We start from the raw sequence: 72,089 nt of genomic DNA on the forward strand, positions 1-72,089 counted from the left end.
GTGGACACCAAGGAATTTGAAGCTCTCAACCTGCTCCACTACAGCCCCGTCGATGAGAATGGGGACGTGCTCAGTGCTCCTTTTCCTGTAGTCCACAATCATCTCCTTAGTCTTGGTTACGTTGAGGGACAGGTTGTTATTCTGGCACCACCCGGCCAGGTCTCTGACCTCCTCCCTATAGGCTGTCTCGTCGTTGTCGGTGATCAGGCCTACCACTGTTGTGTCGTCAGCAAACTTAATGATGGTGTTGGAGTCGTGCCTGGCCATGCAGTCGTGGGTGAACAGGGAGTACAGGAGGGGACTGAGCACGAACCCCTGGGGAGCTCCAGTGTTGAGGATCAGCGTGGCAGATGTGTTGCTACCTACCCTCACCACCTGGGGGCAGCCCGTCAGGAAGTCCAGGATCTAGTTGCAGAGGGAGGTGTTTAGTCCCAGGTTCCTTAGCTAAGTCCAGGTGGGAAAGGGCAGTGTGGAGTACAATAGAGATTGCATCATCTGTGGATCTGTTTGGGCGGTATGCAAATTGGAGTGGGTCTAGGGTTTATGGGATAATGGTGTTGATGTGAGCCATTACCAGCCTTTCAAAGCACTTCATGGCTACGGACGTGAGTGCTCCGGGTCTGTAGTCATTTAGGCAGGTTGTCTTTGTGTTCTTGGGCACAGGGACTATGGTGGTCTGCTTGAAGCATGTTGGTATTACAGACTCAATCAGGGACATGTTGAAAATGTCAGTGAAGACACATGCCAGTTGGTCAGCACATGCCCGGAGCACACGTCCTGGTAATCCATCTGGCCCCGCAGCCTTGTGAATGTTGACCTGTTTAAAGGTCTTACTCACGTCGGCTACGGAGAGTGTGATCACACAGTCGTCCGGAACAGCTGATGCTCTCATGTTTCTCATGTAAGTTTACCCTGTTCCCTCAGACTTGTGTACATTACTTTCACAGATGAATCAATTAAGTCCCACCAATACTTTCTGACTGTGGAAGATAAACATCATAAAAAGTTTGCAGTTGAGTGTAAACAGATCAATATTTAATTATTATTATTAGCACATTTTTTTATTTAACTTTTATTTAACTTGGCAAGTCCGTTAAGAACAAATTCTTATTTACATTCACGTCCTACCCTAGCCAAACCCGGATGACGCTGGGTAAATTGTGCGCCGCCCGATGGGACTCCCAATCACGGCCGGATGTGATACAGCTTGGAAGTGTGACTACTTACGGAGGCCTATTGTAGAGGATTTGCACGGCTTTGCACACTGCTACCTTGAAGGAGGCTGAACTGAATGCAGTGTTAGGCTAGGGATTTTTTTACTCTCTTGGCAACCGCATGTTGATCGGACTTGCGATTGGCTGGGAAGGATATGGATCAGCTTCTCACTTCCTCTTTGGGCATTTAGGAATTAGTTAGTGGATTTTTCAAACAATTCTGTTTCATGTAGTTTTTTTCTTACTGGCAATACCATTGTTGTCATCCTCAAAAATTTCACTCATTCCGCTTTTTGTGTTTACTTATTCAAATAACTGTTTGTCCAACCATAAGTACTGCCTTTTCTTTTATTCTAGCATGCTGTGCTGTGTAACATGATTCTATCATGCTCTGTATACTGGCCAGGGATGGTGAATGAACCTGTCATGGGAACCCATTTGTGAGTTAGGAGTAGCAGCATCAGTTGAGGCCCTCACACAGTTGGAGAGGAAATCATTAAATTGCCTGTTAAAAAATAATCTGCAATAATTGACTGATACTGTGTCAGATATAATTGCCTGACATCAGGCGCAATTAGGTTTGGTAGCCTTATGTAGCCTGGTTAAACGAAACTGAACGTATTCAGACTGGATTAACCAGGCTATAGCAAAGATGCCTGTTGAAATCCACATACAGACAGGACATGTTTAATAACACAACATAGCCAGGGTGACAGGCCAATCACTGAGGTGAGGTGGAGTTGTCAGGGAGAAACTTGACTTTGCATCGTAATCACACATCAACAGCATGAACAGACAGAGCTACAAGTAAATACATTTATCAAATCTCTCTTTATTTTATATTAATTGCATCTTAAATTTCTTTTAAAAATAATACATCCATAGCTGAGATAAACAATCTGTCAACGATTTCTGTTTTCCACGTTTACAGTGCAGCTAATCGCTAATTAGGACAGACAATAATGAAGTGTCTATTTTGTTCAGTAGAAGACGTCTCTAACGTCTTACCCTCGTTGTTTACTGACTTACCAGTAGTTTGATGGACAACAGGCAACATAATGAATAATCTGTCTGGACAATGATTGTCTACAAATGAACAGGCCTGTCAAGTGATGGACTAACTACTGTACTGTAGCTATTCAGATAATAACTGAGCATTCAGTGTAAACTGTAGCCACTCTTCTTTCATTATACCCTTGATATAATATTCTGTGTTAGATCAGTTGGCTCATTCTTTCTACATGGGAAGTGTTAAAATGCCATTATAATATTTTCAGTTAAACAAAACCACAGGGGGAAAGGAAAAAATCTTGGTATGTGTGTGTGTGTGTGATATGTGTGTGCGTGTGTGTGCCTGTACATGCGTGTGTGTTTGCGTGTCTGCACAGCTGAAACAGACGTCTGCTGATCATCACTCCCAGCTGAAGGAAACATGGTGACATTGTGACACATTCATCTGTATTTCTATGCCCCTGCAGACAATGTTATGAGTCAATACTGATGTCCAAAATAATATTTCAAACACCCGTAACATTTATCTACCGTAGCCCCGAAAAGCTTCAGCTATCGACAGTATTTATTTATAGTGGCTCATAGCCAACTGTACTTTGAGTATCTAAGGAAAGGTTGCTCCGTAATGTCCACCTGCAGTCCATTAGGGAAAAACAATCAATTAAAAACGGAAAATTGACATATGTGAGGCTAACTTCACTTTAGATTATTTTCTACTCAACAACTTACCTCATTACTATTGCCAATTGGTCATTTCTCCAACAGTATACAAGTATCCTAACTTCTACCATGGTGTTTTCTCTAGCTCCCTAAGCTAACTATTCTAAAGTAGTGCTGTTGATGTCGAACACCATAAAGGCAGTAACCAGTTGAGCGCAGGCCGTAGAGCTGTAGAAATGTTTAATCTGATATTTATTTCCAATCAGGTGGTTTTCCTTTAGATGATGCAAATCTGGTGTGAAGCGTCATGCCTAGTCCAAGCTGTCAACAGTTGCTGAATTGCAAAAGCAAAGATCCATGACGGAGGAGAGGAGGAGAGGAGGCCAAGAACTCTGCCTGGCTGATGCCAGTAAACACACAAAACAAATGTCTCTCCACTTGGATAGGAATATAAATAGTTATAAGCCTGACACACACACACATGCACACAATTGTGTGGACACAGACACACACATACATAAGCACGCAATCGCACCCACGCGCACAAACATAGACACACACTTACACACACACACACACACACACACACACACACACACACACACACACACACACACACACACACACACACACACACACACACACACACACACACACACACACACACACACACACACAGTTCAATCTTCTTTGGCTCATTTTCAATATCCATATTTTAACTTGACTTGTTTGTCATTAAGTGTATGTTACAAACTCTTTAAAAATCTGTTGACAGACTGTCGCACTGCGACTTACAGTTGTATCGCTATGATTGTGCCTGAACTGACACAATTGAAATTCCTCAGTTGCCTTTTCTATTTTGTACATATCTGGCCTTTCCAATCATTGTTTGGCTCAACAGGCCGGCAGCATTGTCTCGTTGCAGAGAGCAGTTCTACAAAATACTATGTGGTTGGCTAGCTGCAAACCGCTATCATAGAGAGGCTAGAGACTTCCAGAAAAGTGTGAGATATAAAGTGGGGGGGGGGGGTAATCCTCCAAGCAGAACTAACAAATGCCCTTTGTGGACAATACTGTCAGCCACAGCAAAAAATGGAGAAGATATATACGTGTGTGTGTGTGTGTGTGAGAGTGAGTGTGTGTTTCTTTCTTTACAGTGTGGATACCGTGGTAATTATCCCTTGTCCTTCAATAGTTGAGAGCAGAAAAACATCTGTGCCCGATTCCCCATTCCCCTTTGTCATAAGCGATGCTCATTTGGGAGCAGACGAATCAGGGAACAATTTAAATAAACATAAAGCATACTTTATTTTCTCTGTTTGAGACGAGTCGGGCTACAGGCCCCCTATTGGGCGGTTTGGCGATCCAGGCTTATAAAGGCAATCTCCCAAGTTATTATTCTCACCAGTGTTTTTCCTCGTTACTCCAGAGTTTACGAGGAGGGTGCCGGTGTATTCCCAAAATGCCTTGCTAAAGAATGCAGGAAAAGCATCTCTCTGGCGTAATAAACATGTAGATTTTTAATAACCACAGCAGGGCCTGGCGTCTGTGTGGTTTCAGACTCAAACACTGAAGATGATGAGAATCTTCCACTACGGGACAGTTAAGAGGATATTGCAGACAGAGACAGGGTCGTGTGTGTTTGTTTGTGTGTGTCAGGTTCTTTCCTTAGCCTGTGTGTGTGTGTGTGTGTGTGTGTGTGTGTGTGTGTGTGTGTGTGTGTGTGTGTGTGTGTGTGTGTGTGTGTGATGGGACTACTCTAGCTCCCTACCCATTAGCTTCAGTCTGAGCCCTGTTCCATCTCTGCCAGCATTCAGAAAAAGAGCCCCCATACACACATCAGCTTCCTCAAAACCTGGGGTGGGACTGAAATCAAATTAAAACCTACCAAAGCCATACATATTATAATTAGCCATTGACTCTCTTTGGGTTTCATGTCCTGGCATGACATGGAGTACAACTTAACCTTTCTCAACTCAACCTTTCTCACATCAAGGACATTGCAAAAAGTGAATGCTCCACTAAACCACCCAAACGTCAATGTGTGACCACAAAATCACGAGACCATGTTGCATTAGCTATGCCAGTAACTGTGACTACTAAACTATAGGCCTTGATAATAATCCCCCAAAAATGACAAGCTATGCATCAGAGGGGCCCCCAACTGAGATGACATCACTCATTAGCCTACAGTCACTGATTATCAGATGTGGCCCTACTGATGTGTGAAAGCAGACTCGTCATGCCCATAGGGGGCATGTGCCTCGTCAGATTAGTCTTGTTTTTTTTTATTTTATGATGTAAAATTAATTAAGAAACTTAATTTTAAGCCCATATTTTATCAAAATTATTGATAAAAGATCTGTCAGGCAACAAGTACCCCCCCCCCACACACACACACCCTATTCTCCCTAGTAAGGGGTTCCTTCCAACGTGCATCAGAGGAGTGTTGAGTGATACACACAGCATTTAATTAGATTTTACCTGCAGTGATGGGCAGGACTTGCAGGAGGTATGTTTTTAAATGAATTTGATCAAGTTATGTAGCCTATTGCTTCCTTCTTGATGAATAAATAAAGTTGTATTGTTTATCTGTAATACTAGCCACCTGGCAATGTTATGAAGTTGGTATTAGCTAGCCAGATAGAGTATTTATTTTATAATAATGTATTATTTTTTGGTTTTTGCTCAATCTGATTGGCTGGGCCAGGCATGGCCTGGCTCCCCAGTGGGTGGGCCTGGAGGGACACAGGCCATGCCTACACCCCTGCTCTATATCGCAGGGGGAAAGAAATGCAGATGTTTGAAAATTCACAATTCACCAACTTCAACAAGGGGGCAAGCCCCCCTCCATCCTCATGTAGACCTACTTAATGCCTCTAAAATAATGGGTTCATGACACCCCTGTGTGAAAGATCATGATAATCCATGTCTTGAACCGCCTGCCATGTTCTCTAACACAGCACACAGGTGAATCAGCAGTGCCTGGACAAGGTCAGGGGAAAAGGGTTTTGTTGCACATCAGTAGATAGCCTCCCTCTCTCTTCTGGGATTTCAAACAACATCTTGTTAAAAAGATTAGTAACAGTACACTATAATTACAGATATGTTTGTGGTAAACAAAAATTTGAACATTAATTATTAACCGTCTGTGGGTTGTGTATGCCTATTTAGTGCCAATTATATCAGATTATTTTGTAGCCTATGTTAAATAAAATACATTGAGTTACACAACTCCTTCATTCAAAATACTATATTTAGCATATTGTTTGATCAATATGACCTAATTTACAAACTCCATATTTTTCAACGCATTTTTGCACATTATTAGGGTACATCTCATTATGAACTTTAAATACATTATTTTACACAACAATTTTTTCGGACTGTAATGCTGGACAATTTAGATACGTGACAAACGTTAATAGACTTTATGCCCAAACCCTGGTTAACAACACCTGAACTCAGGTAATTACTAATCAATAACTCCGGTGCATACAGAGTTAAGCTTTCACGAAAGCGCCACGCGCTTCAGATCACTGGTGAAAAACTAAAGACGTGCGCTGAAGAGACTTGTTTCTCCACTGAAAAATCCGTACGTTTCCACGTCGCGCACCACAACCAGCGGGAGAGTTAAGCTCCTTCCCGTCGTCGAACTTTTCATACAGACACAGACACAAACGGGAAGAAACTCTGTCTAAAGTCTAGGCTGACAGTGACACATTCTCTCTCACGCTGTCTTGTTCCACACGGAGGAGGGAGGGGGGGGGGGGTGTCAGCATAGCGACAGAGATATTCCCCACAAGACTACTGCTCGTTGGACTGACTGAGTCTGAGTCGTTGGGTGGCCAAGGTGGAGAGGGAGAAGAGACCCTTTGAGAATTTCCAACAGCTCCTCATATTTACGTTGTCTTCTGCTCCGACCCGACCAGCGGTCTTCAGCATCGCTCTCCCTGCGACTACAGTTCACTTTATCCCGCACGCCTCCTGTCCTTGCGCGAAGAAAGCAGAAGCTCCCCAACCGACTGCCGAGGTGGAGGAGACCCGGTCCTCGGAAAGGTAAGACAGTCTTTGTCTATTGATGGCACAATTATACTCGAGTAGCCTAATTGTTTTCTAACAGGCTTTCCAGATGATCAAGGACACATGTGGGAAGTTATCTTTCGTTTTGTTCCTTTTTCTCACCAAACATTTTACGCACATTGGAACGTGAGTGCGTCATTGAAATAATTAGCAAAGCTAATGGTTTTTGCCAAAGACATGGACTAAAATTGAGTTTTACGCAGATATGTTAGTAGCATATGAAGACTTGCTACTGGGAGAGTAGTGCATGTGTGGGCATTGTAATGATAGGAAACGAAAGACAAGGCACCATTTTTTCGATGTGGTTACATCCTTCTGACAGCAAATCCATTGAATACCCATAATATGAATTTTGACTTGGACAGGCTTTTGTTCCTTCCATCGTAATATGTCAACTGTAGTAAAACTGTGGTCTACTGACATCGTACCATATTGATGTGACTAGGATGGTTTTCAATGGTTTTGCAGTTGTGGAATTTTTGCATATTTAAATAAGTATGTTTGTTGATACTACCTTGACAGTGCATAAAGAAGCGCACGACTGATCGAGCTACCATATATCATTGTGGTCTTTGACCAAGCAGAAATCATATATCATTTTAGTTTCCTTCTTGATGTAGACCAAATAGTTATGCATAATCATATTCAGGATACAGTATGCTGTGTAGGTCCGTATTGCTGCTATATGAGGTGCACATATTGCAGACTATAATTTCTTAAAGTTTTTCCATTATGAAGATAATTACCTCTTACATTTTATATAATTGACATTGTGACTTAGGCTCATGGTCAAGGCCACTAGGCCTATTTTATACAGATTTTTGGTTGTTGTTGAAGGAATTTCATCTGCAATATTTCCCTTGTTTGAATAGTCTGTACTACTGAAGGCCCTGGGGTCAAACACAGCAAACTCTAATTTTCCCTCAACAGCCTACTGCAGCATTTGTTTGGCGAGATCACCAATTCAGGCCTATTTACACTTTGATAACTTTTCTCTAATATACGTTTCACCATAGGCCTATGTGCCCTATAGCCTAGTATAAATGACACCTTAAATAAATCAAACCTATCACTGTGATCTATGAATACTGATTCGATGTGAATATAAATTCACACAGCGCTAGCTTATCGTCAGCGTTCATATCCTGCTCGAATGGATCATGTCTATGATCCCTGGTGTCACGCGTTTTGACACAACTTTAGCATCTCTCTATTTCTTATACATCGTGGGTCCTGCATATTGGCCCCTGAGCTCTAATTTACTAAATCATCTGTGATAATAATAACTGGCAACCGGTGTTGAGCACAGTTTGAAAAAACACTTTTGAATGGAAAACACGCACAAGATTACTGCGACTCCACTGAATTGCGTGAAGACGACAATTTGTATAACACTCTGTACCATAGTCTTGTCTTGTTCACGACATACTATGGTGGTTCTATACTGATTTTCTAGGCTAGCCAGCCTTGCTCGTCCACACGTGAAGTGACTTCAGAATGGATGTGCCATTCATACCGTAGTACATGGGATGCAATTTTAGGTCCGCCAGTTTCTCCTGACATACAAGTATAAATGTACATGCAGCACTGAGCAATCATTCTGATCAATAGTTGACCTGAAGCTCTACTTTAAAAAAATATTAGGCTACAGCTCACAGGCACGGTGCCCACATCTGGATGGGTCTTTTGTCGTTTCAGGATGCTTTATTAGACAGTGAGGCTTGGCTGACATGACAGGGAGGGATGGAAAGAGAGAGAGAGAGAGAAGGATGGTGAGAGAGCGCAGGTGCCTAACGACACGATTAGGTGATCAATGGGGGGGATGTGGCAGCTGAATAGAAGAGGGGATGAGAGAAAGAGAGGGGTGAAGAGGGAGAGAGAAATGGAGAAGGAGAGAGGGGTAAAGAGGGATCGAGATAGAGGTTTAGCGAGAGGGAGAGCAGGTGCCAAACAACATGATTAGTAGGGTGATGAGGTGGCTGGAGAGAGAGGGAGGTAGAGAGAGGGAAAGAGAGGAAGAGAGATGGCTAGTGAGAGAGGAAGAGAGAGGAAGAGAGATGGGTGGTGAGAGAGGGAGAGAGAGGTAGAGAGAGGTGTATAGAGAGAGGAGGAAGTAGATGTTGTAATTAAGGAGGGATCCACTGGAAAACACTTCCTGGATGTAATTTGTTTTTTTCTTGAATATATTTATCAACATTAAATGACTTTTTTATTTGGGGAGAATTTAAGTTACTTCAGCCCGAGCTGGTGTTAGTGTGTGCATGAATCCTCTGATTGGACATAGCAGCTGGGGCGCTGGAGAGGCTGTTTCCACAATCACAGTCCCCTGATAGATTAAGTCAGGGTTTCCTCCACTGTGTAATGGATTATCAATGGGCAGGATTTGTTTAGTTTATTACACCTTTGCTCATTAAGGGAAAGGATATAATGAATGAGAAGATCGCTGATCCCTTGTTTTTTCTGTTTTCTCACCTTGAGACGTATACGCAAACATTGCAATATGGATCGATTTGAATCCCTGGCTGCATCCCAAATGACATCCTAGGACCTGTATGGTGCACTACTTTTGAGCAGAGGTCTCCTGAGCATCTGTGATTCAAATGGATCCCTATTGCAATGGTACTGTGAACCAACTGTCACGTACTACCACAGAAATCATTCATTTTTCTTGGCCATTTCTGTGTTTGTATTCTGAACACATGACGACCGAGGCAGCTTTTGGTCCGACCGTCTGCCTTGTGTCTGCCCTATATTGCAGGTCCTGCAGTAATATAAAAGGAGAAGAAATGAGGTTGTGGGGAAGCTTGATTCCATCCACTGAAGTCACCGTCACACTGCCCTCACCAGTGATGTGAGGGATTAAAGATTTATTGAGCGTTCAGGTGGCTCCAACCTTTAGGAAAGGCTTCTGAAGTTGGTTTAATTGCAGCCGGTGTGTGTGTGTGTGTGTGTGTGAGAGAGAGAGAGTATGCGTGTGTGCGAACGATCGGTGTGTGTGTGTGTGTGTGTGTGTGTGAGGGAGCATGCATGTGAGCTAGCTGTGTGTTTGTGAGCGCCGCTGACAGTCACACAGTCAGTCACCTTTGAGCAGGGCACTGATTGAGGATTACACCCGTCTAATTAAAGTTTGTCTAATTAATACAGGGACAGAAAAGCAAACATTTAGCTACAGAGCTGATCAGCATTCTCTACAAGTCTCTCTCCCACAGGGTTCTCAGCCAATACATTCCTATAAGTAGTTTAAATACTACACAGTACTTCAGTCCATGATACTGTATACAGTATAACTGTGAGCTTTACATTGATGAGCAGAACATCACAGTGGTATATCGTGACAACATATCCTAAATGATCTTGTGTAACAGAGGTGGTTTGGCGCTGGATAAGGAAAGTGAGGAGACTTGCTTTAACTCCCCAAACGAATACCTAGGCTTTAGCTCTGCGGGCTGACAGTCTTGTGGTATCCGGGGACCTAGGTTCGAACGGACTTACCTGTCGAGTTAGAGAAGCTTGGCCCCATTTCACAGTGAAGTCTCTCCAATGGCCTGGTGTGTGATTTGTCATACAGCGATTGCAGCAGGTAAACCTCACCTGTGTGACCCCATTATTCCTTAGCCTGTGCTGCTCTGTTCTGTCTGTGACCGCTGTCCTGTCCCTGTCTGACAGTGTTTCTAGGTACTCTGTCTATCTCCATTGTGACTAGGCTAGCAGTTCTCGGAGCTTGTCAAGCCGACTGAATTCTGGCTGTTATTCAGAGGTTCACTGAGTCAGTGGCTTACCACATCAATAGGAATTGGAAGTATACCACCGTACAGACCTGGGTGGAAGTAGTATTTGTTTTCTTTCTGGTGTCCTACTACTGTCATTACTAAAGTGTTGTTTATGTTTTATTAATTTAGAAATGACCAATATGAAATCCTCTTTGCCTTACGTATCAAGATGAGGTCTAGTAGGATAACCGATCCACATACTTGTGTGGACCAATAGTAGTAACATGTACAGTCCACAGGACCATTAGTGGTAACATGTAAACTTCACAGTACCATTAGTAGCAACATGTACACAATACAGTCCACAGGACCAATAGTAGTAAAATGTACAGTCAACAGGACCAGTAGTAGCAACATGTACACTTCATATGACCATTAGCAGTAACATGTACACTCTACGCTTCACAGGACCATTAGTAGCAACATGTACACTTCACAGGGCAATTAGTAGTACCATGAACAATCAACAGGACCATAAGTAGCAAAATGTAGAGTTCACAGGACCATTAGTAGTAACAAGTAAACTCTACAGTTAACAGGACCATTAGTTGTAACATGTACACTTCACAGGACCATTAGTAGCGACATGTACACTTCACAGGACCATTAGTAGTAACATGTACACTCCACAGTCCACAGGACCATTAGTAGTAACATGAACAGTCCACAGGACCATTAGTAGCAACATGTAAACTCCACAGTCCACAGGACCATTAGTAGTAACATGTACACTTCACAGGACCATTAGTAAGGACATGTACACTTCACAGGACCATTAGTAGTAAAATGTACAGTCCACAGGACCATTAGCTAGAAAAAATGTACACTTCACAGGACCATTAGTCGAAACATGTACACTTCACAGGACCATTTGTAGTAACATGTACACTTAACAGGACCATTAATAGTAACATGTACACTTCACAGCACCATTAGCAGTAACATTTACGCACCACATGCCCATTAGTAGTAACATGCACAGTCCACAGGACCATTAGTAGTAACATGTACAGTCCACAGGACCATTGGTAGTAATATTTACCCTCACAGGACCATAAGTAGTAACATGTACACTCCACAGGACCATTAGTAGTAAAATGTACATTTCACAGGACCATTAGTAGTAACATGTACACTTCACAGGACCATTAGTAGTAACATGTACACTCTACAGTTCACAGGACCATTAGTGGTAACATGTAAACTTCATAGGGCCATTAGTAGCAACATGTACACAATGCAGTCCACAGGACCATTAGTAGTAAAATGTACAGTCAACAGGAACAGTAGTAGCAACATGTACACTTCATATGACCATTAGAAGCTTCATGAGCACTTCACAAGACCATTAGTAGTAACATATACATTCCAAAGGACAATTAGTAGTAACATGAATACTTCACAGGACCATTAGTAGTAACATCAACACTTCACAGGACCATTAGTAGTAACATGTACACTCTACAGTCCACAGGACCCTTAGAAGCAAAATGTACAGTCCACAGGACCGTTAGTAGTAATATGTACAGTTCACAGGACCATTAGTAGCAACATGTACACTTCACAGGGCAATTAGTAGTACCATGAACAATCCACAGGACCGTAAGTAGCAAAATGTAGAGTTCACAGGACCATTAGTAGAAACATGTACACTTCACAGGGCAATTAGTAGTACCATGAACAACCCACAGGACCATAAGTAGCAAAATGTAGAGTTCACAGGACCATTAGTAGTAACATGTACACTTTAAAGGGCCATTAGTAGTAAAATGTACATTTCACAGGACATTTAGTAGCAGCATGTACTCTCCACAGTCCACAGGACCATTAGTAGCAACATGTACACTTCACAGGACCATTAGGAGTAACATGTACACTCCACAGGACCATTGGTAGTAACATGTACACTTCACAGGACCATTAGTAGTAAAATGTACACTCTACACTTCACAGGACCATTAGTAGTAACATATACACTTCACAGGACCATTAGTAGTAACATGTACACTCCACAATACCATCAGTAATAACATATAAAGTTCACAGGACATTTAAAGTAACATGTACACTTCACAGGACCATTAGTAGAAACATGTACACTTAACAGGACCATTAATAGTAACATGTACACTTCACAGGACCATTAGCAGTAACATTTACACACCACAGGACCATTAGTAGTAACATGTACAGTCCACAGTACCATTAGTAGTAATATGCACAGTCCACAGGACCGTTAGTAGTAACATGTACAGTCCACAGGACCATTGGTAGTAATATTTACACTCCACAGGACCATAAGTAGTAACATGTATACTCCACAGGACCATTAGTAGTAAAATGTACATGTCACCCGACCACTAGTAGTAAAATGTACACTTCACAGGACTATTAGTAGTAACATGTGCATCCTACAGTCCACAGGACCATTAGTGGTAACATGTACACTTCACAGGACCATTACCAGTAAAATGTACGCACCACAGGACCATTAGTAGTAACATGCACAGTCCACAGGACCATTAGTATTACATTTACATTTAAGTCATTTAGCAGACGCTCTTATCCAGAGCGACTTACAAAATGGTGCATTCACCTTATGATATCCAGTGGAACAACCACTTTACAATAGTGCATCTAAATATTTTAAGGGGGGGGGGTTAGAAGGATTACTTTATCCTATCCTAGGTATTCCTTAAAGAGGTGGGGTTTCAGGTGTCTCCGGAAGGTGGTGATTGACTCCGCTGTCCTGGCGTCGTGAGGGAGCTTGTTCCACCATTGGGGTGCCAGAGCAGCGAACAGTTTTGACTGGGCTGAGCGGGAACTGTGCTTCCTCAGAGGTAGGGGGGCCAGCAGGCCAGTGGTGGATGAACGCAGTGCCCTTGTTTGGGTGTAGGGCCTGATCAGAGCCTGAAGGTATGGAGGTGCCGTTCCCTTCACAGCTCCGTAGGCAATCACCATGGTCTTGTAGCGGATGCGAGCTTCAACTGGAAGCCAGTGGAGAGAGCGGAGGAGCGGGGTGACGTGAGAGAACTTGGGAAGGTTGAACACCAGACGGGCTGCGGCGTTCTGGATGAGTTGTAGGGGTTTAATGGCACAGGCAGGGAGCCCAGCCAACAGCGAGTTGCAGTAATCCAGACGGGAGATGACAAGTGCCTGGATTAGGACCTGCGCCGCTTCCTGTGTGAGGCAGGGTCGTACTCTGCGAATGTTGTGGAGCATGAACCTACAGGATCGGGTCACCGCCTTGATGTTAGTGGAGAACGACAGGGTGTTGTCCAGGATCACGCCAAGGTTCTTAGCACTCTGGGAGGAGGACACAAGGGAGTTGTCAACCGTGATGGCGAGATCATGGAACGGGCAGTCCTTCCCCGGGAGGAAGAGCAGCTCCGTCTTGCCGAGGTTCAGCTTGAGCTGGTGATCCGTCATCCACACTGATATGTCTGACAGACATGCAGAGATGCGATTCGCCGCCTGGTTATCAGAAGGGGGGAAAGGAGAAGATTAATTGTGTGTCGTCTGCATAGCAATGATAGGAGAGACCATGTGAGGATATGACAGAGCCAAGTGACTTGGTGTATAGCGAGAATAGGAGAGGGCCTAGAACAGAGCCCTGGGGACACCAGTGGTGAGAGCGCATGGTGCGGAGACAGATTCTCGCCACGCCACCTGGTAGGAGCGACCTGTCAGGTAGGACGCAATCCAAGCGTGGGCCACGCCGGAGATGCCCAACTCGGAGAGGGTGGAGAGGAGGATCTGATGGTTCACAGTATCAAAGGCAGCAGATAGGTCTAGAAGTATGAGAGCAGAGGAGAGAGAGTTAGCTTTAGCAGTGCGGAGAGCCTCCGTGACACAGAGAAGAGCAGTCTCAGTTGAATGCCCAGTCTTGAAACCTGACTGATTAGGATCAAGAAGGTCATTCTGAGAGCGATAGCAGGAGAGCTGGCCAAGGACGGCACGTTCAAGAGTTTTGGAGAGTAAAAGTAGTAGTAACATGTACAGTACACAGGACCATTGGTAGTAATATTTACACTCAACAGGACCATAAGTAGTAACATGTACACTCCACAGGACCATTAGTAGTAAAATGTACATTTCACAGGACCATTAGTAGTAACATGTGCATCCTACAGTCCACAGGACCATTAGTGGTAACATGTAACCTTCATAGGGCCATTAGTAGCAACATGTACACTTCACCGGGCAATTAGTAGTACCATGAACAATCCCCAGGACCATAAGTAGCAAAATGTAGAGTTCACAGGACCATTAGAATTAACATGTACACTTTAAAGGGCCATTAGTAGTAAAATGTACATTTCACAGGACATTTAGTAGCAGCATGTACTCTCCACAGTCCACAGGACCATTACTAGCAACATGTACACTTCACAGTCCACAGGACCAATAGGAGTAACATGTGCACTCCACAGGACCATTGGTAGTAACATGTACATTCCACATGACCATTAGTAGCGATATGTACACTTCACAGGACCATTAGTAGTAAAATGTACACTCTACACTTCACGGGAACATTAGTAGTAACATGTACACTTCACAGGAACATAAGTAGTAACATGTACACTCCACAAGACCATCAGTAGTAACATAAAAAGTTCACAGGACATTTATAGTAACATGTACACTTCACAGGACCTTTAGTAGCAATATGTACGCTTAAAAGGACCATTAGTTGTTACATGTACACTTAACAGGACCATTAGTAGCGACATGTACACTTCACAGGCCCATTAGTAGTAACATGTACAGTCCACAGGACCATTAGCAGAAAAATGTACACTTCACAGGACCATTAGTAGAAACATATGCAGTACCCTGGACCATAAGTTTTAACATGTACATTTCACAGGACCATTATTAGTAACATGTACACTTCACAGGACCATTAGTAGTAACATGTACACCATACAGTCCACAGGACCATTAGTGGTAACATGTAAACTTCACAGGACCATTAGTAGCAACATGTACACAATAAAGTCCACAGGACAATTAGTAGTAAAATGTACAGTCAACAGGACCAGTAGTAGCAACATGTACACTTCATTTGACCATTAGAAGTATCATGTGCATTTCACAAGACCCTCAGTAGTAACATGTGCACTTCACAGGACCATTAGCAATAACATGTACACTCTACACTTCACAGGACAATTAGTAGTAACATATACACTTCACAGGACCATTAGTTGCAACATGTACACTTCACAGGGTGATTCGTAGTACCATGAACAATCCACAGGACCATTAGTAGCAAAATGTAGAGTTCACAGGACCATTAGTAATAACAAGTAAACTTTACAGTTAACAGGACCATTAGTAGTGACATGAACACTTCAAAGGGCCATTAGTAGTAACATGTATACTTCACAGGACCATTAGTAGTAACATGTACATTCCACAGGACCATTAGTAGCGAAATGTACACTTCACAGGACCATTTTTAGTAACATGAACCATCCACAGGACCATTAGTAGTAGCATGTACATTCCACAGGACCATTAGTAGTAACATGTACAGTTCACAGGACCATTAGTAGTGACATGTGCACTTCACAGGACCATTAGTAGTAAAATGCATATTCCATCTGACCATTAGTAGCGATATGTACACTTCACTGGACCATTAGTAGTAAAATGTACACTCTACACTTCACAGGACCATTTTTAGTAACATGAACCGTCCACAGGGACATTAGTAGCAAAATATACACTCTACAGTCCACAGGACCATTAGTAGTAACATGTACACTTCACAGGACAATTAGTAGTAACATGTCCACTCTACAGTTCACAGGACCATTAGTAGTAACATGTTCACTCTACAGTTCACAGGACCATTAGTAGTAACATGTACAGTTCACAGGACCATTAGTAGTAACATGAACACTCTACAGTTCACAGGACCATTAGTAGTGACATGTGCACTCTACAGTTCACAGGACCATTAGTAGTAACATGTTCACTTCACAGGACCATTAGTAGTAAAACGCACATTCCACAGGAACATTGGGGTCGATATGTACACTCTACATTTCACAGGACCAATAGTAGTAAGATTTACACTTCACAGGACCTTTGGTAGTAACATAACCACTTCACAAGACCATTAGCAGTAACATGTACACTCCACAGGACCATTCATTATAATATGTAGACTTCACAGCACCATTAGTAGTAACATGAACATTTCACAGGACCATTAGTAGTAAAATGTACGCTCTACACTTCACAGGACCATTAGTAGTAAAATGTACATTTCACAGGACCATTAGTAGTAACATTTACACTTCACGAGACCATTAGTAGCAACATGTACAATTCACAGGAACATTAGTAGTAACTTGTACACGTCACAGGACCATTAGTAGTAAAATGCACATTCCACAGGACCATTAGTATCAATATGTGCACTCTACACTTGACAGGACCAATAGTAGTAACATTTACAGTTCACAGGAACATCAGTACTGACTTGTAAATTTCACAGGACCATTAGTAGTAACATGTACATTCCACAGGACCATTAGTATCAACATGTACACTTCACAGGACCATTAGTAGTAATATGCACATTCCACAGGACCATTAGTAGCGATATGTACATTTCACAGGACCATTAGTAGTAAAATGTACACTCTACACTTCACAGGACCATTAGTAGTACCATGGACATTTCACAGGACCATTAGTAGTAACATGTACACTCTACACTTCACAGGACCATTAGTAGCAACATGTACATTCCAGAGGACCATTAGTAGCGACATGTACACTTCACAGGACCATTTTTAGTAACATGAACAGTCCACAGGACCATTAGTAGCAACATAAACACTCAACAATCCACAGGACCATTAGAAGTAACATTTTCATTTCACAGGACAAGAAGTAGTAACATGTGCACTCTACAGTTCACAGGAACATTAGTAGTAACTTGTGCAGTCTACAGTTCACAGGAACATTGGTAGTAACATGTACACTTCACAGGACCATTAGTAGTCAAATGTACACATCACAGGACCATTAGTAGCAACATGTACACTTCACAGGACCATTAGTAGTAACATGTACATTTCACAGGACCATTAGTAGCAACATGTACACTTCACAGGACCATTTTTAGTAACATGAACAGTCCACAGGACCATTAGGAGCAACATATACACTCTACAATCCACAGGACCATTAGTAGTAACATTTTCATTTCACAGGACAAGTAGTAGTAACAAGTAAACTTGACAGGACCATTAGTAGTAACATGTACATTTCACACGACCATTAGTAGTAGCATGTGCACTCCACAGTTCACAGGAACATTAGTAGTAACATGTGCACTCTACAGTTCACAAGAACATAGTAGTAACATGTACAGTTCACAGGAACATTAGTAGTAACTTGTACACTTCACAGGAACATTAGTAGTAACTTGTACACTTCACAGGAACATTAGTAGTAACTTGTACACTTCACAGGACCATTAGTAGTAAAATGCACATTCCACAGGACCATTAGTAGTAAAATGTACACTCTACATTTCACAGGACCATTAGTAGTAACATGTACACTCTACACTTCACAGGACCAATAGCAGTAACATTTACAGTTCACAGGACAATTGGTAGTAACATGTGCACTCTACACTTCACAGGACCAATAATAGTAACATTTACAGTTCACAGGAACATTAGTAGTGACATGTGCACTCTACAGTTCACAGGAACATAGTAGTAACATGTACAGTTCACAGGAACATAGTAGTAACATGTACAGTTCACAGGAACATAGTAGTAACATGTACAGTTCACAGGAACATTAGTAGTAACTTGTACACTTCACAGGACCATTAGTAGTAAAATGCACATTCCACAGGACCATTAGTATCAATATGTCCACTCTACACTTGACAGGACCAATAGTAGTAACATTTACAGTTCACAGGAACATTAGTACTGACTTGTAAATTTCACAGGACCATTAGTAGTAACATGTACATTCCACAGGACCATTAGTATCAATATGTACACTTCACAGGACCATTAGCAGTAAAATGTAATATCTACATTTCACAGGACCATTAGTAGTAACATGTACACTTCACAGGACCATTAGTAGTAACATGTACACTCTACACTTCACAGGACCAATAGTAGTAACATTTACACTTCACAGGGCAATTAGTTGTAACATGGACAATCCACAGGACCAATAGTAGTAACATGTACACTCCACAGGACCTTTGGTAGTAACATTACCACTTCACAGGACCATTAACAGTAACATGTACACTCCACAGGACCATTAGTATAATATGTACACTTCACAGCACCATTAGTAGTAACATGAACACTTCACAGGACCAGTAGTAGTAAAATGTACGCTCAACACTTCACAGGACCATTAGCAGTAACATGTACACTTCACAGGACCATTAGTAGTAACATGTAATCTCTACAGTTCACAGGACCATTAGTAGTAACATTTGCACTCTAAACTTCTAAGGACCTTTAGTAGTAACATGTACATTTCACAGGACCATTAGTAGTAACATGAACACTCTACAGTTCACAGGACCATTAGTAGTAAAATGTAAATTCACAGGACCATTAGTAGTAACATTTACACTTCACGAGCCCATTAGTAGCAACATGTACACTTCACAGGACCATTTTTTAGTAACATGAACACTTCACAGGACCATTAGTAGTAACATGTTCACTCTACACTTCACATGACCATTAGTAGTAACATGTACACTTCACAGGACAAGTAGTAGTAACATGTTCACTCTACAGTTCACAGGACCATTAGTAGTAACATGTACGCTCTACATTTCACAGGACCATTAGTAGCAACATATACACTCTACAATCCACAGGACCATAAGTAGTAACATTTTCATTTCACAGGACAAGTAGTAGTAACAAGTAAACTTCACAGGACCATTAGTATTAACATGTACACTTCACAACACCATTAGTAGTAACATGAAAACTCAACAGTTCACAGGACCATTAGTAGTAACATGTGCAATCTACAGTTCACAGGACCAATAGTAGTAACATGTACAGTCCATAGGACCATTAGTAGTAACATGTACCCTTCAAAGGACCATTAGTAGTAAAACGCACATTCCACAGGAACATTGGGGTCGATATGTACACTTCACAGGACCATTAGTAGTAAAATGTACACTCTACATTTCACAGGACCCATAGTAGTAACATTTACACTTCACAGGGCAATTAGTTGTAACATGCCCAATCCACAGGACCATTAGTAGTAACATGTAAAGTTCACCTGACCATTATTAGTAACATGTACACTTCACAGGACCATTTTTAGTAACATGAACACTTCACAGGACCATTAGTAGTGACATGTTCACTCTACACTTCACAGGACCATTAGTAGTAACATGTACACTTCACAGGACCATGTTCAGTAACATGTACACTCCACAGTCCACAGGACCATTAGTAGTAACATGAACAGTCCTCAGGACCATTAGTAGCAACATATACACTCTACAGTCCACAGGACCATTAGTAGTAACATTTTCATTTCACAGGACAAGAAGTAGTAACATGTTCACTCTACAATTCACAGGAACATTAGTAGTAACATGTACACTACACTTCACAGGACCATTAGTAGTAACATGTACGCTCTACAGTTCACAGGACCATTAGTAGTAACATGTACACTTCACAGGACCGTTAGTAGCAACACTTACACTTCACAGGGCAATTAGTTGTAACATGGACAATCCACATGACCATTAGTAGTAACATGTAAAGTTCACCAGACCATTAATAGTAATATGTTCTCTCCACAAGAACTTTGGTAGTAACATGACCACTTCACAGGACCATTAGTAGCAAAATGTAGAGTTCACAGGACCATTAGTAGTAACAAGTAAACTCTACAGTTAACAGGACCATTAGTAGTGACATGAACAGTCCTCAGGACCATTAGTAGCAACATATAAACTCCACAGTCCACAGGACCATTAGTAGTAACATTTTCATTTCACAGGACCATTAGTAGTAACAAGTAAACTTCACAGGACCATTAGTAGTAACATGAACACTTCACAGGACCATTCTCAGTAACATGTACACTCCACAGTTCACAGGACCATTAGTAGTAACATGAACAGTCCTCAGGACCATTAGTAGCAATATATACACTCTACAGTCCACTGGACCATTAGTAGTAACATTTTCATTTCACAGGACAAGAAGTAGTAACATGTTCACTCTACAATTCACAGGAACATTAGTAGTAACATGTACACTGTACACTTCACAGGACCATTATTAGTAACATGTACGCTCTACAGTTCACAGGACCATTAGTAGTAAAATGTACACTTCACAGGACCATTAGTAGTAACATGAACACTCTACAGTTCACAGGACCATTAGTAGTAAAATGTACACTTCACAGGACCATTAGTAGTAACATTTACACTTCACGAGACCATTAGTAGCAACATGTACATTTCACAGGACCATTTATAGTAACATGAACAGTCCAGAGGACCATTAGTAGCAACATATACACTCTACAATCCACAGGACCATAAGTAGTAACATTTTCATTTCACAGGACAAGTAGTAGTAACAAGTAAACTTCACAAGACCATTAGTATTAACATGTACACTTCACAGGACCATTAGTAGTAAAACACACATTCCACAGGAACATTGGGGTCGATATGTTCACTTCACAGGACCATTAGTAGTAAAATGTACACTCTACACTTCACAGGACCAATAGTAGTAACATTTACACTTCACAGGGCAATTAGTTGTAACATGGCCAATCCTCAGGACCATTAGTATTAACATGTAAAGTTCACCGGACCATTAATAGTAACATGTACACTCCACAGGACCTTTGGTAGGAACATGTACACTCTACAGTCCACACGACCATTAGTAGTAACATGTATTGTCCACAGGACCATTGGTAGTAACATGTACACTTCGCGTGACCATTTGTAGTAACATGTACACTCCACAGGACCATTAGTAGTAATTTGTACAATTCACAGTATCATTAGTAGTAACATGAACACTTCACAGGACCATTAGTAGCAACATTCACATTCCACAGGACCATTAGTAGCGATATGTTCCCTTCACAGGACCATTAGTAGTAAAATGTACACTCTACACTTCACAGGACCATTAGTAGAAACATGTACACTCTACACTTCACAGGACCATTAGTAGTAACATGTACACTTCACAGGACTGTTAGTAGCAACACTTACACTTCACAGTGCAATTAGTTGTAACATGGACAATCCACATGACCATTAGTAGTAACATGTAAAGTTCACCGGACCATTAATAGTAATATGTTCACTCCACAGGACCTTTGGTAGTGTCACGTCCTGGCCAGTATAAGGGTTAATTGTCATTGTAGTTTGGTCAGGACGTGGCAGAGGGTATTTGTTTTATGTGGTTCGGGGTGGTGTTTTGGTAAAAGGGCGTTTGATTTAGTATTTCCGGGTTTTTGGTTTATGGTCTATGTTTGTGTATTTCTATGTGGAGTCTAGTGAGTGTGTTTCTATGGTTGATTAATTGGGGTTGGGACTCTCAATTGAAGGCAGGTGTTTTCTCTTTGCCTTTGATTGAGAGTCCCATATATTAGGGTATGTTTGTGTTTGTCATTTGTGGGAGATTGTTTCTTGTCTAGCGTATGTGAGCCTGAGAAGACTGTCTATATCGTGAGTTCGTTTTGTTATTTTGTATGTTCATTTTGAGTCTAATAAATGTTCAAGATGAGCCAACACAATTCTGCTGCATATTGGTCCTCCTTTTCCGACGATGATTTCGCCATATCGTCTGACGACGACGAAATCCCTGACAGAATCTCCCACCAAACCAGGACCAAGCAGCAGAGGAAGGAGCAGAGGGATTTTGAATTGGACAAACGGGAGAGATGGACATGGGAGCAAGTTATGGCCGGAGAGGACCCATGGAGAATGGCTGGTAAGGACCGGGAACGTTTCCGAGGAACACGACTGGCGTTGAAGCACGAAAGGCACCCCCAAGGCATTTTTTTGGGGGGGCACACGGGTAGTTTGGCTAGGCCAAGGAAGAGCCAGAAGCCAGCTACCCGTTGTTATATGGAGGAGCGTATGAGGTGGAGGGCGCCATGTTTCGCTGAAGAGCGCACTCTCACCCATACGCACGCACAGTCCGGTGCGTGTTATTCCAGCCCCTCGCAGGTGCCGTGCTAGAGTGGGCTTCCAGCCTGATAGGAGGATGCCTGCGCAGCGCATCTGGTCGCCGGTACGCCTCCGAGGACCAGGCTACCCAACTCCTGCTCTACGCACGGCTACCATCAGGCCCCTGCACAGCCCAGTCCGCCCTGTACAAGCACCCCGCTCGTACAGGGCTACTAGTTCCATCCAGCCAGGACGGGTTGTGCAAGAGGTAAGATCAAGACCGCCTGTGCGCCTCCATAGCCCGGTGTTTCCAGTTCCTGTCTCTCGTGCGGACCCGGAAGTGCGTCAGCCCAGTCCGACTCGTCCTGTTCCCGCTCCCCGCACTAGCCTGGAGGTACGTGTTCCCAGTCTGGTACGTCCAGTACCAGCACCACGCACCAGGCTTCAAGTACGTCATCCCAGTCCGACGTCGCCAGGGCTGCCCGTCAGTCAAGAGTCGCCAGAGCTGCCCGTCAGTCAAGAGTCGCCAGAGCTGCCCGTCAGTCAAGAGTCGCCAGAGCCGCCCGTCAGTCAAGAGTCGCCAGAGCCGCCCGTCAGTCAAGAGTCGCCAGAGCCGCCCGTCAGTCAGGAGACGCCAGAGCCGCCCGTCAGTCAGGAGTCGCCAGAGCCGCCCGTCAGTCAGGAGTCGCCAGAGCCGCCCGTCAGTCAGGAGTCGCCAGAGCCGCCCGTCAGTCAGGAGTCGCCAGAGCCGCCCGTCAGTCAGGAGTCGCCAGAGCCGCCCGTCAGTCAGGAGTCGCCAGAGCCACCCACTAGTCAGGAGCTGCCAGAGTGGCCAGACTGTCCGGAGATGCCAGAGTTTTATTAGTATTTTGTATGTTCATTTTGAGTCTAATAAATGTTCAAGATTCTGCTGCATATTGGTCCTCCTTTTCCGACGATGATTTCGCCATATCGTCTGACGACGACGAAATCCCTGACAGGTAGTAACATGACCACTTCACAGGACCATTAGTAGCAACATGTAGACTTCACAGGGCAATTAGTAGTACCATGAACATTCCACAGGACCATTAGTAGCAAAATGTAGAGTTCACAGGACCATTAGTAGTAACAAGTAAACTCTACAGTTAACAGGACCATTAGTAGTGACATGAACAGTCCACAGGACCATAAGGAGCAACATATAGTAGTGACATGAACAGTCCACAGGACCATTAGTAGTAACATTTTCATTTCACAGGACAAGTAGTAGTAACAAGTAAACTTCACAGGACCATTAGTAGTAACATGTACACTTCACAGGACCATTAGTAGTAACATGAACACTCTACAGTTCACAGGACCATTAGTAGTAACATGTACAGTTCACAGGACCATTAGTAGTAACAAGTAAACTTGACAGGACCATTAGTAGTAACATGTACACTTCACACGACCATTAGTAGTAGCATGTGCACTCTACACTTCACAGGAACATTAGTAGTAACATGTGCACTCTACAGTTCACAAGAACACTTCAAAGGACCATTGGTAGTAAGATTCACATTCCACAGGACCATTAGTAGCGATATGTTCCCTTCACAGGACCATTAGTAGTAAAATGTACACTCTACACTTCACAGGACCATTAGTAGAAACATGTATACTCTACTCTTCACAGGACCATTAGTAGTAACATGTACACTTCACAGGACCGTTAGTAGCAACACTTACACTTTGCAGGGCAATTAGTTGTAACATGGACAATCCACATGACCATTAGTAGAAACATGTAAAGTTCACCGGACCATTAATAGTAATATGTTCACCCCACAGGACCTTTGGTAGTAACACGACCACTTCACAGGACCATTAGTAGCAACATGTACACTTCACAGGGCAATTAGTAGTACCATGAACATTCCACAGGACCATTAGTAGCAAAATGTAGAGTTCACAGGACCATTAGTAGTAACAAGTAAACTCTACAGTTAACAGGACCATTAGTAGTGACATGAACAGTGCACAGGACCATAAGGAGCAACATATACACTCTACAGTCCACAGGACCATTAGTAGTACCATTTTCATTTCACAGGACCATTAGTAGTAACAAGTAAACTTCACAGGACCATTAGTAGTAACATGTACACTTCACAGGACCATTTTCAGTAACATGTACACTCCACAGTCCACAGGACCATTAGTAGTAACATTTTCATTTCACAGGACAAGAAGTAGTAACATGTTCACTCTACAATTCACAGGAACATTAGTAGTAACATGTACACTCTACACTTCACAGGACCATTAGTAGTAACATGTACGCTCTACAGTTCACAGGACCATTAGTAGTAACATGTACACTCCACACGACCTTTGGTAGTAACATGTACACTTCACAGGACCATTAGTAGTAACATGAACACTCTACAGTTCACAGGACCATTAGTTTTAAAATGTACAGTTCACAGTACCATTAGTTGTAAAATGTATACTTCACAGGACCATTAGTAGTAACATTTACACTTCATGAGACCATTAGTAGCAACATGTACACTTCACAGGACCATTTTTAGTAACATGAACATTCCAGAGGACCATTAGTAGCAACGTATACACTCTGCAATCCACAGGACCATAAGTAGTAACATTTTCATTTCACAGGACAAGTAGTAGTAACAAGTAAACTTCACAAGACCATTAGTATTAACATGTACACTTCACAGGACCATTAGTAGTAACATGAACACTCTACAGTTCACAGGACCATTAGTAGTAACATGTACAGTTCACAGGACCATTAGTAGTAACATGTACAGTCCACAGGACCATTAGTAGTAACATGTACACTCTACACTTCACAGGACCAATAGTAGTAACATTTACACTTAACAGGGCAATTAGTTGTAACATGTCCAATCCACAGGACCATTAGTAGTAACATGTAAAGTTCACCGGACCATTAATAGTAACATGTACACTCCACAGGACCTTTAGTAGTAACATGTGCACTCTACAGTTCACAGGACCATAAGTAGTAACATGTACAGTTGACAGGACCATTAGTGGTAAAATGCACATTCCACAGGACCATTAGTAGCAACATGTTCACTTCACAGGACCATTAGTAGTAAAATCTACACTTCACAGGACCATTAGTAGCAACATGTACACTCTACACTTTTCAGGACAACTAGTAGTAACATGTACACTCTACACTTCACAGGACCATTAGTAGTAAAATGTATACTTCACAGGACCATTAGTAGTAACATGTACACTCTACAGTCCACAGGACCATTAGCAGCAAAATGTACAGTCCACAGGACCATTAGTAGTAACATGTACAGTCCACAGGACCATTAGTAGGAACATGTACAGTTCACAGGACCATTAGTAGTAACATGTGCACTCTACAATTCACAGGAACATTAGTAGTAACATGTGCACTCTACAGTTCACAGGAACATTAGTAGTAATATGTGCACTATTAGTTCACAGGAACATAGCAGTAACATGTACAGTTCACAGGAACATTAGTAGTAACATGTACACTTCACAGGACCATTAGTAGTAAAATGCACATTCCACAGGACCATTAGTATCGATATGTACACTTCACAGGACCATTAGTAGTAAAATGTACACTATACACTTCACAGGACCATTAGTAGTAACATGTACACTCTACACTTCACAGTACCAATAGTAGTAACATTTACACTTCACAGGGCAATTAGTTGTAACATGGACAATCCACAGGACCATTAGTAGTAACATGTAAAGTTCACCGGACCATTAATAGTAAAATGTACACTCCACAGGACCTTTGGTAGTAACATGACCACTTCACAAGACCATTAGCAGTAACATGTACTCTCCACAGGACCATTAGTATAATATTTACATTTCACAGCACCAATAGTAGTAACATGTACACTTCACAGGACCATTAGCAGTAACATGTACACTCTACACTTCACAGGACCATTAGTAGTAACATGTACAGTCCACAGGACCATTAGTAGTACCATTTTCATTTCACAGGGCCATTAGTAGTAAAATGTACACTCTACGCTTCACAGGACCATTAGTAGTAACATGTACACTTCACAGGACCATTAGTAGTACCATGAACAATCCACAGGACCATTAGTAGCAACATGTACATTCCAGGGGACCATTAGTAGCGACATGTACACTTCACAGGACCATTTTTAGTAACATGAACAGTCCACAGGACCATTAGTAGCAACATATACACTCTACAATCCACAGAACCATTAGTAGTAACATTTTCATTTCACAGGACACGTAGTAGTAACAAGTAAACTTCACAGGACCATTAGTAGTAACATGTGCACTCTACAATTCACAGGAACATTAGTAGTAACATGTGCACTATCAGTTCACAGGAACATAGCAGTAACATGTACAGTTCACAGGAACATTAGTAGTAACATGTACACTTCACAGGACCATTAGTAGTAAAATGCACATTCCACAGGACCATTAGTATCGATATGTACACTTCACAGGACCATTAGTAGTAACAAGTAAACTCTACAGTTAACAGGACCATTAGTAGTGACATGAACAGTGCACAGGACCACAAGGAGCAACATATACACTCTACAGTCCACAGGACCATTAGTAGTACCATTTTCATTTCACAGGACCATTAGTAGTAACAAGTAAACTTCACAGGACCATTAGTAGTAACATGTACACTTCACAGGACCATTTTCAGTAACATGTACACTCCACAGTCCACAGGACCATTAGTAGTAACATTTTCATTTCACAGGACAAGAAGTAGTAACATGTTCACTCTACAATTCACAGGAACATTAGTAGTAACATGTACACTCTACACATCACAGGACCATTAGTAGTAACATGTACGCTCTACAGTTCACAGGACCATTAGTAGTAACATGTACACTCCACACGACCTTTGGTAGTAACATGTACACTTCACAGGACCATTAGTAGTAACATGAACACTCTACAGTTCACAGTACCATTAGTTGTAAAATGTATACTTCACAGGACCATTAGTAGTAACATTTACACTTCACGAGACCATTAGTAGCAACATGTACACTTCACAGGACCATTTTTAGTAACATGAACAGTCCAGAGGACCATTAGTAGCAACGTATACACTCTACAATCCACAGGACCATAAGTAGTAACATTTTCATTTCACAGGACAAGTAGTAGTAACAAGTAAACTTCACAAGACCATTAGTATTAACATGTACACTTCACAGGACCATTAGTAGTAACATGAACACTCTACAGTTCACAGGACCATTAGTAGTAACATGTACAGTTCACAGGACCATTAGTAGTAACAAGTAAACTTGACAGGACCATTAGTAGTAACATGTACACTTCACACGACCATTAGTAGTAGCATGTGCACTCTACAGTTCACAGGAACATTAGTAGTAACATGTGCACTCTACAGTTCACAAGAACACTTCAAAGGACCATTGGTAGTAAGATTCACATTCCACAGGACCATTAGTAGCGATATGTTCCCTTCACAGGACCATTAGTAGTAAAATGTACACTCTACACTTCACAGGACCATTAGTAGAAACATGTATACTCTACACTTCACAGGACCATTAGTAGTAACATGTACACTTCACAGGACCGTTAGTAGCAACACTTACACTTCGCAGGGCAATTAGTTGTAACATGGACAATCCACATGACCATTAGTAGAAACATGTAAAGTTCACCGGACCATTAATAGTAATATGTTCACCCCACAGGACCTTTGGTAGTAACATGACCACTTCACAGGACCATTAGTAGCAACATGTACACTTCACAGGGCAATTAGTAGTACCATGAACATTCCACAGGACCATTAGTAGCAAAATGTAGAGTTCACAGGACCATTAGTAGTAACAAGTAAACTCTACAGTTAACAGGACCATTAGTAGTGACATGAACAGTGCACAGGACCATAAGGAGCAACATATACACTCTACAGTCCACAGGACCATTAGTAGTACCATTTTCATTTCACAGGACCATTAGTAGTAACAAGTAAACTTCACAGGACCATTAGTAGTAACATGTACACTTCACAGGACCATTTTCAGTAACATGTACACTCCACAGTCCACAGGACCATTAGTAGTAACATTTTCATTTCACAGGACAAGAAGTAGTAACATGTTCACTCTACAATTCACAGGAACATTAGTAGTAACATGTACACTCTACACTTCACAGGACCATTAGTAGTAACATGTACGCTCTACAGTTCACAGGACCATTAGTAGTAACATGTACACTCCACACGACCTTTGGTAGTAACATGTACACTTCACAGGACCATTAGTAGTAACATGAACACTCTACAGTTCACAGGACCATTAGTAGTAAAATGTACAGTTCACAGTACCATTAGTTGTAAAATGTATACTTCACAGGACCATTAGTAGTAACATTTACACTTCATGAGACCATTAGTAGCAACATGTACACTTCACAGGACCATTTTTAGTAACATGAACAGTCCAGAGGACCATTAGTAGCAACGTATACACTCTGCAATCCACAGGACCATAAGTAGTAACATTTTCATTTCACAGGACAAGTAGTAGTAACAAGTAAACTTCACAAGACCATTAGTATTAACATGTACACTTCACAGGACCATTAGTAGTAACATGAACACTCTACAGTTCACAGGACCATTAGTAGTAACATGTACAGTTCACAGGACCATTAGTAGTAACATGTACAGTCCACAGGACCATTAGTAGTAACATGTACACTCTACACTTCACAGGACCAATAGTAGTAACATTTACACTTAACAGGGCAATTAGTTGTAACATGTCCAATCCACAGGACCATTAGTAGTAACATGTAAAGTTCACCGGACCATTAATAGTAACATGTACACTCCACAGGACCTTTAGTAGTAACATGTGCACTCTACAGTTCACAGGACCATAAGTAGTAACATGTACAGTTGACAGGACCATTAGTGGTAAAATGCACATTCCACAGGACCATTAGTAGCAACATGTTCACTTCACAGGACCATTAGTAGTAAAATCTACACTTCACAGGACCATTAGTAGCAACATGTACACTCTACACTTCACAGGACAACTAGTAGTAACATGTACACTCTACACTTCACAGGACCATTAGTAGTAAAATGTATACTTCACAGGACCATTAGTAGTAACATGTACACTCTACAGTCCACAGGACCATTAGCAGCAAAATGTACAGTCCACAGGACCATTAGTAGTAACATGTACAGTCCACAGGACCATTAGTAGGAACATGTACAGTTCACAGGACCATTAGTAGTAACATGTGCACTCTACAATTCACAGGAACATTAGTAGTAACATGTGCACTCTACAGTTCACAGGAACATTAGTAGTAATATGTGCACTATTAGTTCACAGGAACATAGCAGTAACATGTACAGTTCACAGGAACATTAGTAGTAACATGTACACTTCACAGGACCATTAGTAGTAAAATGCACATTCCACAGGACCATTAGTATCGATATGTACACTTCACAGGACCATTAGTAGTAAAATGTACACTATACACTTCACAGGACCATTAGTAGTAACATGTACACTCTACACTTCACAGTACCAATAGTAGTAACATTTACACTTCACAGGGCAATTAGTTGTAACATGGACAATCCACAGGACCATTAGTAGTAACATGTAAAGTTCACCGGACCATTAATAGTAAAATGTACACTCCACAGGACCTTTGGTAGTAACATGACCACTTCACAAGACCATTAGCAGTAACATGTACTCTCCACAGGACCATTAGTATAATATTTACATTTCACAGCACCAATAGTAGTAACATGTACACTTCACAGGACCATTAGCAGTAACATGTACACTCTACACTTCACAGGACCATTAGTAGTAACATGTACAGTCCACAGGACCATTAGTAGTACCATTTTCATTTCACAGGGCCATTAGTAGTAAAATGTACACTCTACGCTTCACAGGACCATTAGTAGTAACATGTACACTTCACAGGACCATTAGTAGTACCATGAACAATCCACAGGACCATTAGTAGCAACATGTACATTCCAGGGGACCATTAGTAGCGACATGTACACTTCACAGGACCATTTTTAGTAACATGAACAGTCCACAGGACCATTAGTAGCAACATATACACTCTACAATCCACAGAACCATTAGTAGTAACATTTTCATTTCACAGGACACGTAGTAGTAACAAGTAAACTTCACAGGACCATTAGTAGTAACATGTGCACTCTACAATTCACAGGAACATTAGTAGTAACATGTGCACTATCAGTTCACAGGAACATAGCAGTAACATGTACAGTTCACAGGAACATTAGTAGTAACATGTACACTTCACAGGACCATTAGTAGTAAAATGCACATTCCACAGGACCATTAGTATCGATATGTACACTTCACAGGACCATTAGTAGTAACAAGTAAACTCTACAGTTAACAGGACCATTAGTAGTGACATGAACAGTGCACAGGACCATAAGGAGCAACATATACACTCTACAGTCCACAGGACCATTAGTAGTACCATTTTCATTTCACAGGACCATTAGTAGTAACAAGTAAACTTCACAGGACCATTAGTAGTAACATGTACACTTCACAGGACCATTTTCAGTAACATGTACACTCCACAGTCCACAGGACCATTAGTAGTAACATTTTCATTTCACAGGACAAGAAGTAGTAACATGTTCACTCTACAATTCACAGGAACATTAGTAGTAACATGTACACTCTACACATCACAGGACCATTAGTAGTAACATGTACGCTCTACAGTTCACAGGACCATTAGTAGTAACATGTACACTCCACACGACCTTTGGTAGTAACATGTACACTTCACAGGACCATTAGTAGTAACATGAACACTCTACAGTTCACAGTACCATTAGTTGTAAAATGTATACTTCACAGGACCATTAGTAGTAACATTTACACTTCACGAGACCATTAGTAGCAACATGTACACTTCACAGGACCATTTTTAGTAACATGAACAGTCCAGAGGACCATTAGTAGCAACGTATACACTCTACAATCCACAGGACCATAAGTAGTAACATTTTCATTTCACAGGACAAGTAGTAGTAACAAGTAAACTTCACAAGACCATTAGTATTAACATGTACACTTCACAGGACCATTAGTAGTAACATGAACACTCTACAGTTCACAGGACCATTAGTAGTAACATGTACACTTCACACGACCATTAGTAGTAGCATGTGCACTCTACAGTTCACAGGAACATTAGTAGTAACATGTGCACTCTACAGTTCACAAGAACACTTCAAAGGACCATTGGTAGTAAGATTCACATTCCACAGGACCATTAGTAGCGATATGTTCCCTTCACAGGACCATTAGTAGTAAAATGTACACTCTACACTTCACAGGACCATTAGTAGAAACATGTATACTCTACACTTCACAGGACCATTAGTAGTAACATGTACACTTCACAGGACCGTTAGTAGCAACACTTACACTTCGCAGGGCAATTAGTTGTAACATGGACAATCCACATGACCATTAGTAGAAACATGTAAAGTTCACCGGACCATTAATAGTAATATGTTCACCCCACAGGACCTTTGGTAGTAACATGACCACTTCACAGGACCATTAGTAGCAACATGTACACTTCACAGGGCAATTAGTAGTACCATGAACATTCCACAGGACCATTAGTAGCAAAATGTAGAGTTCACAGGACCATTAGTAGTAACAAGTAAACTCTACAGTTAACAGGACCATTAGTAGTGACATGAACAGTGCACAGGACCATAAGGAGCAACATATACACTCTACAGTCCACAGGACCATTAGTAGTACCATTTTCATTTCACAGGACCATTAGTAGTAACAAGTAAACTTCACAGGACCATTAGTAGTAACATGTACACTTCACAGGACCATTTTCAGTAACATGTACACTCCACAGTTCACAGGACCATTAGTAGTAACATGTGCACTCTACAGTTCACAGGACCATTAGTAGTAACATGTACAGTCCACAGGACCATTAGTAGTAACATGTACACTTCACAGGACCATTAGTAGTAAAATGTACACTCTACACTTCACAGGACCAATAGTAGTAGCATTTACACTTCACAGGGCAATTAGTTGTAACATGGCCAATCCACAGGACCATTAGTAGTAACATGTAAAGTTCACCCGACCATTAATAGTAACATGTACACTCCACAGGACCTTTGGTAGTAACATGACCACTTCACAGGACCATTAGTAGTAACATGTACACTCTACAGTCCACACGACCATTAGTAGTAACATGTATTGTCCACAGGACCATTGGTAGTAACATGTACACTTCACAGGACCATTAGTAGTAACATGTAATCTCTACAGATCACAGGACCATTAGTAGTAACATGTGCACTCTTCACTTCAAAGGATCTTCAGTTGTAACATGTACACTTCACAGGACCATTAGTAGTAATATGCACATTCCACAGGACCATTAGTAGCGATATGTACATTTCGCAGGACCATTAGTAGTAAAATGTACACTCTACATTTCACAGGACCATTAGTAGTACCATGGACACTTCACAGGACCATTAGTAGGAACATGTACACTCTACACTTCACAGGACCATTAGTAGTAACATGTACATTCCAGAGGACCATTAGTAGCGACATGTACATTCCAGAGGACCATTAGTAGCGACATGTACACTTCACAGGACCATTTTTAGTAACATGAACAGTCCACAGGACCATTAGTAGCAACATGTACACTCTACAATCCACAGGACCATTAGAAATAACATTTTCATTTCACAGGACAAGAAGAAGTAACATGCGCACTCTACAGTTCACAGGAACATTAGTAGTAACATGTGCAGTCTACAGTTCACAGGAACATTGGTAGTAACATGTACAGGTCACAGGAACATTGGTAGTAACATGTACACTTCACAGGACCATTAGTAGTCAAATGTACACATCACAGGACCATTAGCAGCAACATGTACACTTCACAGGACCATTAGTAGCAACATGTACACTTCACAGGACCATTTTTAGTAACATGAACAGTCCACAGGACCATTAGGAGCAACATATACACTCTACAATCCACAGGACCATTAGTAGTAACATGTACACTTCACACGACCATTAGTAGTAGCATGTGCACTCTACAGTTCACAGGAACATTAGTAGTAACATGTGCACTCTACAGTTCACAAGAACACTTCAAAGGACCATTGGTAGTAAAATGTACACTCTACACTTCACAGGACCATTAGTAGAAACATGTATACTCTACACTTCACAGGACCATTAGTAGTAACATGTATACTCTACACTTCACAGGACCATTAGTAGTAACATGTACACTTCACAGGACCATTAGTAGCAACACTTACACTTCGCAGGGCAATTAGTTGTAACATGGACAATCCACATGACCATTAGTAGAAACATGTAAAGTTCACTGGACCATTAATAGTAATATGTTCACCCCACAGGACCTTTGGTAGTAACATGACCACTTCACAGGACCATTAGTAGCAACATGTACACTTCACAGGGCAATTAGTAGTACCATGAACATTCCACAGGACCATTAGTAGCAAAATGTACACTTCACAGGACCATTAGTAGTAACAAGTAAACTCTACAGTTAACAGGACCATTAGTAGTGACATGAACAGTGCACAGGACCATAAGGAGCAACATATACACTCTACAGTCCACAGGACCATTAGTAGTACCATTTTCATTTCACAGGACCATTAGTAGTAACAAGTAAACTTCACAGGACCATTAGTAGTAACATGTACACTTCACAGGACCATTTTCAGTAACATGTACACTCCACAGTCCACAGGACCATTAGTAGTAACATTTTCATTTCACAGGACAAGAAGTAGTAACATGTTCACTCTACAATTCACAGGAACATTAGTAGTAACATGTACACTCTACACATCACAGGACCATTAGTAGTAACATGTACGCTCTACAGTTCACAGGACCATTAGTAGTAACATGTACACTCCACACGACCTTTGGTAGTAACATGTACACTTCACAGGACCATTAGTAGTAACATGAACACTCTACAGTTCACAGTACCATTAGTTGTAAAATGTATACTTCACAGGACCATTAGTAATAACATTTACACTTCACGAGACCATTAGTAGCAACATGTACACTTCACAGGACCATTTTTAGTAACATGAACAGTCCAGAGGACCATTAGTAGCAACGTATACACTCTACAATCCACAGGACCATAAGTAGTAACATTTTCATTTCACAGGACAAGTAGTAGTAACAAGTAAACTTCACAAGACCATTAGTATTAACATGTACACTTCACAGGACCATTAGTAGTAACATGAACACTCTACAGTTTTCACAGGACCATTAGTAGTAACATGTACAGTTCACAGGACCATTAGTAGTAACAAGTAAACTTGACAGGACCATTAGTAGTAACATGTACACTTCACACGACCATTAGTAGTAGCATGTGCACTCTACAGTTCACAGGAACATTAGTAGTAACATGTGCACTCTACAGTTCACAAGAACACTTCAAAGGACCATTGGTAGTAAGATTCACATTCCACAGGACCATTAGTAGCGATATGTTCCCTTCACAGGACCATTAGTAGTAAAATGTACACTCTACACTTCACAGGACCATTAGTAGAAACATGTATACTCTACACTTCACAGGACCATTAGTAGTAACATGTACACTTCACAGGACCGTTAGTAGCAACACTTACACTTCGCAGGGCAATTAGTTGTAACATGGACAATCCACATGACCATTAGTAGAAACATGTAAAGTTCACCGGACCATTAATAGTAATATGTTCACCCCACAGGACCTTTGGTAGTAACATGACCACTTCACAGGACCATTAGTTGCAACATGTACACTTCACAGGGCAATTAGTAGTACCATGAACATTCCACAGGACCATTAGTAGCAAAATGTAGAGTTCACAGGACCATTAGTAGTAACAAGTAAACTCTACAGTTAACAGGACCATTAGTAGTGACATGAACAGTGCACAGGACCATAAGGAGCAACATATACACTCTACAGTCCACAGGACCATTAGTAGTACCATTTTCATTTCACAGGACCATTAGTAGTAACAAGTAAACTTCACAGGACCATTAGTAGTAACATGTACACTTCACAGGACCATTTTCAGTAACATGTACACTCCACAGTCCACAGGACCATTAGTAGTAACATTTTCATTTCACAGGACAAGAAGTAGTAACATGTTCACTCTACAATTCACAGGAACATTAGTAGTAACATGTACACTCTACACTTCACAGGACCATTAGTAGTAACATGTACGCTCTACAGTTCACAGGACCATTAGTAGTAACATGTACACTCCACACGACCTTTGGTAGTAACATGTACACTTCACAGGACCATTAGTAGTAACATGAACACTCTACAGTTCACAGGACCATTAGTAGTAAAATGTACAGTTCACAGTACCATTAGTTGTAAAATGTATACTTCACAGGACCATTAGTAGTAACATTTACACTTCATGAGACCATTAGTAGCAACATGTACACTTCACAGGACCATTTTTAGTAACATGAACAGTCCAGAGGACCATTAGTAGCAACGTATACACTCTGCAATCCACAGGACCATAAGTAGTAACATTTTCATTTCACAGGACAAGTAGTAGTAACAAGTAAACTTCACAAGACCATTAGTATTAACATGTACACTTCACAGGACCATTAGTAGTAACATGAACACTCTACAGTTCACAGGACCATTAGTAGTAACATGTACAGTTCACAGGACCATTAGTAGTAACATGTACAGTCCACAGGACCATTAGTAGTAACATGTACACTCTACACTTCACAGGACCAATAGTAGTAACATTTACACTTAACAGGGCAATTAGTTGTAACATGTCCAATCCACAGGACCATTAGTAGTAACATGTAAAGTTCACCGGACCATTAATAGTAACATGTACACTCCACAGGACCTTTAGTAGTAACATGTGCACTCTACAGTTCACAGTACCATAAGTAGTAACATGTACAGTTGACAGGACCATTAGTGGTAAAATGCACATTCCACAGGACCATTAGTAGCAACATGTTCACTTCACAGGACCATTAGTAGTAAAATCTACACTTCACAGGACCATTAGTAGCAACATGTACACTCTACACTTCATAGGACAACTAGTAGTAACATGTACACTCTACACTTCACAGGACCATTAGTAGTACAATGTATACTTCACAGGACCATTAGTAGTAACATGTACACTCTACAGTCCACAGGACCATTAGCAGCAAAATGTACAGTCCACAGGACCATTAGTAGTAACATGTACAGTCCACAGGACCATTAGTAGGAACATGTACAGTTCACAGGACCATTAGTAGTAACATGTGCACTCTACAATTCACAGGAACATTAGTAGTAACATGTGCACTCTACAGTTCACAGGAACATTAGTAGTAATATGTGCACTATTAGTTCACAGGAACATAGCAGTAACATGTACAGTTCACAGGAACATTAGTAGTAACATGTACACTTCACAGGACCATTAGTAGTAAAATGCACATTCCACAGGACCATTAGTATCGATATGTACACTTCACAGGACCATTAGTAGTAAAATGTACACTATACACTTCACAGGACCATTAGTAGTAACATGTACACTCTACACTTCACAGTACCAATAGTAGTAACATTTACACTTCACAGGGCAATTAGTTGTAACATGGACAATCCACAGGACCATTAGTAGTAACATGTAAAGTTCACCGGACCATTAATAGTAAAATGTACACTCCACAGGACCTTTGGTAGTAACATGACCACTTCACAAGACCATTAGCAGTAACATGTACTCTCCACAGGACCATTAGTATAATATTTACATTTCACAGCACCAATAGTAGTAACATGTACACTTCACAGGACCATTAGCAGTAACATGTACACTCTACACTTCACAGGACCATTAGTAGTAACATGTACAGTCCACAGGACCATTAGTAGTACCATTTTCATTTCACAGGGCCATTAGTAGTAAAATGTACACTCTACGCTTCACAGGACCATTAGTAGTAACATGTACACTTCACAGGACCATTAGTAGTACCATGAACAATCCACAGGACCATTAGTAGCAACATGTACATTCCAGGGGACCATTAGTAGCGACATGTACACTTCACAGGACCATTTTTAGTAACATGAACAGTCCACAGGACCATTAGTAGCAACATATACACTCTACAATCCACAGAACCATTAGTAGTAACATTTTCATTTCACAGGACACGTAGTAGTAACAAGTAAACTTCACAGGACCATTAGTTGTAACATGTGCACTCTCCAATTCACAGGAACATTAGTAGTAACATGTGCACTATCAGTTCACAGGAACATAGCAGTAACATGTACAGTTCACAGGAACATTAGTAGTAACATGTACACTTCACAGGACCATTAGTAGTAAAATGCACATTCCACAGGACCATTAGTATCGATATGTACACTTCACAGGACCATTAGTAGTAACAAGTAAACTCTACAGTTAACAGGACCATTAGTAGTGACATGAACAGTGCACAGGACCATAAGGAGCAACATATACACTCTACAGTCCACAGGACCATTAGTAGTACCATTTTCATTTCACAGGACCATTAGTAGTAACATGTACACTTCACAGGACCATTAGTAGTAACATGTACACTTCACAGGACCATTTTCAGTAACATGTACACTCCACAGTCCACAGGACCATTAGTAGTAACATTTTCATTTCACAGGACAAGAAGTAGTAACATGTTCACTCTACAATTCACAGGAACATTAGTAGTAACATGTACACTCTACACTTCACAGGACCATTAGTAGTAACATGTACGCTCTACAGTTCACAGGACCATTAGTAGTAACATGTACACTCCACACGACCTTTGGTAGTAACATGTACACTTCACAGGACCATTAGTAGTAACATGAACACTCTACAGTTCACAGTACCATTAGTTGTAAAATGTATACTTCACAGGACCATTAGTAGTAACATTTACACTTCACGAGACCATTAGTAGCAACATGTACACTTCACAGGACCATTTTTAGTAACATGAACAGTCCAGAGGACCATTAGTAGCAACGTATACACTCTACAGTTCACAGGACCATTAGTAGTAACATGTACAGTTCACAGGACCATTAGTAGTAACAAGTAAACTTCACAAGACCATTAGTATTAACATGTACACTTCACAGGACCATTAGTAGTAACATGAACACTCTACAGTTCACAGGACCATTAGTAGTAACATGTACAGTTCACAGGACCATTAGTAGTAACAAGTAAACTTGACAGGACCATTAGTAGTAACATGTACACTTCACACGACCATTAGTAGTAGCATGTGCACTCTACAGTTCACAGGAACATTAGTAGTAACATGTGCACTCTACAGTTCACAAGAACACTTCAAAGGACCATTGGTAGTAAGATTCACATTCCACAGGACCATTAGTAGCGATATGTTCCCTTCACAGGACCATTAGTAGTAAAATGTACACTCTACACTTCACAGGACCATTAGTAGAAACATGTATACTCTACACTTCACAGGACCATTAGTAGTAACATGTACACTTCACAGGACCATTAGTAGCAACACTTACACTTCGCAGGGCAATTAGTTGTAACATGGACAATCCACATGACCATTAGTAGAAACATGTAAAGTTCACCGGACCATTAGTAGTAATATGTTCACCCCACAGGACCTTTGGTAGTAACATGACCACTTCACAGGACCATTAGTAGCAACATGTACACTTCACAGGGCAATTAGTAGTACCATGAACATTCCACAGGACCATTAGTAGCAAAATGTAGAGTTCACAGGACCATTAGTAGTAACAAGTAAACTCTACAGTTAACAGGACCATTAGTAGTGACATGAACAGTGCACAGGACCATAAGGAGCAACATATACACTCTACAGTCCACAGGACCATTAGTAGTACCATTTTCATTTCACAGGACCATTAGTAGTAACAACTAAACTTCACAGGACCATTAGTAGTAACATGTACACTTCACAGGACCATTTTCAGTAACATGTACACTCCACAGTCCACAGGACCATTAGTAGTAACATTTTCATTTCACAGGACAAGAAGTAGTAACATGTTCACTCTACAATTCACAGGAACATTAGTAGTAACATGTACACTCTACACTTCACAGGACCATTAGTAGTAACATGTACGCTCTACAGTTCACAGGACCATTAGTAGTAACATGTACACTCCACACGACCATTAGTAGTAACATGTACACTTCACAGGACCATTAGTAGTAACATGAACACTCTACAGTTCACAGGACCATTAGTAGTAACATGTACAGTTCACAGTACCATTAGTTGTAACATGTACAGTCCACAGGACCATTAGTAGTAACATGTACACTCTACACTTCACAGGACCAATAGTAGTAACATTTACACTTAACAGGGCAATTAGTTGTAACATGTCCAATCCACAGGACCATTAGTAGTAACATGTAAAGTTCACCGGACCATTAATAGTAACATGTACACTCCACAGGACCTTTAGTAGTAACATGTGCACTCTACAGTTCACAGGACCATAAGTAGTAACATGTACAGTTCACAGGACCATTAGTGGTAAAATGCACATTCCACAGGACCATTAGTAGCAACATGTTCACTTCACAGGACCATTAGTAGTAAAATCTACACTTCACAGGACCATTAGTAGCAACATGTACACTCTACACTTCACAGGACAACTAGTAGTAACATGTACACTCTACACTTCACAGGACCATTAGTAGTAAAATGTATACTTCACAGGACCATTAGTAGTAACATGTACACTCTACAGTCCACAGGACCATTAGCAGCAAAATGTACAGTCCACAGGACCATTAGTAGTAACATGTACACTCCACAGGACCATTAGTAGGAACATGTACAGTTCACAGGACCATTAGTAGTAACATGTGCACTCTACAATTCACAGGAACATTAGTAGTAACATGTGCACTCTACAGTTCACAGGAACATTAGTAGTAACATGTGCACTATTAGTTCACAGGAACATTAGCAGTAACATGTACAGTTCACAGGAACATTAGTAGTAACATGTACACTTCACAGGACCATTAGTAGTAAAATGCACATTCCACAGGACCATTAGTATCGATATGTACACTTCACAGGACCATTAGTAGTAAAATGTACACTCTACACTTCACAGGACCATTAGTAGTAACATGTACACTACACTCAGTACCATATAGTAGTAACATTTACACTCTACAGTCCACAGGACCATTAGTAGTAACATTTACATTTCACAGGACCATTAGTAGTAACATGTAAACTTCACAGGACCATTAGTAGTAACATGTACACTTCACAGGACCATTTGTCAGTAACATGTACACTCCACAGTCCACAGGACCATTAGTAGTAACATTTACATTTCACAGGACAAGTAGTAGTAACATGTTCACTCTACAATTCACAGGAACATTAGTAGTAACATGTACACTCTACACTTCACAGGACCATTAGTAGTAACATGTACGCTCTACAGTCCACAGGACCATTAGTAGTAACATGTACACTCCACAGGACCATTGGTAGTAACATGTACACTTCACAGGACCATTAGTAGTAACATGTACATCCTACAGTCCACAGTACCATTAGTAGTAACACGTATACTTCACAAGACCATTAGTAGTAACATTTACACTTCACGAGGACCATTAGTAGCAACATGTACACTTCACAGGACCATTTTTAGTAACATGAACAGTCCACAGGACCATTAGTAGCAACGTATACACTCTACAATCCACAGGACCATAAGTAGTAACATTTTCATTTCACAGGACAAGTAGTAGTAACAAGTAAACTTCACAAGACCATTAGTATTAACATGTACACTCTATCACAGGACCATTAGTAGTAACATGTACACTCTACAGTTCACAGGACCATTAGTAGTAACATGTACACTTCACAGGACCATTAGTAGTAACATGTACACTTCACAGGACCATTAGTAGTAACATGAACACTTCACAGGACCATTAGTAGTAACATGTGTACTCTACAGTTCACAGGACCATTAGAAGTAACATGTACACTTCACAGGACTATTAGTAGTAACATTCACATTCCACAGGACCATTAGTAGCGATATGTTCACTTCACAGGACCATTAGTAGTAACATGTACACTCTACACTTCACAGGACCATTAGTAGTAACATGTACAATTCACAGGACCATTAGTAGTAACATGTACACTTCACAGGACCATTAGTAGTAACATGTACACTTCACAGGACCATTAGTAGCAACATGTACACTTCACAGGACCATTTGTAGTAACAAGTACACTCACAGTTCACAGGACCATTAGTAGTAACATGTACAGTCCACAGGACCATTAGTAGCAACATATACACTACAGTTCACAGGACCATTAGTAGTAACATTTACATTTCACAGGACAATTAGTAGTAACATGTACATTCCACAGGACCATTAGTAGCAACATGTACACTTCTACAGTCCACAGGACCATTAGTAGTAACATGTTATACAATCCACAGGACCATTAGTAGTAACATGTACACTTCACAGGACCATTAGTAGTAACATGTACACTCTACACTTCACAGGACCATTAGTAGTAACATTTACACTTCAGATGACCATTAGTAGCAACATGTACACTTCACAGGGCCATTAGTAGTACCATGAACAATACACAGGACCATTAGTAGCAACATGTACAGTTCACAGGACCATTAGTTGTAACATGTACACTTCACAGGACCATTAGTAGTAACATGTACACTTCACAGGACCATTAGTAGTAACATGTGACTACAATCCACAGGACCATTAGTAGTAACATGTGCACTATCAGTTCTCAGGACCATTAGAAGTTACAAGTAAACTCTACAGTTCACAGGAACATTAGTAGTAACATGTACACTTCACAGGACCATTAGTAGTAAAATGCACATTCCACAGGACCATTAGTATCGATATGTACACTTCACAGGACCATTAGTAGTAAAATGTACACTCTACACTTCACAGGACCATTAGTAGTAACATGTACACTCTACATTTCACAGGACCAATAGTAGTAACATTTACACTTCACAGGGCAATTAGTTGTAACATGGACAATCCACAAGACCATTAGTAGTAACATGTAAAGTTCACCGGACCATTAATAGTAAAATGTACACTCCACAGGACCTTTGGTAGTAACATGACCACTTCACAAGACCATTAGCAGTAACATGTACACTCCACAGGACCATTAGTATAATATGTACATTTCACAGCACCAATAGTAGTAACATGTACACTTCACAGGACCATTAGCAGTAACATGTACACTCTACACTTCACAGGACCATTAGTAGTAACATGTACAGTCCACAGGACCATTAGTAGTACCATTTTCATTTCACAGGGCCATTAGTAGTAAAATGTACACTCTACGCTTCACAGGACCATTAGTAGTAACATGTACACTTCACAGGACCATTAGTAGTACCATGAACAATCCACAGGACCATTAGTAGCAACATGTACATTCCAGGGGACCATTAGTAGCGACATGTACACTTCACAGGACCATTTTTAGTAACATGAACAGTCCACAGGACCATAAGTAGCAACATATACACTCCACAGTCCACAGGACCATCAGTAGTAAGATTTTCATTACACAGGACAAGTAGTTGTAATAAGTAAACTTCACAGGACCATTAGTAGCAACATGCACACTTCACAGGCCCATTAGTAGTAACATGTACACTCTACAGGTCACATGACCATTAGTATTAAATTGTGCACTCTACAGTTCACTGGACCATTAGTAGTAACATGTACAGTTCACAGGACCATTAGTAGTAAAATTCACATTCCACAGGACCATTAGTAGTAATATGTACACTTCACAGGACCATTAGTAGTCAAATGTACACTTCACCGGACCATTAGTAGTAACATGTACACTTCACAGGACCATTAGGAGTAACATGAACAGTCCAAAGGACCATTAGTAGCAACATATACACTCTACAATCCACAGGACCATTAGTAGTAACATTTTCATTTCACAGTAACATGTACACTTCACACGACCATGAGTAGTAACATGTACACTCTACAGTTCACAGGACCATAACATGTGCACTCTACAGTTCACAGGAACATTTGTAGTAACATGTGCGCTCTACAGTTCACCGGAACATAGTAGTAACATGTACAGTTCACAGGAACATTAGTAGTAACATGTACACTTCACAGGACCATTAGTAGCAACATGCACACTTCAGAGGACCATTAGTAGTAACATATACACTCTACAGTTCACTGGACCATTAGTAGTAACATGTACAGTTCACAGGACCATTAGTGGTAACATGTACACTTCACAGGACCGTTAGTAGTAAAATGCACATTCCACAGGACCATTAGTAGCAATATGTACACTTCACAGGACCGTTAGTAGTCAAATGTACACTTCACAGGACCATTAGTAGTAACATGTACACTTCACAGTACAATTAGTTGTAACATGTACACTTCACACGACCATTCGTTGTAACATGAACACGCTACAGTTCACAGGAACATTAGTAGTAACATGTGCAGTCTCCAGTTCACAGAAACATTGGTAGTAACATGTACAGTTCACAGGAACATTGGTAGTAACATGTGCATTTCACAGGAACATTGGTAGTAACATGTACAGTTCACAGGAACATTAGTAGTAACATGTACACTTCACAGGACCATTAGTAGTAAAATGCACATTCCACAGGACCATTAGTAGCAATATGTTCACTTCACAGGACCATTAGTTGTCAAATGTACACTTCACAGGACCATTAGTAGCAACATGTACACTTCACAGGACCATTAGTAGTAACATGTACACTTCACAGGACCATTAGTAGCAACATGTACACTTCACATGACCAATTTTAGTAACATGAACAGTCCACAGGACCATTAGTAGCAACATATAGACTGTACAATCCACAGGACCATTAGTAGTAACATTTTCATTTCACAGGACAAGTAGTAGTAACAAGTTAACTTCACAGGACCATTAGTAGTAACATGTACACTTCACACGACCATTAGTAGTAACATGTACACTCAACAGTTCACAGGACAATTGGTTGTAACATGTGCACTCTACAGTTAACAGGACAATTGGTAGTAACGTGCACTCTACAGTTCACAGGAACATAGTAGTAACATGTACAGTTCACAGGACCATAGTAGTAACATGTACAGTTCACAGGAACATAGTAGTAATATGTACAGTTCACAGGAACATTAGTAGTAACTTGTACACTTCACAGGACCATTAGTAGGAAAATGCACATACCACAGGAACATTAGTATAGATATGTACACTTCACAGGACCATTAGGTGTAAAATGAACACTCTACATTTCACAGGACCAATAGTAGTAACATGTGCACTCTACAGTTCATAGGAACATAGTAGTAACATGTACAGTTCACAGGAACATTAGTAGTAACTTGTACAGTTCACAGGACCATTAGTAGTAAAATGCACATTCCACAGGACAATTAGTATCAATATGTACATTTCACAGGACCATTAGTAGTAAAATGTACACTCTACATTTCACAGGACCATTAGTAGTAATATGTACACTTCACAGGACCATTCGTAGTAACATTTACACTTCACAGGGCAATTAGTTGTTACATGGACAATCCACAGGACCATTAATAGTAACATGTAGACTTCACAGCACCATTAGTAGTAACATGAACACTTCACAGCACCATTGGTAGTAAAATGTGCACTCTACAATTCACAGGACCATTAGTAGTAACATGTACACTTCACAGGACCATTAGTAGTTAAATGCACATTCCACAGGACCATTAGTAGCGATATGTACATTTCACAGGACCATTAGTAGTAAAATGTACACTATACACTTCACAGGACCATTAGTAGTACCATGTACACTTCACAGGACCATTAGTAGTAACATGTACATTCTACACTTCACAGGACCATTAGTAGTAACATATACGCTTCACAGGACCATTAGTAGTACCATGAACAATCCACAGGACCATTAGTAGCAACATGTACATTCCAGAGGACCATTAGTAGCGACATGTACACTTCACGGACCATTTTTAGTAACATGAACAGTCCACAGGACCATTAGTAGCAACATATACACTCTACAATCCACAGGACCATTGGAAGTAACATTTTCATTTCACAGGACAAGAAGTAGTAACATGTAACCTTCACAGGACCAGTAGTAGTAACATGTACACTTCACACGACCATTAGTAGTAACATGAACACGCTACAGTTCACAGGACCATTAGTAGTAACATGTGCACTCTACAGTTCACAGGAACATTAGTAGTAACATGTACACTCTACAGTTCACAGGAACATTGGTAGTAACATGTACAGTTCACAGGAACATTGGTAGTAACATGTACAGTTCACAGGAACATTGGTAGTAACATGTACAGTTCACAGGAACATTGGTAGTAACATGTACCGTTCACAGGAACATTGGTAGTAACATGTACAGTTCACAGGAACATTGGTAGTAATATGTGCAGTTCACAGGAACATTAGTAGTAACATGTACACTTCAACGGACCATTAGTAGTAAAATGCACATTCCACAGGACCATTAGTATTGATATGTACACTCCACAGGACCATTAGTAGGAAAATGTACACTCTACACTTCACAGGACCATTAGTAGTAACATGTACATTTCACAGGACCATTAGTAGTAACATGTACAGTCCACAGGACCATTTGTAGTAATTTTTACTCTCCACAGGACCATTAGTAGTACCATGTTCACTCCACAGGACCATTAGTAGTAACATGTACACTTCATTGTCTACAGGGCCATTAATAGTAACATGTAAATTTCGCAGGACCATTAATAGTAAAATGTACACTCCACAGGACCTTTGGTATTAACGTGACCATTTCAAAGGACCATTAGTAGTAACATGTACACTCTACAGTCCACAGAACCATTAGCAGTACAATTTACACTCCACAGGACCATTGGTAGTAAAATGTACATTTCACAGGACCATTAGTAGTAACATGTACACTTCATAGGACCATTAGCAGTAAAATGTACACTCCACTGGACCATTAGTTGTAATATGTACACTTCAAAGGGCCAATAGTTATAACATGTACACTTCACAGGACCATTAGTTGTAACATGTACATTCCACAGGACCATTAGTAGTAACATGTACATTCCACAGAACCATTAGTACTAACATGTACATTCCACAGGACCATTAGTAGCGATATGTACACTTCACAGGGCAATTAGTAGTCCCATGAACAATCCACAGGACCGTTAGTAGCAAAATGTAGAGTTCAAAGAAAAATTTGTGTTAACAAGTAAACTCTACAGTTAACAGGACCATTAGTAATGACATGAACACTTCAAAGGGCCATTAGTAGTAACATGTACACTTCACAGGAGCATTCTTAGTAACCTGTACACTCTACAGTCCACATGACCATTAGTAGTAACATTTTCATTTCAGAGTACAAGTAGTAGTAACAAGTAAACTTCACAGGACCATTAGTAGTAACATGTACACTCTACAGTTCACAGGACCATTAGTAGTAACATGTGCGCTCTACAGTTCACAGGACCATTAGTAGTAACATGTACACTCTGCAGTTCACAGGACCATTAGTAGTAACATGTGCACTCTGCAGTTCACAGGACCATTAGTAGTAACATGTGCACTCTGCAGTTCACAGGACCATTAGTAGTAACATGTACACTCTGCAGTTCACAGGACCATTAGTAGTAACATGTGCACTCTGCAGTTCACAGGACCATTAGTAGTAACACGTGCACTCTGCAGTTCACAGGACCATTAGTAGTAACATGTGCACTCTACATTTCACAGGACCATTAGTAGTAACATGTACACTTCACAGTCCATAGGACCATTAGTAGTAACATGTAAAGTTCACAGGGCCATTAATAGTAACATGTACACTCCACAGGACAATTAGTAGTAATATGTACAGTTCACAAGACCATTAGTAATAGCATGAACGCTTCACAGGACCATTAGTAGTAACATGTACACTCTACACTTCACAGGACCATTAGTCATAACATGTACATTTCACAGGACCATTGGTAGTAATATGTACACTTCACAGGTCCATTAGTAGCAACATGTACTCTCCACAATCCACAGGACCTTTAGTAGTAACATGTACACTTCACAGTCCACAGGACCATTAGTAGTAACTTGTACACTTCAAAGGGCAATTAGTATTAACATGTAGACTTCACAGGACCATTAGTATTAACATGTATATTCCACATGACCATTATAGTAACATGTACACAGTATAGTCCACAGGACCATTAGAAGTAACATGTTCACAATACAATCCACAGGACAATTAGTAGTAACATGTACATTTCACAGAGCCATTAGTAGTAACAAGTACACCCTACAGTCCATAAGACCATTTGTAGTAACATGTACATTACACAGGACCATTAGTAGTAACATGTACACTTTACAGGACCATTAGTACCAACATTTATACTTCCCAGGGCAATCAGTTGTAAAATGGACAATCCACAGGACCATTAGTAGTAACATGTAAAGTTCACCGGACCATTAATAGTAACATGTACACTCCAAAGGACTTTTTTTAGTAACATGACCACTTCACAGGTCCATTAGTAGTAACATGTACACAATACAGTCCACAGGACCATTAGTAGTAACATGTTCACAATACAATCCACAGGACAATTAGTAGTAACATGTACACTTCACAGGGCCATTAGATAGTAACTTGTACACCTTACATTCCACAGGATCATTAGTAGCGACATGTACACTTACCATGACCATTATAGTAACATGTAAACACGACAGTCCACTGGACCATTAGTAGTAACATGTAAAGTTCACAGGACCATTAATATTAACATGTACACTCCACAGGACAAATAGTAGTACTATGTACAGTCACAGGGCAATTAGTAGTAACATGAACACATCACAGGACCATTAGTACTAACATGTACACTCTACTCTTCACAGGACTATTAGTCGTAACATTTACACTTCACATGACCATTAGAAGCAACATGTACACTTCACAGGACCATTAGTAGTAACATGTACATTCCACAGGACCATTAGTAGCGACATGTACACTTCACAGGACCATTTTAAGTAACAAGTACACTCTACAGTCCACAGGACCATTAGTAGTAACATGAACAGTCCACAGGACCATTAGTAGCAACATATACACTCTACAGTGCACAGGACCAATAGTAGTATCATTTTCATTTCACAGGACAAGTTGTATTAACATGCATATTCCACAGCACCATTAGAAGCAACATGTACACTTCACATGTACAGTCCACAGGACCATTAGTAGTAACATGTTCACAATACAATCCACAGGACCATTTGTAGTAACATGTACATTTCACAGGACCATTAGTAGTGACTTGTACACTCTACTCTTCACAGGACTATTAGTCGTAACATTTACACTTCAGATGACCATTAGAAGCAACATGTACACTTCACAGGGCAATTAGTAGCACCATGAACAATACACCAGACCAATAGTTGCAAAATGTAGAGTTCACTGGACCATTAGTTGTAACATGTACACTTCACAGGACCATTAGTTGTAATTTGTACACTTCACAGGACCATTAGTAGTAACATGAACAATCTATAGGACCATTAGTAGAAAAATGTAGAGTTCTCAGGACCATTAGAAGTTACAAGTAAACTCTACAGTTAACAGGACCATTAGTAGTTACACGAACACTTCAAAGGGCCATTGGTAGTAACATGTACATTCCACAGGACCGTTAGTAGCGACATGTACACTTCACAGGACCATTTTTAGTAACATGTACACTCTACATTCCACAGGACCATTAGTAGTAACATTTTAATTTCACATGACCATTAGTAGCAACATTTACACTTCACAGTACCATTAGTAGTAACATGTACAATCTACACTTCACAGGAGAATTAGTAATAACATGTAAACTTCACAGGACCATTAGTAGTAACATATACACTCTACACTTCACAGGACAATTAGTAGTAACATGTACACTTCAGAGGACCATTAGTAGCAACATTTACATTTCACAGGGCAATTAGTTGTAACATGGACAATCCACAGGACCAATAGTAGTAACATGTAAAGTTCACCGGACCATTAATAGTAACATTTTCACTCCACAGGACCGTTGGTAGTAACATGACCACTTCACAGGACCATTAGCAGTAACATGTACACTCCACAGGACCATTAGTATAATATGTACACTTCACAGCACCATTAGTAGTAACATGAACACTTCACAGGACCATTAGTAGTAAAATGTAGAGTTCACAGGACCATTAGTAGTAACAAGTAAACTCTACAGTTAACAGGACCATTAGTAGTGACATGAACAATGCACAGGACCATAAGGAGCAACATATAAACTCTATAGTCCACAGGACCATTAGTAGTAACATTTTCACTTCACAGGATCATTAGTAGTAACAAGTAAACTTCACAGGACCATTAGTAGTAACATGTACACTTCACAGGGCCATTTTCAGTAACATGTACACTCCACAGTCCACAGGACCATTAGTAGTAACATGAACAGTCCTCAGGACCATTAGTAGCAACATATACACTCTACAGTCCACAGGACCATTAGTAGTAACATTTTCATTTCACAGGACAAGTAGTAGTTACAAGTAAACTTCACAAGACCATTAGTATTAACATGTACACTTCACAGGACCATTTTTAGTAACATGAACAGTCCAGAGGACCATTAGTAGCAACGTATACACTCTACAATCCACAGGACCATAAGTAGTAACATTTTCATTTCACAGGACAAGTAGTAGTTACAAGTAAACTTCACAAGACCATTAGTATTAACATGTACACTTCACAGGACCATTAGTAGTAACATGTACAGTCCACAGGACCATTAGTAGTAACATGTACCCTTCAAAGGACCATTAGTAGTAAAACGCACATTCCACAGGAACATTGGGGTCGATATGTACACTTCATAGGACCATTAGTAGTAAAATGTACACTCTACACTTCACAGGACCAATAGTAGTAACATTTACACTTCACAGGGCAATTAGTTGTAACATGGCCAATCCACAGGACCATTAGTAGTAACATGTACACTCTACAGTCCACACGACCATTAGTAGTAACATGTATTGTCCACAGGACCATTGCTAGTAACATGTACACTTCACAGGACCATTAGCAGTAACATGTACACTCCACAGGACCATTAGTAGTAATTTGTACACTTCACAGCACCATTAGAAGTAACATGAACACTTCACAGGACCATTAGTAGTAACATGTACACTTCAAAGGACCATTGGTAGTAACATTCACATTCCACAGGACCATTAGTAGCGATATGTTCCCTTCACAGGACCATTAGTAGTAAAATGTACACTCTACACTTCACAGGACCATTAGTAGAAACATGTATATTCTACACTTCACAGGACCATTAGTAGTAACATGTACACTTCACAGGACCGTTAGTAGCAACACTTACACTTCACAGGACCATTTTCAGTAACATGTACACTCCACAGTCCACAGGACCATTAGTAGTAACATGAACAGTCCTCAGGACCATTAGTAGCAACATGTACACTTCACAGGACCAATAGTAGTAACATTTACACTTCACAGGGAAATTAGTTGTAACATGGACAATCCACAGGACCATTAGTAGTAACATGTAAAGTTCACCGGACCATTAATAGTAAAATGTACACTCCACAGGACCTTTTGTAGTAACATGACCACTTCACAAGACCATTATCAGTAACATGTACACTCCACAGGACCATTAGTATAATATGTACATTTCACAGCACCAATAGTAGTAACATGTACACTTCACAGGACCATTAGCAGTAACATGTACACTCAACACTTCACAGGACCATTAGTAGTATCATTTTCATTTCACAGGGCCATTAGTAGTAAAATGTACACTCTACGCTTCACAGGACCATTAGTAATAACATGTACACTTCACAGGACCATTAGCAGTAACATGTACACTCCACAGGACCATTAGTATAATATGTACACTTCACAGCACCATTAGTAGTAACATGTACACTTCACAGGACCATTAGTAGTAACATGTAATCTCTACAGTTCACAGGACCATTAGTAGTAACATTTGCACTCTAAACTTCTAAGGACCTTTAGTAGTAACATGTACATTTCACAGGACCATTAGTAGTAACATGTACACTCTACACTTCACAGGACCATTAGTAGTAACATGTACACTTCACACGACCATTAGTAGTAACATGTACACTCAACAGTTCACAGGACAATTGGTTGTAACATGTGCACTCTACAGTTAACAGGACAATTGGTTGTAACATGTGAACTCTACAGTTCACATGAACATTAGTAGTAACATGTGTACTCCACAGTTCACTGGAACATTAGTAGTAACATGTGCACTCCACAGTTCACAGGAACATAGTAGTAACATGTACAGTTCACAGGAACATAGTAGTAACATGTACACTCCACAGGACCATTAGTATAATATGTACACTTCACAGCACCATTAGTAGTAACATGTACACTTCACAGGACCATTAGTAGTAACATGTAATCTCTACAGTTCACAGGACCATTAGTAGTAACATTTGCACTCTAAACTTCTAAGGACCTTTAGTAGTAACATGTACACTTCACAGGACCATTAGTAGTAACATGTACACTCTACACTTCACAGGACCATTAGTAGTAACATGTACAGTCCAAAGGACCATTAGTAGTAAGATTTTCATTACACAGGACAAGTAGTTGTAATAAGTACACTTCACAGGACCATTAGTAGCAACATGCACACTTCACAGGACCATTAGTAGTAACATGTACACTCTACAGGTCACATGACCATTAGTAGTAAATTGTGCACTCTACAGTTCACTGGACCATTAGTAGTAACATGTACACTTCACAGGACCATTAGTAGCAATATGTACACTTCACAGGACCATTAGTAGTCAAATGTACATTTCACAGGACCATTAATAGCAACATTTACACTTCACCGGACCATTAGTAGTAACATGTACCCTTCACAGGACCAATAGTAGCAACATGTACACTTCACAGGACCATTAGTAGTAACATGAACAGTCCACAGGACCATTAGTAGCAACATATACACTCTACAATCCACAGGACCATTAGTAGTAACATTTTCATTTCACAGGACCAGTAGTAGTAACAAGTAAAATTCACAGGACCATTAGTAGTAACATGTACACTTCACACGACCATTCGTTGTAACATGAACACGCTACAGTTCACAGGACCATTAGTAGTAACATGTGCAGTCTCCAGTTCACATGACCATTAGTAGCAACATTTACACTTCACAGGACCATTAGTAGTAACATGTACACTCTACACTTCACAGGAGCATTAGTAATAACATGTAAACTTCACAGGACCATTAGTAGTAACATGTACACTCTACACTTCACAGGACCATTAGTAGTAACATGTACACTTCAGAGGACCATTAGTAGCAACATTTACATTTCACAGGGCAATTAGTTGTAACATGGACAATCCACAGGACCAATAGTAGTAACATGTAAAGTTCACCGGACCATTAATAGTAACATTTTCACTCCACAGGACCGTTGGTAGTAACATGACCACTTCACAGGACCATTAGTATAATATGTACATTTCACAGCACCATTAGTAGTAACATGAACACTTCACAGGACCATTAGTAGTAAAATGTAGAGTTCACAGGACCATTAGTAGTAACAAGTAAACTCTACAGTTAACAGGACCATTAGTAGTGACATGAACAATGCACAGGACCATAAGGAGCAACATATAAACTCTATAGTCCACAGGACCACAGGATTAGTAGCAACATATACACTCTACAGTCCACAGGACCATTAGTAGTAACATTTTCATTTCACAGGACAAGTAGTAGTTACAAGTAAACTTCACAAGACCATTAGTATTAACATGTACACTTCACAGGACCATTAGTAGTAACATGTACAGTCCACAGGACCATTAGTAGTAACATGTACCCTTCAAAGGACCATTAGTAGTAAAACGCACATTCCACAGGAACATTGGGGTCGATATGTACACTTCATAGGACCATTAGTAGTAAAATGTACACTCTACACTTCACAGGACCAATAGTAGTAACATTTACACTTCACAGGGCAATTAGTTGTAACATGGCCAATCCACAGGACCATTAGTAGTAACATGTACACTCTACAGTCCACACGACCATTAGTAGTAACATGTATTGTCCACAGGACCATTGCTAGTAACATGTACACTTCACAGGACCATTAGCAGTAACATGTACACTCCACAGGACCATTAGTAGTAATTTGTACACTTCACAGCACCATTAGAAGTAACATGAACACTTCACAGGACCATTAGTAGTAACATGTACACTTCAAAGGACCATTGGTAGTAACATTCACATTCCACAGGACCATTAGTAGCGATATGTTCCCTTCACAGGACCATTAGTAGTAAAATGTACACTCTACACTTCACAGGACCATTAGTAGAAACATGTATATTCTACACTTCACAGGACCATTAGTAGTAACATGTACACTTCACAGGACCGTTAGTAGCAACACTTACACTTCACAGGACCATTTTCAGTAACATGTACACTCCACAGTCCACAGGACCATTAGTAGTAACATGAACAGTCCTCAGGACCATTAGTAGCAACATGTACACTTCACAGGACCAATAGTAGTAACATTTACACTTCACAGGGAAATTAGTTGTAACATGGACAATCCACAGGACCATTAGTAGTAACATGTAAAGTTCACCGGACCATTAATAGTAAAATGTACACTCCACAGGACCTTTTGTAGTAACATGACCACTTCACAAGACCATTATCAGTAACATGTACACTCCACAGGACCATTAGTATAATATGTACATTTCACAGCACCAATAGTAGTAACATGTACACTTCACAGGACCATTAGCAGTAACATGTACACTCAACACTTCACAGGACCATTAGTAGTAACATGTACAGTTCACAGGACCATTAGTAGTATCATTTTCATTTCACAGGGCCATTAGTAGTAAAATGTACACTCTACGCTTCACAGGACCATTAGTAATAACATGTACACTTCACAGGACCATTAGCAGTAACATGTACACTCCACAGGACCATTAGTATAATATGTACACTTCACAGCACCATTAGTAGTAACATGTACACTTCACAGGACCATTAGTAGTAACATGTAATCTCTACAGTTCACAGGACCATTAGTAGTAACATTTGCACTCTAAACTTCTAAGGACCTTTAGTAGTAACATGTACATTTCACAGGACCATTAGTAGTAACATGTACACTCTACACTTCACAGGACCATTAGTAGTAACATGTACAGTCCAAAGGACCATTAGTAGTAAGATTTTCATTACACAGGACAAGTAGTTGTAATAAGTAAACTTCACAGGACCATTAGTAGCAACATGCACACTTCACAGGCCCATTAGTAGTAACATGTACACTCTACAGGTCACATGACCATTAGTAGTAAATTGTGCACTCTACAGTTCACTGGACCATTAGTAGTAACATGTACACTTCACAGGACCATTAGTAGCAATATGTACACTTCACAGGACCATTAGTAGTCAAATGTACATTTCACAGGACCATTAATAGCAACATTTACACTTCACCGGACCATTAGTAGTAACATGTACCCTTCACAGGACCAATAGTAGCAACATGTACACTTCACAGGACCAGAAGGAGTAACATGAACAGTCCACAGGACCATTAGTAGCAACATATACACTCTACAATCCACAGGACCATTAGTAGTAACATTTTCATTTCACAGGACAAGTAGTAGTAACAAGTAAAATTCACAGGACCATTAGTAGTGACATGTACACTTCACACGACCATTCGTTGTAACATGAACACGCTACAGTTCACAGGAACATTAGTAGTAACATGTGCAGTCTCCAGTTCACAGGAACATTGGTAGTAACATGTACAGTTCACAGGAACATTGGTAGTAACATGTGCACTTCACAGGAATATTGGTAGTAACATGTACAGTTAACAGGAACATTAGTAGTAACATGTACACTTCACAGGACCATTAGTAGGAAAATGCACATTCCACAGGACCATTAGTAGCAATATGTACACTTCACAGGACCATTAGTTGTCAAATGTACACTTCACAGGACCATTAGTAGCAGCATGTACACTTCACAGGACCATTAGTAGTAACATGTACACTTCACAGGACCATTAGTAGCAACATGTACACTTCACATGACCATTTTTAGTAACATGAACAGTCCACAGGACCATTAGTAGCAACATATACACTGTACAATCCACAGGACCATTAGTAGTAAAATTTTCATTTCACAGGACAAGTAGTAGTAACAAGTAAACTTCACAGGACCATTAGTAGTAACATGTACACTTCACACGACCATTAGTAGTAACATGTACACTCAACAGTTCACAGGACAATTGGTTGTAACATGTGCACTCTACAGTTAACAGGACAATTGGTTGTAACATGTGAACTCTACAGTTCACATGAACATTAGTAGTAACATGTGTACTCCACAGTTCACTGGAACATTAGTAGTAACATGTGCACTCCACAGTTCACAGGAACATAGTAGTAACATGTACAGTTCACAGGAACATAGTAGTAACATGTACACTCCACAGGACCATTAGTAGTAATATGTACACTTTCACAGCACCATTAGTAGTAACATGTACACTTCACAGGACCATTAGTAGTAACATGTAATCTCTACAGTTCACAGGACCATTAGTAGTAACATTTGCACTCTAAACTTCTAAGGACCTTTAGTAGTAACATGTACACTTCACAGGACCATTAGTAGTAACATGTACACTCTACACTTCACAGGACCATTAGTAGTAACATGTACAGTCCAAAGGACCATTAGTAGTAAGATTTTCATTACACAGGACAAGTAGTAGTAACAAGTAAAATTCACAGGACCATTAGTAGCAACATGCACACTTCACAGGCCCATTAGTAGTAACATGTACACTCTACAGGTCACATGACCATTAGTAGTAAATTGTGCACTCTACAGTTCACTGGACCATTAGTAGTAACATGTACACTTCACAGGACCATTAGTAGCAATATGTACACTTCACAGGTCCATTAGTAGTCAAATGTACATTTCACAGGACCATTAATAGCAACATTTACACTTCACCGGACCATTAGTAGTAACATGTACCCTTCACAGGACCAATAGTAGCAACATGTACACTTCACAGGACCAGAAGGAGTAACATGAACAGTCCACAGGACCATTAGTAGCAACATATACACTCTACAATCCACAGGACCATTAGTAGTAACATTTTCATTTCACAGGACAAGTAGTAGTAACAAGTAAAATTCACAGGACCATTAGTAGTAACATGTACACTTCACACGACCATTCGTTGTAACATGAACACGCTACAGTTCACAGGAACATTAGTAGTAACATGTGCAGTCTCCAGTTCACATGACCATTAGTAGCAACATTTACACTTCACAGGACCATTAGTAGTAACATGTACACTCTACACTTCACAGGAGAATTAGTAATAACATGTAAACTTCACAGGACCATTAGTAGTAACATATACACTCTACACTTCACAGGACAATTAGTAGTAACATGTACACTTCAGAGGACCATTAGTAGCAACATTTACATTTCACAGGGCAATTAGTTGTAACATGGACAATCCACAGGACCAATAGTAGTAACATGTAAAGTTCACCGGACCATTAATAGTAACATTTTCACTCCACAGGACCGTTGGTAGTAACATGACCACTTCACAGGACCATTAACAGTAACATGTACACTCCACAGGACCATTAGTATAATATGTACACTTCACAGCACCATTAGTAGTAACATGAACACTTCACAGGACCATTAGTAGTAAAATGTAGAGTTCACAGGACCATTAGTAGTAACAAGTAAACTCTACAGTTAACAGGACCATTAGTAGTGACATGAACAATGCACAGGACCATAAGGAGCAACATATAAACTCTATAGTCCACAGGACCATTAGTAGTAACATTTTCACTTCACAGGATCATTAGTAGTAACAAGTAAACTTCACAGGACCATTAGTAGTAACATGTACACTTCACAGGGCCATTTTCAGTAACATGTACACTCCACAGTCCACAGGACCATTAGTAGTAACATGAACAGTCCTCAGGACCATTAGTAGCAACATATACACTCTACAGTCCACAGGACCATTAGTAGTAACATTTTCATTTCACAGGACAAGTAGTAGTTACAAGTAAACTTCACAAGACCATTAGTATTAACATGTACACTTCACAGGACCATTAGTAGTAACATGTACAGTCCACAGGACCATTAGTAGTAACATGTACCCTTCAAAGGACCATTAGTAGTAAAACGCACATTCCACAGGAACATTGGGGTCGATATGTACACTTCATAGGACCATTAGTAGTAAAATGTACACTCTACACTTCACAGGACCAATAGTAGTAACATTTACACTTCACAGGGCAATTAGTTGTAACATGGCCAATCCACAGGACCATTAGTAGTAACATGTACACTCTACAGTCCACACGACCATTAGTAGTAACATGTATTGTCCACAGGACCATTGCTAGTAACATGTACACTTCACAGGACCATTAGCAGTAACATGTACACTCCACAGGACCATTAGTAGTAATTTGTACACTTCACAGCACCATTAGAAGTAACATGAACACTTCACAGGACCATTAGTAGTAACATGTACACTTCAAAGGACCATTGGTAGTAACATTCACATTCCACAGGACCATTAGTAGCGATATGTTCCCTTCACAGGACCATTAGTAGTAAAATGTACACTCTACACTTCACAGGACCATTAGTAGAAACATGTATATTCTACACTTCACAGGACCATTAGTAGTAACATGTACACTTCACAGGACCGTTAGTAGCAACACTTACACTTCACAGGACCATTTTCAGTAACATGTACACTCCACAGTCCACAGGACCATTAGTAGTAACATGAACAGTCCTCAGGACCATTAGTAGCAACATGTACACTTCACAGGACCAATAGTAGTAACATTTACACTTCACAGGGAAATTAGTTGTAACATGGACAATCCACAGGACCATTAGTAGTAACATGTAAAGTTCACCGGACCATTAATAGTAAAATGTACACTCCACAGGACCTTTTGTAGTAACATGACCACTTCACAAGACCATTATCAGTAACATGTACACTCCACAGGACCATTAGCAGTAACATGTACACTCTACACTTCACAGGACTATTAGTAGTAACATGTACAGTTCACAGGACCATTAGTAGTATCATTTTCATTTCACAGGGCCATTAGTAGTAAAATGTACACTCTACGCTTCACAGGACCATTAGTAGTAACATGTACACTTCACAGGACCATTAGCAGTAACATGTACACTCCACAGGACCATTAGTATAATATGTACACTTCACAGCACCATTAGTAGTAACATGTACACTTCACAGGACCATTAGTAGTAACATGTAATCTCTACAGTTCACAGGACCATTAGTAGTAACATTTGCACTCTAAACTTCTAAGGACCTTTAGTAGTAACATGTACATTTCACAGGACCATTAGTAGTAACATGTACACTCTACACTTCACAGGACCATTAGTAGTAACATGTACAGTCCACAGGACCATTAGTAGTAAGATTTTCATTACACAGGACAAGTAGTTGTAATAAGTAAACTTCACAGGACCATTAGTAGCAACATGCACACTTCACAGGCCCATTAGTAGTAACATGTACACTCTACAGGTCACATGACCATTAGTAGTAAATTGTGCACTCTACAGTTCACTGGACCATTAGTAGTAACATGTACACTTCACAGGACCATTAGTAGTAACATGTACCCTTCACAGGACCAATAGTAGCAACATGTACACTTCACAGGACCATAAGGAGTAACATGAACAGTCCACAGGACCATTAGTAGCAACATATACACTCTACAATCCACAGGACCATTAGTAGTAACATTTTCATTTCACAGGACCAATAGTAGTAACATTTACACTTCACAGGGCAATTAGTTGTAACATGGCCAATCCACAGGACCATTAGTAGTAACATGTACACTCTACAGTCCACACGACCATTAGTAGTAACATGTATTGTCCACAGGACCATTGCTAGTAACATGTACACTTCACAGGACCATTAGCAGTAACATGTACACTCCACAGGACCATTAGTAGTAATTTGTACACTTCACAGCACCATTAGAAGTAACATGAACACTTCACCGGACCATTAGTAGTAACATGTACACTTCAAAGGACCATTGGTAGTAACATTCACATTCCACAGGACCATTAGTAGCGATATGTTCCCTTCACAGGACCATTAGTAGTAAAATGTACACTCTACACTTCACAGGACCATTAGTAGAAACATGTATATTCTACACTTCACAGGACCATTAGTAGTAACATGTACACTTCACAGGACCGTTAGTAGCAACACTTACACTTCACAGGACCATTTTCAGTAACATGTACACTCCACAGTCCACAGGACCATTAGTAGTAACATGAACAGTCCTCAGGACCATTAGTAGCAACATGTACACTTCACAGGACCAATAGTAGTAACATTTACACTTCACAGGGAAATTAGTTGTAACATGGACAATCCACAGGACCATAGTAGTAACATGTAAAGTTCACCGGACCATTAATAGTAAAATGTACACTCCACAGGACCTTTTGTAGTAACATGACCACTTCACAAGACCATTATCAGTAACATGTACACTCCACAGGACCATTAGCAGTAACATGTACACTCTACACTTCACAGGACTATTAGTAGTAACATGTACAGTTCACAGGACCATTAGTAGTATCATTTTCATTTCACAGGGCCATTAGTAGTAACATGTACACTCTACGCTTCACAGGACCATTAGTAGTAACATGTACACTTCACAGGACCATTAGCAGTAACATGTACACTCCACAGGACCATTAGTATAATATGTACACTTCACAGCACCATTAGTAGTAACATGTACACTTCACAGGACCATTAGTAGTAACATGTAATCTCTACAGTTCACAGGACCATTAGTAGTAACATTTGCACTCTAAACTTCTAAGGACCTTTAGTAGTAACATGTACATTTCACAGGACCATTAGTAGTAACATGTACACTCTACACTTCACAGGACCATTAGTAGTAACATGTACAGTCCAAAGGACCATTAGTAGTAAGATTTTCATTACACAGGACAAGTAGTTGTAATAAGTAAACTTCACAGGACCATTAGTAGCAACATGCACACTTCACAGGCCCATTAGTAGTAACATGTACACTCTACAGGTCACAAGACCATTAGTAGTAAATTGTGCACTCTACAGTTCACTGGACCATTAGTAGTAACATGTACACTTCACAGGACCATTAGTAGTAACATGTACCCTTCACAGGACCATTAGTAGCAACATGTACACTTCACAGGACCAGAAGGAGTAACATGAACAGTCCACAGGACCATTAGTAGCAACATATACACTCTACAATCCACAGGACCATTAGTAGTAACATTTTCATTTCACAGGACCAATAGTAGTAACATTTACACTTCACAGGGCAATTAGTTGTAACATGGCCAATCCACAGGACCATTAGTAGTAACATGTACACTCTACAGTCCACACGACCATTAGTAGTAACATGTATTGTCCACAGGACCATTGCTAGTAACATGTACACTTCACAGGACCATTAGCAGTAACATGTACACTCCACAGGACCATTAGTAGTAATTTGTACACTTCACAGCACCATTAGAAGTAACATGAACACTTCACAGGACCATTAGTAGTAACATGTACACTTCAAAGGACCATTGGTAGTAACATTCACATTCCACAGGACCATTAGTAGCGATATGTTCCCTTCACAGGACCATTAGTAGTAAAATGTACACTCTACACTTCACAGGACCATTAGTAGAAACATGTATATTCTACACTTCACAGGACCATTAGTAGTAACATGTACACTTCACAGGACCGTTAGTAGCAACACTTACACTTCACAGGACCATTTTCAGTAACATGTACACTCCACAGTCCACAGGACCATTAGTAGTAACATGAACAGTCCTCAGGACCATTAGTAGCAACATGTACACTTCACAGGACCAATAGTAGTAACATTTACACTTCACAGGGAAATTAGTTGTAACATGGACAATCCACAGGACCATTAGTAGTAACATGTAAAGTTCACCGGACCATTAATAGTAAAATGTACACTCCACAGGACCTTTTGTAGTAACATGACCACTTCACAAGACCATTATCAGTAACATGTACACTCCACAGGACCATTAGTATAATATGTACATTTCACAGCACCATTAGTAGTAACATGTACACTTCACAGGACCATTAGCAGTAACATGTACACTCAACACTTCACAGGACTATTAGTAGTAACATGTACAGTTCACAGGACCATTAGTAGTATCATTTTCATTTCACAGGGCCATTAGTAGTAAAATGTACACTCTACGCTTCACAGGACCATTAGTAGTAACATGTACACTTCACAGGACCATTAGCAGTAACATGTACACTCCACAGGACCATTAGTATAATATGTACACTTCACAGCACCATTAGTAGTAACATGTACACTTCACAGGACCATTAGTAGTAACATGTAATCTCTACAGTTCACAGGACCATTAGTAGTAACATTTGCACTCTAAACTTCTAAGGACCTTTAGTAGTAACATGTACATTTCACAGGACCATTAGTAGTAACATGTACACTCTACACTTCACAGGACCATTAGTAGTAACATGTACAGTCCAAAGGACCATTAGTAGTAAGATTTTCATTACACAGGACAAGTAGTTGTAATAAGTAAACTTCACAGGACCATTAGTAGCAACATGCACACTTCACAGGCCCATTAGTAGTAACATGTACACTCTACAGGTCACATGACCATTAGTAGTAAATTGTGCACTCTACACTTCACAGGACAATTAGTAGTAACATGTACACTTCAGAGGACCATTAGTAGCAACATTTACATTTCACAGGGCAATTAGTTGTAACATGGACAATCCACAGGACCAATAGTAGTAACATGTAAAGTTCACCGGACCATTAATAGTAACATTTTCACTCCACAGGACCGTTGGTAGTAACATGACCACTTCACAGGACCATTAACAGTAACATGTACACTCCACAGGACCATTAGTATAATATGTACACTTCACAGCACCATTAGTAGTAACATGAACACTTCACAGGACCATTAGTAGTAAAATGTAGAGTTCACAGGACCATTAGTAGTAACAAGTAAACTCTACAGTTAACAGGACCATTAGTAGTGACATGAACAATGCACAGGACCATAAGGAGCAACATATAAACTCTATAGTCCACAGGACCATTAGTAGTAACATTTTCACTTCACAGGATCATTATTAGTAACAAGTAAACTTCACAGGACCATTAGTAGTAACATGTACACTTCACAGGGCCATTTTCAGTAACATGTACACTCCACAGTCCACAGGACCATTAGTAGTAACATGAACAGTCCTCAGGACCATTAGTAGCAACATATACACTCTACAGTCCACAGGACCATTAGTAGTAACATTTTCATTTCACAGGACAAGTAGTAGTTACAAGTAAACTTCACAAGACCATTAGTATTAACATGTACACTTCACAGGACCATTTTTAGTAACATGAACAGTCCAGAGGACCATTAGTAGCAACGTATACACTCTACAATCCACAGGACCATAAGTAGTAACATTTTCATTTCACAGGACAAGTAGTAGTTACAAGTAAACTTCACAAGACCATTAGTATTAACATGTACACTTCACAGGACCATTAGTAGTAACATGTACAGTCCACAGGACCATTAGTAGTAACATGTACCCTTCAAAGGACCATTAGTAGTAAAACGCACATTCCACAGGAACATTGGGGTCGATATGTACACTTCATAGGACCATTAGTAGTAAAATGTACACTCTACACTTCACAGGACCAATAGTAGTAACATTTACACTTCACAGGGCAATTAGTTGTAACATGGCCAATCCACAGGACCATTAGTAGTAACATGTACACTCTACAGTCCACACGACCATTAGTAGTAACATGTATTGTCCACAGGACCATTGCTAGTAACATGTACACTTCACAGGACCATTAGCAGTAACATGTACACTCCACAGGACCATTAGTAGTAATTTGTACACTTCACAGCACCATTAGAAGTAACATGAACACTTCACAGGACCATTAGTAGTAACATGTACACTTCAAAGGACCATTGGTAGTAACATTCACATTCCACAGGACCATTAGTAGCGATATGTTCCCTTCACAGGACCATTAGTAGTAAAATGTACACTCTACACTTCACAGGACCATTAGTAGAAACATGTATATTCTACACTTCACAGGACCATTAGTAGTAACATGTACACTTCACAGGACCGTTAGTAGCAACACTTACACTTCACAGGACCATTTTCAGTAACATGTACACTCCACAGTCCACAGGACCATTAGTAGTAACATGAACAGTCCTCAGGACCATTAGTAGCAACATGTACACTTCACAGGACCAATAGTAGTAACATTTACACTTCACAGGGAAATTAGTTGTAACATGGACAATCCACAGGACCATAGTAGTAACATGTAAAGTTCACCGGACCATTAATAGTAAAATGTACACTCCACAGGACCTTTTGTAGTAACATGCCCACTTCACAAGACCATTATCAGTAACATGTACACTCCACAGGACCATTAGCAGTAACATGTACACTCTACACTTCACAGGACTATTAGTAGTAACATGTACAGTTCACAGGACCATTAGTAGTATCATTTTCATTTCACAGGGCCATTAGTAGTAAAATGTACACTCTACGCTTCACAGGACCATTAGTAGTAACATGTACACTTCACAGGACCATTAGCAGTAACATGTACACTCCACAGGACCATTAGTATAATATGTACACTTCACAGCACCATTAGTAGTAACATGTACACTTCACAGGACCATTAGTAGTAACATGTAATCTCTACAGTTCACAGGACCATTAGTAGTAACATTTGCACTCTAAACTTCTAAGGACCTTTAGTAGTAACATGTACATTTCACAGGACCATTAGTAGTAACATGTACACTCTACACTTCACAGGACCATTAGTAGTAACATGTACAGTCCAAAGGACCATTAGTAGTAAGATTTTCATTACACAGGACAAGTAGTTGTAATAAGTAAACTTCACAGGACCATTAGTAGCAACATGCACACTTCACAGGCCCATTAGTAGTAACATGTACACTCTACAGGTCACATGACCATTAGTAGTAAATTGTGCACTCTACAGTTCACTGGACCATTAGTAGTAACATGTACACTTCACAGGACCATTAGTAGTAACATGTACCCTTCACAGGACCAATAGTAGCAACATGTACACTTCACAGGACCAGAAGGAGTAACATGAACAGTCCACAGGACCATTAGTAGCAACATATACACTCTACAATCCACAGGACCATTAGTAGTAACATTTTCATTTCACAGGACCAATAGTAGTAACATTTACACTTCACAGGGCAATTAGTTGTAACATGGCCAATCCACAGGACCATTAGTAGTAACATGTACACTCTACAGTCCACACGACCATTAGTAGTAACATGTATTGTCCACAGGACCATTGCTAGTAACATGTACACTTCACAGGACCATTAGCAGTAACATGTACACTCCACAGGACCATTAGTAGTAATTTGTACACTTCACAGCACCATTAGAAGTAACATGAACACTTCACAGGACCATTAGTAGTAACATGTACACTTCAAAGGACCATTGGTAGTAACATTCACATTCCACAGGACCATTAGTAGCGATATGTTCCCTTCACAGGACCATTAGTAGTAAAATGTACACTCTACACTTCACAGGACCATTAGTAGAAACATGTATATTCTACACTTCACAGGACCATTAGTAGTAACATGTACACTTCACAGGACCGTTAGTAGCAACACTTACACTTCACAGGACCATTTTCAGTAACATGTACACTCCACAGTCCACAGGACCATTAGTAGTAACATGAACAGTCCTCAGGACCATTAGTAGCAACATGTACACTTCACAGGACCAATAGTAGTAACATTTACACTTCACAGGGAAATTAGTTGTAACATGGACAATCCACAGGACCATTAGTAGTAACATGTAAAGTTCACCGGACCATTAATAGTAAAATGTACACTCCACAGGACCTTTTGTAGTAACATGACCACTTCACAAGACCATTATCAGTAACATGTACACTCCACAGGACCATTAGTATAATATGTACATTTCACAGCACCAATAGTAGTAACATGTACACTTCACAGGACCATTAGCAGTAACATGTACACTCAACACTTCACAGGACTATTAGTAGTAACATGTACAGTTCACAGGACCATTAGTAGTATCATTTTCATTTCACAGGGCCATTAGTAGTAAAATGTACACTCTACGCTTCACAGGACCATTAGTAGTAACATGTACACTTCACAGGACCATTAGCAGTAACATGTACACTCCACAGGACCATTAGTATAATATGTACACTTCACAGCACCATTAGTAGTAACATGTACACTTCACAGGACCATTAGTAGTAACATGTAATCTCTACAGTTCACAGGACCATTAGTAGTAACATTTGCACTCTAAACTTCTAAGGACCTTTAGTAGTAACATGTACATTTCACAGGACCATTAGTAGTAACATGTACACTCTACACTTCACAGGACCATTAGTAGTAACATGTACAGTCCAAAGGACCATTAGTAGTAAGATTTTCATTACACAGGACAAGTAGTTGTAATAAGTAAACTTCACAGGACCATTAGTAGCAACATGCACACTTCACAGGCCCATTAGTAGTAACATGTACACTCTACAGGTCACATGACCATTAGTAGTAAATTGTGCACTCTACACTTCACAGGACAATTAGTAGTAACATGTACACTTCAGAGGACCATTAGTAGCAACATTTACATTTCACAGGGCAATTAGTTGTAACATGGACAATCCACAGGACCAATAGTAGTAACATGTAAAGTTCACCGGACCATTAATAGTAACATTTTCACTCCACAGGACCGTTGGTAGTAACATGACCACTTCACAGGACCATTAACAGTAACATGTACACTCCACAGGACCATTAGTATAATATGTACACTTCACAGCACCATTAGTAGTAACATGAACACTTCACAGGACCATTAGTAGTAAAATGTAGAGTTCACAGGACCATTAGCAGTAACAAGTAAACTCTACAGTTAACAGGACCATTAGTAGTGACATGAACAATGCACAGGACCATAAGGAGCAACATATAAACTCTATAGTCCACAGGACCATTAGTAGTAACATTTTCACTTCACAGGATCATTATTAGTAACAAGTAAACTTCACAGGACCATTAGTAGTAACATGTACACTTCACAGGGCCATTTTCAGTAACATGTACACTCCACAGTCCACAGGACCATTAGTAGTAACATGAACAGTCCTCAGGACCATTAGTAGCAACATATACACTCTACAGTCCACAGGACCATTAGTAGTAACATTTTCATTTCACAGGACAAGTAGTAGTTACAAGTAAACTTCACAAGACCATTAGTATTAACATGTACACTTCACAGGACCATTTTTAGTAACATGAACAGTCCAGAGGACCATTAGTAGCAACGTATACACTCTACAATCCACAGGACCATAAGTAGTAACATTTTCATTTCACAGGACAAGTAGTAGTTACAAGTAAACTTCACAAGACCATTAGTATTAACATGTACACTTCACAGGACCATTAGTAGTAACATGTACAGTCCACAGGACCATTAGTAGTAACATGTACCCTTCAAAGGACCATTAGTAGTAAAACGCACATTCCACAGGAACATTGGGGTCGATATGTACACTTCATAGGACCATTAGTAGTAAAATGTACACTCTACACTTCACAGGACCAATAGTAGTAACATTTACACTTCACAGGGCAATTAGTTGTAACATGGCCAATCCACAGGACCATTAGTAGTAACATGTACACTCTACAGTCCACACGACCATTAGTAGTAACATGTATTGTCCACAGGACCATTGCTAGTAACATGTACACTTCACAGGACCATTAGCAGTAACATGTACACTCCACAGGACCATTAGTAGTAATTTGTACACTTCACAGCACCATTAGAAGTAACATGAACACTTCACAGGACCATTAGTAGTAACATGTACACTTCAAAGGACCATTGGTAGTAACATTCACATTCCACAGGACCATTAGTAGCGATATGTTCCCTTCACAGGACCATTAGTAGTAAAATGTACACTCTACACTTCACAGGACCATTAGTAGAAACATGTATATTCTACACTTCACAGGACCATTAGTAGTAACATGTACACTTCACAGGACCGTTAGTAGCAACACTTACACTTCACAGGACCATTTTCAGTAACATGTACACTCCACAGTCCACAGGACCATTAGTAGTAACATGAACAGTCCTCAGGACCATTAGTAGCAACATGTACACTTCACAGGACCAATAGTAGTAACATTTACACTTCACAGGGAAATTAGTTGTAACATGGACAATCCACAGGACCATAGTAGTAACATGTAAAGTTCACCGGACCATTAATAGTAAAATGTACACTCCACAGGACCTTTTGTAGTAACATGACCACTTCACAAGACCATTATCAGTAACATGTACACTCCACAGGACCATTAGCAGTAACATGTACACTCTACACTTCACAGGACTATTAGTAGTAACATGTACAGTTCACAGGACCATTAGTAGTATCATTTTCATTTCACAGGGCCATTAGTAGTAAAATGTACACTCTACGCTTCACAGGACCATTAGTAGTAACATGTACACTTCACAGGACCATTAGCAGTAACATGTACACTCCACAGGACCATTAGTATAATATGTACACTTCACAGCACCATTAGTAGTAACATGTACACTTCACAGGACCATTAGTAGTAACATGTAATCTCTACAGTTCACAGGACCATTAGTAGTAACATTTGCACTCTAAACTTCTAAGGACCTTTAGTAGTAACATGTACATTTCACAGGACCATTAGTAGTAACATGTACACTCTACACTTCACAGGACCATTAGTAGTAACATGTACAGTCCAAAGGACCATTAGTAGTAAGATTTTCATTACACAGGACAAGTAGTTGTAATAAGTAAACTTCACAGGACCATTAGTAGCAACATGCACACTTCACAGGCCCATTAGTAGTAACATGTACACTCTACAGGTCACATGACCATTAGTAGTAAATTGTGCACTCTACAGTTCACTGGACCATTAGTAGTAACATGTACACTTCACAGGACCATTAGTAGTAACATGTACCCTTCACAGGACCAATAGTAGCAACATGTACACTTCACAGGACCAGAAGGAGTAACATGAACAGTCCACAGGACCATTAGTAGCAACATATACACTCTACAATCCACAGGACCATTAGTAGTAACATTTTCATTTCACAGGACCAATAGTAGTAACATTTACACTTCACAGGGCAATTAGTTGTAACATGGCCAATCCACAGGACCATTAGTAGTAACATGTACACTCTACAGTCCACAGGACCATTAGTAGTAACATGTATTGTCCACAGGACCATTGCTAGTAACATGTACACTTCACAGGACCATTAGCAGTAACATGTACACTCCACAGGACCATTAGTAGTAATTTGTACACTTCACAGCACCATTAGAAGTAACATGAACACTTCACCGGACCATTAGTAGTAACATGTACACTTCAAAGGACCATTGGTAGTAACATTCACATTCCACAGGACCATTAGTAGCGATATGTTCCCTTCACAGGACCATTAGTAGTAAAATGTACACTCTACACTTCACAGGACCATTAGTAGAAACATGTATATTCTACACTTCACAGGACCATTAGTAGTAACATGTACACTTCACAGGACCGTTAGTAGCAACACTTACACTTCACAGGACCATTTTCAGTAACATGTACACTCCACAGTCCACAGGACCATTAGTAGTAACATGAACAGTCCTCAGGACCATTAGTAGCAACATGTACACTTCACAGGACCAATAGTAGTAACATTTACACTTCACAGGGAAATTAGTTGTAACATGGACAATCCACAGGACCATAGTAGTAACATGTAAAGTTCACCGGACCATTAATAGTAAAATGTACACTCCACAGGACCTTTTGTAGTAACATGACCACTTCACAAGACCATTATCAGTAACATGTACACTCCACAGGACCATTAGCAGTAACATGTACACTCTACACTTCACAGGACTATTAGTAGTAACATGTACAGTTCACAGGACCATTAGTAGTATCATTTTCATTTCACAGGGCCATTAGTAGTAAAATGTACACTCTACGCTTCACAGGACCATTAGTAGTAACATGTACACTTCACAGGACCATTAGCAGTAACATGTACACTCCACAGGACCATTAGTATAATATGTACACTTCACAGCACCATTAGTAGTAACATGTACACTTCACAGGACCATTAGTAGTAACATGTAATCTCTACAGTTCACAGGACCATTAGTAGTAACATTTGCACTCTAAACTTCTAAGGACCTTTAGTAGTAACATGTACATTTCACAGGACCATTAGTAGTAACATGTACACTCTACACTTCACAGGACCATTAGTAGTAACATGTACAGTCCAAAGGACCATTAGTAGTAAGATTTTCATTACACAGGACAAGTAGTTGTAATAAGTAAACTTCACAGGACCATTAGTAGCAACATGCACACTTCACAGGCCCATTAGTAGTAACATGTACACTCTACAGGTCACATGACCATTAGTAGTAAATTGTGCACTCTACAGTTCACTGGACCATTAGTAGTAACATGTACACTTCACAGGACCATTAGTAGTAACATGTACCCTTCACAGGACCAATAGTAGCAACATGTACACTTCACAGGACCAGAAGGAGTAACATGAACAGTCCACAGGACCATTAGTAGCAACATATACACTCTACAATCCACAGGACCATTAGTAGTAACATTTTCATTTCACAGGACCAATAGTAGTAACATTTACACTTCACAGGGCAATTAGTTGTAACATGGCCAATCCACAGGACCATTAGTAGTAACATGTACACTCTACAGTCCACACGACCATTAGTAGTAACATGTATTGTCCACAGGACCATTGCTAGTAACATGTACACTTCACAGGACCATTAGCAGTAACATGTACACTCCACAGGACCATTAGTAGTAATTTGTACACTTCACAGCACCATTAGAAGTAACATGAACACTTCACAGGACCATTAGTAGTAACATGTACACTTCAAAGGACCATTGGTAGTAACATTCACATTCCACAGGACCATTAGTAGCGATATGTTCCCTTCACAGGACCATTA

Source organism: Salmo salar, chromosome ssa04 (genome assembly GCF_905237065.1).
Source record: "Salmo salar chromosome ssa04, Ssal_v3.1, whole genome shotgun sequence".
In the NCBI taxonomy this organism is placed as follows: Eukaryota; Metazoa; Chordata; class Actinopteri; order Salmoniformes; family Salmonidae; genus Salmo; species Salmo salar.